The following is a 72,089-nucleotide window of genomic DNA, read 5'->3' as shown; positions in this document are numbered from 1 at the left end:
TACAAGTACCGGGGGTGCTTTTTGAGTGCGTATCCCAGGCGGGGCTGGTTTCAACAGTGACGTATGGAAAGTCGGATGGATTTTCATCTGAGAGGGCAGGGCCAGTCGTACCGCTACTGGGTTGATTACTTTCTCAATGCTAAATGGGCCTAGATAGCGAGGTTGTAACTTTTTTGGTCCCTCTAATCGTAAGTTACGAGTGGACAACCATACCAAATCGTTTTTATGATATACAGGGCTAGCACGTCGATGTTTATCGGCATAAGTTTTGTACACTTTTTTGGCTTTTATGAGATTATCCTGCACCTCATTCCAAACCTGCTCTATTCCGATCCGTTGTCCTGCTATCGTAGGCAGTGCCGTTTCTGCTGTTGGGACGGATGAAGGTAAAATCCGTGGATGTCTTCCATACAAGCAGAAGAACGGGGATCGTTTTGTGGAAGAATGAACAGCATTATTATATGCCATTTCTGCTAGCCAAGTATGTTGAACCCATGTTGTCTCCCGTCCTGCGGCTAAGCAACGCAGGAACTGCTCAAGCCCCTGGTTCACACGTTCGGTTTGGCCGTCCGTCTCGGGATGATATCCCGAGGATAACCGGATTTCCATACCAATGATGTTACAAAATTCGCGCCAGAACCTGGAGGTGAACTGTGGACCCCTATCTGTGATTATACGGCATGGAAGGCCATGAAGCCGAACCACGTTTTGCAGGAATAGTTCGGCGATTTCTTTAGCTGTTGGAACCCCTTTGCAGGGGATAAAATGAGCCATTTTAGAAAAGGCATCCACTACCACCAGTATGGAGGTAAAGCCCTGCACTTGTGGAAATTCAACTATTAGATCCATGGTAACTGTATGCCAAGGAGTAGTTGGTGTTGGCAGGGGACGTAGGAGGCCTGCTGGTTTCTGGTGATCGGCTTTGTTCCGAGCACATATTGCACACTGTCGTACGTATTGCTGGACATCAAGCCGCCACTTTGGCCACCAAAAATGTCTCCCCACCAATTCTAAAGTCTTTGCCTTACCGGGATGACCCGCTAGGGAGGAATCGTGGCACCATGACATCGCCTGTTTTTGTAGCTGGGGTGTAGGCAAGTACAATGATTGCCCATGATATGGGAGTCCATCCAAAATGGTGTGCTGAGGGTCCTGCTTGCACCATTGGTGGAGATCATGCACGGAAAGTTCCTTTTGGATGCTCTCAAAGATGTTGGTAGCTAAACCCAGTATTTGCACTGGAGGGACTATTGGCTGAGACACGATTTTTACTTCCTCAGAGACCTTATCTGGATAGCGGGACAAAACGTCAGCTTTACGATTGTTCGTTCCAGGTCTGTATGTGATTATAAAATCAAATTCTGCGAAATACTGGGCCCAACGCAATTGACGTGGACTCAAGGTCTTGGCAGTCCTAATAAACTGAAGATTGCGATGGTCGGTAATAACCGTCACTGTGTGACGTGCCCCCATCAAGTAGTGCCGCCATTCGCCAAAGGCTGCCTTTATGGCCAATAGTTCCCTGTCTGCAATGATGTAGTTGACTTCTGCTGGGAGCAGCTTTCTTGAATAATAGGCTACTGGGTGTAAGAGCCCCGTCTGAGGATCACGTTGGGACAGAACAGCTCCCAGCGCATGGCTGGAAGCGTCCGTTTCCACCACAAATGGTTGGGACAAGTCCGGATGTTTCAATACCGGTGCATCGGTAAAGGCCTTCTTGAGCCGTTGAAATCCCTGCTCAGCCAAGGCGTCCCAAATAAACGGGCAGCCCTTGCGAAGAAGTCTCGTGATTGGAGTAACCAGCTCAGAGAAATTCTGGACGAACCGTCTGTAGAAGTTTGCAAATCCTAAAAAGGATTGTATGTCTTTGACATTGGCTGGCGGGGGCCAATCTAGAATGGCCTTCACCTTTTTTGCATCCATTTGTACGCCTGTCGGAGTAAGGTAGTACCCCAAGAATTCCACGGTAGTACGGTGGAACTCACATTTCTCGAGTTTGGCATATAAATGGTTTTCCCTTAACTTTTGTAAAACAGCGCGTACATGCTGAACGTGATCTTCTAGGCTATGGGAATAAATGAGGATGTCATCGATGTACACGACGGCACATACGTCCAAATATTCCCGAAGAACCTCATCTAGGAAATGCTGGAAGGCAGCAGGTGCGTTACAGAGACCAAATGGCATAACCTGATATTCGTACAATCCGAATTTTGTTCGGAAGGCGGTTTTCCACTCGTCACCTTCGCGCACCCGCACAAGATGGTAAGCCCCACGAAGATCCAGCTTAGTATAGATAACCGCATCCCTAACCTGATCTAGAAGGACGGGGATGAGCGGAAGCGGGTAACGGTTTTTGATGGTTATCCGATTCACCCCGCGGTAATCTATGCAAGTCCTGAGTTCTCCGGACTTCTTCGGTACGAAGAACAAGGGAGAAGACACTGGGGAATTAGAGTGTCTAATAAAGCCATTTTGCAAGTTGGCTGTAATATACTCCTGAAGGTGTTTGTTTTCAGCCTCGGTCAAGGCGTATATGCGGCTGCACGGTAACGTTGCCCCTGGCTCTAAATCGATCCGGCAATCGAATGGCCGATGTGGGGGCAGAGTTTCAGCGGCTTTCTTATTGAAGACGTCTACAAAGTCCGAATACTCTGTGGGTAGTTCTTCTAAGCGCGCTTCGGGTTGAACATTGGTAATGCCTGCGAGTTGACAGGCCGCAGCCACCGGCTGTTTACAATGCTCCCGACAATAAGGAGAGCTAAACTTTATCAAACCGGAGGTCCAACAAACCAGAGGATCATGTTTTCTCAATCAAGGTAACCCTAAGATAAGGCCGAACTGCGGGGCAGCAATTAAGTCGAAGGTAATGTATTCCCAATGCCCAATACCACAATTCAGGGTCACTAAACGAGTGTTATGTGTGATGGGTCCCGAGCATAGAGGTGTACCATCTACCGCGCGTACGGGCTCAGGTCTTGCCTTTTGCTGGATAGGGAAACCCAACCTGGCCGCAAACTGGATATCTATAAAATTACCCGTTGCCCCCGAGTCAATCAACATGGTGACCTCTTTTGACATACCCTGAAAACCAAGACACCCCCTTACCGAAATGTGTGGGGCAAAATTGGGACTACCTTCTATCGGGGCCCTGCAATCAGTCAGGCTCGACCGGGTGACCCCCACTACCGACGAGCCGAGGCGTTTCCCTGAGTCTTGGGCTTTGTGGGGCATTCACGAACAAAGTGTCCGGACTTCCCACAGTACATGCATACACCATCCTTTCTCCTTCGTTCTTTTTCTTCCTTTGATAGGGGACCACGAACCGACCCAATTTGCATCGGCTCGTCTCCATCGGACTTGTCCATTGGCCCTCGTGCCCCTTTAAATTGGTCAAACCTCGCTGCTGGACGTGACTCTCCTTTCCTCCTATCCCCCCGTCGCTCCGCTTGACGATGATCCAATCGCATAGCCAGATCAATCATATCCGAGCATTCTCGGGGTTGGGGGTCAACTTGGGCAATAAGATCTTTCAAATCATCCCTCAATCCCTGATAAAATAGGGACATGCATTTTTCGCGTGGCCATTCGGCTTCGGCTATCAACCGATTGAACTGAGTGACATATGTCACTAGTTCCTTATTTCCCTGCCTCAATGTCAGCAATTCCCGATCCTTACACAGGGTAGCAGCCCTGCGATTAAATATTTTCTCAAATTCACTGAGAAACTCGTCCCAATCATAAAGGATAGTATTGTCTTTTTGGACTAAGGGATTTGCCCATGCTGCTGCATCTCCTGTGAGATAGGAGATAACGAAAGCAGTCCTAGACTGATTGGATCGGAACGCTGCCGATTTCGTAAGGAAATGGAGGCGGCATTGCGTAATAAAGGTAGAGAATTTCTGCGGGTCTCCTGCATAACGCTCGGGTGGAGCCAGAGGAATCAGAGGCTCTGGGGTGACTTGCACCTGTACTGGTGCGTGACCCGGCAATGGTGCTGTTTGCGCGGCCAGACTTCGTACCTGCACTGACAATGTGGCATAGTCCTGTCTGGACGCCGCTAGTTCGCTTTGCAGGTCCTGCAAAACCTTGGCGATCTCTTCCATAACGATGATGGGGGTTGGCTACACCACTCAGGCGCCTGAATATACGTGGGCTTGTGCTTCTGTCAGAGATGCTCAGGTCCTAGGCGCAGGAGCGACGCAGTACCAACCACCCCCTCAATGGTTTCAGTGCCTGCAAGACAGAGCTTAACACAGGCCTCCTCAACCAGAGCGGCGAAGGAGGGTTAGGGTCTCAATGGTTGGATAGGTAAAGGGATTTTAGGATTACCGGATAGAGGGTTGGGAAGAAGTTATGGATAGGACTGGGGATTTTAGGGTAAACGATGCCTGCACACTTTCCTCAAACTGGCTGATGGAGCTGCCGTAACACCTCTACATGTAAAGGTGCTGCCACCCTCACCAGACCCCTTGAACCAACCTGAAGGTGCTCTTTCGAGCCTTATAACAACATACCAAGGTAGCAACAAACAATTGTTGACATTAGCCCATTACAGTTTCATGAACACAGTCTCATGTACGATCACACTTAGCTTTGCTTTAGTCCTTAACGTCCAGTCCTGCAAGACTGTCAAGTCCTGTGCCACGTCCTTGCAGTCCAAGATTCAGGTTTGCATCGGGTTCAAACTAAAAGAAAACAAAGGACAAGCATTAGCGTTTGTCAAACGTTCTGCTGATCTCACACTTTCATGCAAACTCTCTCAACACGCGTTCAGTTTTTGGAATAAACAATCCAGGAACTTTAGGGTGCGCTGCCGCACGTGGCTTATCTTTTGCCCAAAAACACGGTCTTCCCTCAGACCGGGTGTCAGAACGCGGTCTTTCCTCAGACCGGGTTCCCCAAGCTAGTGCTTCAATCTCACGTGCCCTTCCGGCGCTTTTCCCAAGAGATGAATGCACTCGAAACCATGCACATTAACAAACACGACTTTCCCGTGAATCCGCCCACTTAGCTTTTGCGTGATACGCAGGGGCTCTGGAAGGGGTCGGGATATGCCCCCTGCGCTTCCCCTAGGATCCCTGACTCTCCCTGGGGTGAGCGGCACTTATCTTGTGTGTGCGAGGGGCCGGATCGTGGTTCCTGTGGCTCTTGGCCCCTCGCGTATGGATTCCGGGGAGCTGCTGGGCTCACGTCCTCTCTCCTCGGCGTCTCGAGCACAAGCCCCGTGCCTCGGGGCTTGCGCATGCGCATTCGTCGCGTGCCACACCCAGCGCGGCTTCCCATTGGCTCGCGGGCCCGCGAAGCCTGCTGGGAATTGTAGTTCCGGCGGGCAGAACGCTGGATCTGTCTGCAGAAAGGGCACAACAGCCCTTTAAAGTACGGAAACCCTTTGGATCCGGGTTTCTTCATGGTCCCAGGCCCCACAGTCCCAACAGTACTGGGCCCAAGGCCAGTCTTACCCCTGACACAAAGTGACAGATTCCGGGCCGGAAATGTGAGTAATTCCACAATTACTTCATGGATTCTGTCAATGCAAGGCTTTCCTTTGGAGGTCAGATATGGCAAAAACAAGAAGAGTCCCCTCGCACAAGGTCTGGCTGACTTGCATGATTGTGCCAGAGAAAACTGTCTTGAGGACGAAAGTCTTAAAACCCAGGACAACATGGAGGCTTACCTGAATTCCCTGCACAAAGTAAATGAAGAAGACAAGTGCGAGGGAATGCCTACAGTTTATGTGGACGGGTGCTCCTACCATGTTAACAACAACGGGGAAAAGGAACTGGTGGACGGTGTTGGGAATGCCTGGGTGAATGATGCCCCGGAACCCTCCGCTGGGTACAAAATTGGTCCCTGCAGTAGTCAGGTGGCAGAGTTGATGGCGGTTCATCAAGCCATCTTCACTGCCGTCCAACAGCAACTGGAGCATCTGGTTAATTGGAAAACCAGAGGCATGCTATGTGCTAACAACAAACCGCTTAAACATGGCAAGCTTATCCAAAATATTGATGATCTGGTCACCTCTACTGTGATGACCATCTATTGGAAGAAGATCAAGGGTCATTGCAAAATAGAGGGGCCAGACAAAACTGGAAACAACCTAGCCAATCAGCTGGCCAAAGCCGGAGCCATCCAGGGGGATCTACTTGAGATCGAGTCCCTGTTGGGGGAAATCCAGGTCACTGCTATCACTAGGTCCCAGACAAATGCTCACAATGAACTCTCAACTGCCCAATGGAGTAAGGAGACCTCAGATGCTGATTTAATCATGGCACAAAAAGGGGACCAAATTATTGGTCAATTTTATCAACACATTGAGGACCCTGCGAACTTTCCCCTGACGGAGACTGATTACATTGGGAAAGAGGACCTCAGGGTGTTGATGAAATGTCCAAACATTTTCAGAATCCAAGACGGTTTGTTGGTAAGAAGATCCATATCTGGCTGTGACTAGTGGGTGGTCTCTACCTCATTCCGAAGCCTGATGCTAAGTCACGCCTATGACGGGGCCACAGCCGGTCATCGGGGGTTTCACACTACTTTAGAAATCTTGCGAGAGGTTGCATACTGGCCACACATGGGGCAGGACCTCAACCAATACTTGAAGGGGTGTCTTGTGTGTGCACAATTTCAGCCAACATCACTCACACACCGAGCTCCCCTCCAGAAGAGGGGGATGACACTGCCTTGGTCAGATTTTAAAGTAGATTTCATCGGGCCCGTGATTCGCTCCTCTACGGGGAACAAGTACATGTTAACAGTAACATGCTTGTTTACCAAATGGGTGGAATGTCTCCCGGCCCCAAATTGCAAGACAGAAACCGCAGCTGCCCTGATGATCAACCACATCTTCTTGTGTTTTGGCCTACCCCAAAGGATTGAGTCAGACCGAGGTAGTCACTTCACCAGCAAAGTGATGACAAAGATGTGGGAGATACTTGGGGTAAAAAGGAAACTTCATATTGCATACTGCATGTCCTCTAGTGGTGGAGTTGAGAGGTACAATAAAACGATTGTGAGCATCAAAAAAAAGTTTGTGGCAGATTCTGGGCCTAGTTGGGACATCCGATTACCGCTTGTCCTGATGGCCATCAGATCTACATCTTTTTCTGCAACTAAGATATCTCCATTTGAGCTGATGACTGGACGAAGGATGGTGCTACCTCAGCATCTGCTCTATAGAACACAAGAGCAGACACTGATCAACGCCTCCACAACTCATGAGTATGTTGAGAATCTAAGAAAGCACCTTCAACATGCTTTTGCGTACGCTCAGCGGAATCTAGAAAGATCTGCAGAGGGCATGAAAACTAAGTATGATCTAAAAACGACCAAAAAGGAATACCAAGTAGGAGACAGGGTCTACTTGTACAATTTCCAAAGGAACCAGACCAAAGAGCATACATTTTTACCCAGCTGGCGAGGACCTTTTGAAATTGTAGATAAAATTTCACCTGTCGCCTACAGAATACGCATCCCCAAAGGCGAATTGACAGAAGAGAAATGGGTCCATATTAATCCACTAAAGAGTTGTCACCCTAGGCACACTTTGCAACAAATTGAGGAGCCCAGAGATAATCAAATAGAGGAGACATCTGAAACATGAGAATACGAAAAAGAAGAAGCAGAAGGGAACAGATAGAGTTTTTGGTATAATTATGTAACAGGGAGTATTTTTCTTCATTATCAATTGTCGTCATTGACTGCATGCGTATCCCATTGCTGTCAACCCGATTGGAGGGCAGTTAGTGGGAAATGGTAGTAACCGGTTTGTGTTCTCTTTCATAGATTTGTACTGGTTGCACCTTAATACCAAGGGGGACCTCCTCGGCTACCTGGAAAGTAGAAACCCATGGAAGTCCGGGGTTGTTGCTCAACACCATAAAGGAAGATCGAAGAGAAAGCTGGGGGTGTCGTTCCACGTTGCAACCAGAGACAGCGAGAGGAGCGTGACGCATCGCTCTCTGATGGAAGAAGGACTCATACCTGTCTGATCCTGCTTTGCCCCATTGAGGAATCCCACATGCCCAATTCTCCCTCGACTTGGAATCGCAGAAGAAGTTGGGGGGGGCTATGTGGGATATATTGACCTACTCAATAGTATTTCCCCACATCACCAAGCTGCATGTGCGCAGAAACAGCAAGATGGCTGCGCTGGCTCCTGTGAGCGCTATGGCCACAAAACTGCGTATTTTGCAGTAACAAAAAGATGGCTGCACCTTCTTGCCAAGCACACAGGGGCAGGATGGAACAAGGGGACACACTAAGGGAGCGTGCCAGTGTGTTCTTACCTGTACAAGAGAAAAGGAGTGAAAAGGCAGCACTGCTTTGCTGAAAGGCCAAGATCTCCATTGTAAAGGAAGCATTTCACCTTTAAAATAATGCTGCTGATGCTATTTCCGTCTGTTTTTCCTCAAATCACTGTCATTAATAAGACTCTGCCATGCCCAATATCTCATTGTGCCACAGCAAAACCAGGCATGATTTCTGAATGATAGGCCCTGTCAAACCAACTCTGAGAGAAATCAACAAGGAACTTCACTTTTACTTGCACGGGAAAACACGTTCATTTCTTTACAAATGTATCAAAACTCAGTAGTTCAAAAGAGACTCCAGCTATCTGAGCCATGTCAGTTTCAATGCATCTGTGCTTCAAATAAACTACTGCCTAGAAGAAAAGAACTATGGCTGTGAGGCAATATGGCAAATGGCAAAATCAAATTTGAAAAGAAATGCTAGCAGTTTCAAACACATGTGTAAAAATGGGCTTTTGCAAAACTAAAGGAGCAAAATGCCTGTTTAAAAAGTAAACTGTTGAAGGAAAGCCTGCCATTACCTAGCAATGTGAAGGGGTTTGTGGCTGGTGAAAATACATGCATGGGCTATTTTATTCCACAGGTTTGTTTTAATTCAGGACCAAATATCAGAAAATAAAGGGTTTTAACCCACCTTGGCTTGATTTGCAAGCTGTCAAAAACAGGTTATTCCGGTTGGCAGAGTTAAAGCTTCCCCCTAGGAAGGGAACCACACCATAAACTTCCAGGACACGAAAGTGATAATTGCCAGCTTGAAAAACTTTCAATGGGCCAGTACAAAGAAAGTTCAGACGCTCGTCAGACATTCGTCTGTGCTCCAGACTGGGACAATAGAAGTCCTGGGACACTAACCTGTCAAGTGGAGGGGGCCATAAAAACTTCAATCAAACTGGGAACCCCCACCCCACACAGGGCTAAAGTGACAGTTGGTGGCAGCTGAACAAGAAAAAAATGGTCCAGTGCAGGACAAAGGACTGCCATTTGCTTCCAAAGACTATTTTATAAATAAACTTTAAAGACTTTTTATCTCTGCAGCAAGAATTAGTAAAAATGTAAAAAGTTTGCAGTTTTAAATATAAATTTATGGGCTTTCATTGAAGACTTGGTAGAATTCACTGACACTTTGGGGACAGAAATGGCAAGTATTGGTGATTACAAGAAAAGCATCCATGTTGCAAATACGAATTTTTGCACATACATCCCTTATGATCATCCACACCCATGTATAAAGTTATGGAATTTTAGGCCGAATATTTCACACTGAAAATAACCAAAAAAGTATAAAGGGACAAAACAATGTCTCACAGATTGTAGGATTGGGCAGCTGTGCTCTACATAAAATATGTAACCTGATTATGTCATTTATTAAGGTGCCACAACTGTACAAATGTGTATATTCTGGTATGACAGATTTTTGGCAAAAATGTCTGTGGGAAGTCTTTTTACATCATAAAATACAACCTCCTGAACTGAGTCACATCCCAGGGGAGGCAACCAACATTGATTGTCCAATCCAGTTGTTTAGAGGCCGGCTTAGCTAAGCCGGGCCAGCAATATAGTCTATGATGTCACTATGCAATATAAATAAGAGTCCCTGACAAGACTCTATAAACACACTCTTCCTGGCGTTCCTGCACTGCGTTCCTGTTCCATCCATCCAGATTCCAGATCCCAACTACAAGGCCAAAGCATTGCTGACCCTACTGCAGGGCCCACTGCAAAACACAAGCAGTGCTGATCCTATTCCCAGCAAGACCTCAAATCTGAAAACCCACTAATCTCCCAGTAAAAAGGGGAAAGCTGTGGTATTCTTTTGGGAAGCATCCTGAACCAGCCTGGCTTGCTGCCCCCTAACTGCATGCCCGCTGCAAACCTGCCATCCAGCTGACCTTTAGTATCCAGTGACCAGAATTGCCATTCCAGAAGTGCCATCTGGTTACCAGAACTGCCCAGCTGTTTGCCAGGCGCGCTACTGTGTAGTGACCAGAACCGTTGACGGTCCAAAAATCCCCAAACTAAAAAGTGGACTGTGAATATAAATCGCTACCCCATAGAAACCCACAGCCTATCTTGTCTCACATTTGTCCTCATCCTACTCTCTAAGTCATCCTATCCTTACCCTGCTAACTTGTTTAAACTGTCCGAATCATTCTTGAAACTCTGCCCTTGATTTCTAGTGCTTGCGCCATCTCTTTAGTAATTTTGTTTTGTGTAATCCTAAACCATTAGTCCTGTTTGGAGTGATTGGACTAGTTTCCACCAAGGTTGGGCGCTGGGGTGACGGGTTTGAAGTCGTGAATCAACCCTGGCTCTTACTGTGTCCATCTTTGGTGGCCTAGACTGAATACTCTAGTGTAAAGTAAAACGGTACTTGTCACTACTGATTTCCTTTCCTATTTCACAGCTCCATTTTACTCAAAGCGCACCTTTTTATATCTTGTATAACTCCTCCAATTTACCAGCTAGAGACCTAGTTTCACTTCTAGAATACCTCTGGGATATACCTCCAAATAACCGCACTACAAATCAGTGTATTTCACCTGTATTTATTAAAAACCGTTTGGGTAATTTCAGGGGGAATTGCAAAATTGCAAAGTTTCCAACATGTAATTTTGCTGCAATCTGTTTTAAACCTTCCACTCATTTTCAAACTGTGAGCTTTTGGTAATCCATTCTTTGTGATTGTTAGTGTCTTTGAATTGTTGCTTTAGTGAGGAATTATATTTGCTTCAAGGTTTTTAACACATTCATTATTTATTTGTCCATTTTCGAGTTTCATTTCACAACATTGCAAGGGGTTTAAAATCTGTTTTTCTCTCTTATTTAGGGGAGGGAAGGTCATATTTGGATTCCGTTTCCTGTTTTATTCCTGATTACCTGCTGCTTCTGTTTATCCACTCAGAATTGATTATTTGTGGGTTGAGGGAACATTGCAGGGCGACATTCTAACTTGGGTGCTATCTTTCCTAAACAAAAACGTGTTCCTATTCTGCTGTGCTGTGTCTATGTTCCACTAGCAGGTTAAACCCAGTGCATTGCTCACATTCTCATTGTAATTATCACCCCATTGGTGATTGCTGCCCCATATTAAAAGTGTATGATTTCTTTTGAATTTTAAAATAAATAAATAAATATTGCCTTTTACCAACCAGCCTGTTTCATGGTCGACCCGGGGTATTTGAAAAGGGTGTGTGATATGAGTGATGTACAATCTCAATCTCAATCTCAATATTTAATCTATATATATAAAAAGATAAGCATTTCAGTTGTGCGCTGCATACTAGTCCGAGACCAAGGTGTGTGTCGCCTGATTGATATCCTTAACATCATGTTTATTCACAAAGTGTATCAATTTATTCCACGGGACACCATGTTTCTGATTGTGTTGCTATTATTTCCCCGGGTGTCAATGAGTTGAGGGCATTGCCCACCTAGTCTTTCTCTAGGATACGTATGCAGCAGCATCTTCCTCAGGGTCCATAAACTAATTATCCCTGATTGACATGTCCAGAATGAGTCTCTGAATCTTCAGCAACATCCAAAGCTTGTGTCTGAATCATCAGCGACATTCAGCAATGCTGTCACAATGGCTCCCTGGTTTACTCGACTCCTCACCACTATCCACAGTGACCCTTATGCCCTCCTGCTCACCTGCTGTCTCTTCTTCTGTTTGGAGTCCAAATCTCCTTCTTCTCAGGGCCTCTTCTCGGGAATGCAGATGGGGTCTGCCTCGAGAGGAAGCCACCCTGCCCCTCTGACTCGGGGCCTAGGGGGGCCCCCGAACCGGGGCAGACCAATGAAGGGGAAAAAGCCACAAGGCACAAAAAACCCCTTGCGATTGGATTGGATAACAGGATGCCAGGTCAGAAATGATTTGAAGGATTCCCACACGGAACTTCCTTCCAGAACGAAGGTAGGATGGGGGTGATGGAACCCAACAGACAGAAAAGAAAAGGAGAACTGCTGAAGCCAATATGGTAGCCAAAACAGAAGGACTGCTGAAGAAAAGGGGAGCCTGAGAGGTAAGGGAGAGGACGAAAGGGCAATGCAGAACGTACTCAGGAGAAAGAAACGAGAGAGGAACAGAACACGGAGAAAGGCACTAGAGCGTACCAACCCGGAAGCCTAACGCGAATAGGTTGCAACGCGCGGGCTTCCGGGTTGGCGCTCGTAATGAAGTGCGCCGCTGATCCGACGGCGGAAAGCTAGACCGCGGCTGGAGAACGTGCAGCTGCGTAGCGGCCATAACAATGGCCGCTCCAGCGCCAGCGTCTCCACCACCGCCAGCGGCCGCGGCAGCAGCTAGACCGCGGCTGGAGAACGTGCAGCTGCGTAGCGGCCATATCAATGGCCGCCCCAGCGCCAGCGTCTCCACAACCGCCAGCGGCCGCGGCTGACGTGCGTGACTGTATGCCCCCCTCCAGATCCTACCCCTCCGGGTTTCCCCGGATGTGTTCGGTGAAAACATCTTAACAGTCTAGGAGCATGTACATATGACCTGGGTTCCCAAGAATCCTCCGAACTGGGATAGTTCTTCCATGACACAAGGTATTCCAATCTGCCTCTACGATATCTGGAATCTAATATGGCAGATACCTCATATTCTTCGGGTATAGCCTGGGGATAACTCGCTATCCCGGTAGCCTTTCTAACAGGAGTGCTAGAATCGACTAGCCGGAAGAGGGAGGAGTGAAAGACTGGGTGTATTCGAGACATGGACTTGGGAAGTTGTAATCTATAAGCCACTGGGTTAATCTTCTTGATTATTTTGAAAGGTCCGATAAACCGGGGGGTTAGTTTGGTTGGGTGTACCCATCTCGGCAAATATCTGGTGGACAACCAGACCCGCTCTCCCTCCCTCCAATCAGGACCGGATAAACGTCTTCTATCAGCCACCTCCTTATACCGGCGTCTGGTAGATATCAGACTTTGTTGAGCGGTAGTGTGGGCTGAGGTTATTTGATCTAATGTGGATTCGATGGTGGGTATATTAGAGGGTGAAGAGAAAATTGGTAGTATACCTCGAGGGTGGAAACCATAAGAACAAAAGAAAGGGCTGAGTCCCGTCGCCGAGTGAATAGCGTTGTTATATGCGAATTCGGCGGTGGGCAGAAGACTCACCCAATTGTCCTGATACTTGTTGACATAACATCGGAGGTATTGTTCCAGGGAGGCATTAAGGCGTTCTGTCTGACCATTAGTCTGAGGATGGAAACCGGATGACAAGGCCCTCTCTATACCTAACCGTTGACATAGTGCGCCCCAAAATCGAGAGGTATATTGAGAGCCCCGGTCCGAGATAATCTTATCAGGCAGCCCGTGGAGCCTGAATATGTCCCTAAGGAATGCTTCAGCCATTTCTGTAGCGGATGGAACTCCTTTCAGCGCTGAGAAATGGGCCAGCTTGGTAAATGAATCAATGTTAACCATAAGACATGTCAGCCCCTGGGATCGGGGCAGGTCTACTATAAAGTCTGTGGATATTTGGGACCATGGCTGGCTTGGCAATTCCGGTTGCATCAACAACCCATAGGGCTTGTGAGTGGAGTTCTTATTTTGGGCGCACACCATACACCACTTACAGTGTTGCATTACATCGTGAGAAAGAGAAGGCCAGAAGAAAGAGCGAGAGATCAACTCCACAGTACCCTTGACACCCCTATGTCCGGCGGTAACATGGCTGTGACCCCATTCCAGAACTTTCAGTTGTAGGGGTCTAGAGGGAATGTACAAACGCTGCCCCACCAGTAAAAGGCCTTCAGACCAGCGAAGTTGAGGTTGTAAGCCACCCGGCACAGTGGTTGCTAAATTTGGTTGGGTTGCTGTCTTAACTTCTTGAAGGAATGAAGAGATTATCCCCACTATTCGGTTTCGGGGAAACATCATGTGACTAAATGAAGAAGAGTGATTTTCGGAAGTCTGACATCTTGACAGGGCGTCAGCCAGGCTGTTTTGAGTGCCTGGAATATAGGTTATAGAAAAGGCATATTGGCTGAAGAAATGAGCCCAACGAACCTGCCTGGAGTTGACGCATTCCATATTTCGAAGGATCTTTAGGTTCTTATGATCTGTACGTAAAGTGAATGGATGTGAACCGCCTTGTAGCAGGTGTCTCCACTCTTCACATGCCACCTTGAGCGCTAGAAGTTCCTTTTCAATGACTGAATAATTTTGTTGACTGGTGGATAGAGTCTTAGAAAGGTATGCAATAGGATGTTCCAGTCCATCTTTGAGTTGAAGAAGTACTGCTCCTAATGCGCTTGCGGAAGCATCAGCCTCTACTATAAAGGGCTGATTCTGATCAGGTTGGGATAGTATAGGTGCGGAACAGAATCTCCTCTTTAAACCAATAAAGGCTTGATTGGCCGTTTCCGACCATAGAAACGGCTTAGCCTCCTTCTTAAGTAGTGAAGTAATGGGCAGCACTATCTGCGAAAAATGTTCAATAAACTTTCTATAGAAGTTGGCTAGTCCCAAGAACCGTTGGACATCCTTCAAAGACATGGGTGCGGGCCAGTCCAAGATGGCAGACACCTTCCTGGGATCCATGGTTATGCCTTCATGGGATAAGATATAACCCAAATAAGGAACAGAAGATACGTAAAAAAAGCACTTCTCGGGTTTGACTAATAGGTGTTGGGATTGTAGTCGGTGAAACACTGTCTGAAGATGCGACGCATGTGCTGAGGAGGATTCTGAAAAAACCAAGATGTCATCGAGGTAGACTATGACATTGATGAATAACAGGTCAGAAAACAAGCGATCCATGAAACGTTGGAATATTGCCGGAGCGTTAACCAAGCCGAATGGCATTACTCGATATTCAAAAAGGCCAAAAGGTGTCCGAAAGGCTGTCTTCCATTCATCTCCATCTCTAATCCGGAGAAGGTGGTAGGCACTCCGGAGATCTAATTTTGAGAAGACGGTTGAACCCTGTACAGCTTCCAGTATGTCTGCTATCAAAGGCATTGGATAACGGTCACGTACTGTGACCTTATTTAGACCCCGATAGTCGATACATGGCCTTAATTCCGAGGAATCCTTTTTAGGTATGAAAAATAAAGATGCTCCAGCCGGTGATTTGGAGGGTCGAATAAGGCCATTGGTCAGATGAGAGTCCAAGTAAATCCGAAGCGCCTTCTTCTCCAATAGAGATAACGAAAACATGCGACTAAACGGAACCAGGGCATCTGGTACCATCTCGATGGCGCAGTCTTCCGGACGGTGTGGAGGGAGATCCAAGACCGGATTGTCTTTGAAGACTTCTTTGAACATAACCAATTCTGAGGGAATCTTACAAACTTCATGTACTCCTTCTTGTTGGGGGGTTAGGACTTGTACAAATTCTTCTGAGGTATGGAGTAAACAGTTTTGTTTACAATACGAGGATGTAAAAGCCAGGGTGTTCTGAGCCCAGTCGATTAGCGGGTTATGCCTCCTTAACCAAGGGATTCCAAGGATAACCGGAAAGTGGGCTGCTCGAATTAAGTCGAATTGTATCTGTTCTGAATGTTGGAGAATGCACGCCTTCAAAAAAATAGTGGAATGGGTGATGGGCCCCGATGACAGAGGAGAGCCATCAACTCCTTCTACCTTCTGGACTTCTTCCAGTTTCTGCAGTGGGAGACCATGTTTGTGTGCCCACTCAATGTCCATAAATACTCCTGCGGCGCCACAATCCAAAAGCGCCATAGTGGTGAAGACTTTTGTCGGGGTTTCCAACCGGATGGGAACAGCCATAAGGCGAGAGTCCATGGTGGTTGAATGAGACGCTACGGTCACCGTAACATAGGGACTTGTGGTCGAACCTCGGTTACTCGTCCCCTTCAGTTCCGAGGTCGATCGTTTCCCGAGCGTCTTGGTGGGACTTCAGTACAACTTCGCAATAAGTGGGAACCGGATCCACAATACATACAGAGGCCCGCTTCCCTCCGGCGTCTTCTTTCTTCGGGGGTCAACGGGGACCGTGCGGACCCAACTTGCATGGGTTCCTCCTTGTTACTGGAGTGAGACAGTGAGGGCATAGGGTAGGCACTAGGTAGAGGGGTGACCGACACTCTTTGTTTCTTCTTTTCTGCCTTGCGTTCGCTAAGGCGGTAGTCAATCTGTGTTACTATGGAGAATAAGTCCGACAGGGTAGTAGGACGGGCTATTCGGGCCAGCTCATCCTTTATCTCCTCCTTCAATCCTCGACGGAAAATTGTATACTGGGCCCTTTCTGGCCAACCTGCCTCAAAGGCCAACCGTTTAAAGGTGGAGATGTATGTCAGCAGGTCCTTGGAACCCTGTTGCACATCCAAAAGTTCCTCTGCAGCCACATGTGTTATCTCCGGTTGTTCGAACTGCTGGCGCAATAAGGTCAGAAAACCCCCATAATCTCTGATAATAGGGTTATTGTTGGTCACAAATGGGGTGGCCCAAGCCAAGGCATTTCCCATCATATTAGATATCATGTACCCCACCTTAGCTTGATCGTTAGAGAACATCAGTGGTCTGAATGCAAAGTAAACGGAACATGCTTCCAAAAATTATTTTAAGCGCTTTGGGGTGCCGTCATATTTGCCTGTGGACAAGGTCATAGGCGGTAAGTCGGAATCTCTAGCTTCTCGATTAGAGATCATCTGCCTCAGAACTGCATTGTCTGCCTTTACATTCTGTAGTTCCATATTCATGGCCTGAACCGCGGCTACTAAATCTTGTATTTGCTCGGGGGAGGCCATACTTCTTTCTAGGCGTTGCAAACTGTCACAATGGCTCCCTGGTTTACTCGACTCCTCACCACTATCCACAGTGACCCTTATGCCCTCCTGCTCACTTGCTGTCTCTTCTTCTGTTTGGAGTCCAAATCTCCTTCTTCTCAGGGCCTCTTCTCGGGAATGCAGATGGGGTCTGCCTCGAGAGGAAGCCACCCTGCCCCTCTGACTCGGGGCCTAGGGGGGCCCCCGAACCGGGGCAGACCAATGAAGGGGAAAAAGCCACAAGGCACAAAAAACCCCTTCCGATTGGATTGGATAACAGGATGCCAGGTCAGAAATGATTTGAAGGATTCCCACACGGAACTTCCTTCCAGAACGAAGGTAGGATGGGGGTGATGGAACCCAACAGACAGAAAAGAAAAGGAGAACTGCTGAAGCCAATATGGTAGCCAAAACAGAAGGACTGCTGAAGAAAAGGGGAGCCTGAGAGGTAAGGGAGAGGACGAAAGGGCAATGCAGAACGTACTCAGGAGAAAGAAACGAGAGAGGAACAGAACACGGAGAAAGGCACTAGAGCGTACCAACCCGGAAGCCTAACGCGAATAGGTTGCAACGCGCGGGCTTCCGGGTTGGCGCTCGTAATGAAGTGCGCCGCTGATCCGACGGCGGAAAGCTAGACCGCGGCTGGAGAACGTGCAGCTGCGTAGCGGCCATAACAATGGCCGCTCCAGCGCCAGCGTCTCCACCACCGCCAGCGGCCGCGGCAGCAGCTAGACCGCGGCTGGAGAACGTGCAGCTGCGTAGCGGCCATATCAATGGCCGCCCCAGCGCCAGCGTCTCCACAACCGCCAGCGGCCGCGGCTGACGTGCGTGACTGTATGCCCCCCTCCAGATCCTACCCCTCCGGGTTTCCCCGGATGTGTTCGGTGAAAACATCTTAACAGTCTAGGAGCATGTACATATGACCTGGGTTCCCAAGAATCCTCCGAACTGGGATAGTTCTTCCATGACACAAGGTATTCCAATCTGCCTCTACGATATCTGGAATCTAATATGGCAGATACCTCATATTCTTCGGGTATAGCCTGGGGATAACTCTCTATCCCGGTAGCCTTTCTAACAGGAGTGCTAGAATCGACTAGCCTGAAGAGGGAGGAGTGAAAGACTGGGTGTATTCGAGACATGGACTTGGGAAGTTGTAATCTATAAGCCACTGGGTTAATCTTCTTGATTATTTTGAAAGGTCCGATAAACCGGGGGGTTAGTTTGGTTGGGTGTACCCATCTCGGCAAATATCTGGTGGACAACCAGACCCGCTCTCCCTCCCTCCAATCAGGACCGGATAAACGTCTTCTATCAGCCACCTCCTTATACCGGCGTCTGGTAGATATCAGACTTTGTTGAGCGGTAGTGTGGGCTGAGGTTATTTGATCTAATGTGGATTCGATGGTGGGTATATTAGAGGGTGAAGAGAAAATTGGTAGTATACCTCGAGGGTGGAAACCATAAGAACAAAAGAAAGGGCTGAGTCCCGTCGCCGAGTGAATAGCGTTGTTATATGCGAATTCGGCGGTGGGCAGAAGACTCACCCAATTGTCCTGATACTTGTTGACATAACATCGGAGGTATTGTTCCAGGGAGGCATTAAGGCGTTCTGTCTGACCATTAGTCTGAGGATGGAAACCGGATGACAAGGCCCTCTCTATACCTAACCGTTGACATAGTGCGCCCCAAAATCGAGAGGTATATTGAGAGCCCCGGTCCGAGATAATCTTATCAGGCAGCCCGTGGAGCCTGAATATGTCCCTAAGGAATACTTCAGCCATTTCTGTAGCGGATGGAACTCCTTTCAGCGCTGAGAAATGGGCCAGCTTGGTAAATGAATCAATGTTAACCATAAGACATGTCAGCCCCTGGGATCGGGGCAGGTCTACTATAAAGTCTGTGGATATTTGGGACCATGGCTGGCTTGGCAATTCCGGTTGCATCAACAACCCATAGGCGGAAAGCTAGACCGCGGCTGGAGAACGTGCAGCTGCGTAGCGGCCATAACAATGGCCGCTCCAGCGCCAGCGTCTCCGCCACCGCCAGCGGCCGCGGCAGCAGCTAGACCGCGGCTGGAGAACGTGCAGCTGCGTAGCGGCCATATCAATGGCCGCCCCAGCGCCAGCGTCTCCACAACCGCCAGCGGCCGCGGCTGACGTGCGTGACAAATGCTCCCTGTTCATTCTGTCTCCTTCAGCAATACTGCCTGCTTATTCTGTGTCATCCAGCAATGCTGCTTGCTTATTCTGTGTCATCCAGAAATGCTGCCTGCTTATTCTGTGTCATCCAGCAATGCTGCCTGCTTATTCTGTGTCAACCAGTAATACTGCCTGCTTATTCTGCGTCATCCAGCAATGCTGCCTGCTTATTCTGTGTCATTCAGCAATACGGCCTGCTTATTCTGTGACATCCAGGAATGCTGCCTGCTTATTCGGTGACATCCAGCAATGCTGCCTGCTTATTCTGTGTCATCCAAGAATACTGCCTGCTTATTCTGTGTCATCTAGCAGTACTGCCTGCTTATTTTGTGTCATCCTGCAATACTGCCTGCTTATTCTGCTGCCTGCTTATTCTGTGTCATCCAGCAATGCTGCCTGCTTCTTCTGTGTCATCCAGCAATGCTGCCTGCTTATTCTGTGTCATCCAGCAATATTGCCTGCTTATTCTGTGTCATTCAGCAATATTGCCTGCTTATTCTGTGTCATTCAGAATGTGGCCTGCTTGTTCTGTGTCATCCAGCAATGCTGCCTGCTTATTCTGTGTCATCCAGCAATATTGCCTGCTTATTCTGTGTCATGCAGCAATACTGCCTGCTTATTCTGTATCATTCAGCAATACCGCCTGCTTATTCTGTGTCATCCAGTAGAACTGCCTGCTTATTCTGTGTCATCCAGTAGAACTGCCTGCTTCTTCTGTGTCATCCAGCAATGCTGCCTGCTTATTCTGTCATCCAGCAATATTGCCTGCTTATTCTGTGTCATTCAGCAATACTGCCTGCTTATTCTGTATCATTCAGCAATACTGCCTGCTTATTCTGTGTCATCCAGTAGAACTGCCTGCCTATTCTGTGTCATCCAGCAATACTGCCTGCTTATTCTGTCATCCAGCAATACTTCCTGCTTATTCTGTGTCATGTTTAATGTTTTGCAGAAAAAGATGACTACCAGCATTGGTAAGATGTATTCCATCTCTGCGGAAAATATTGGCAATGTCAAATTTAATATTTTCATTATCGAAAGGCATCATTCAAACATCTCCCAAAAATGCACACACAGCCTTGTTGACATTGTGCCTCTCTTTCTCCACTTGAGGACCAAATGGACTCTAGCGCATCCACATCTGTCTCTTGGCAATGCGAGAAAAAATCAGTTTAGAATTCGGGAACATGTCCTTCAATTTGCCAAATGTCTCCTTCATTGCAAACTGCAGTGAAATTCCAATGACATTCCCCTAAACTGTTTCCTCCACAATGAACAATGATTATGTCCGGATGTTGCAGTGTGACCATATTGACACAAAATGGGAGCAAATCCACCCACTTCATGCCGTGAGCTTCATACCATTGCACATGAACATCATGAAATCCAAGATTTTCAGCCACTCCACAGTGCTCTGCATACACCTTCAGCCAATGGATCAACGAGTCCCTCAAATTCCACACACTCTGCCTCCTGAAAGATATAGCCATACCCATAGCCATATGCACTCCACTCAGCAAACACACCTTCTGCCAAACTCTCTCCTTGCATACCACACCCAGGAAACCTTATTGGCTAATCCCCTGGGCTGCAAAGTCACATTTCCATGCTTGGCATCCTCAAAAAATCAGGATGTGGCACACGCTGTCCACGAACTAACGCGTTGTTCATGGACAGATCGTCCAAATGAAGGTGGTGGGGAAAGAAATGAAACGCAATGTAAGTTATTTACTCTTTAGTGGTGGCTCTGAAAAGAGCCTTTTTTTGAGTTTTTGAATTTTTTGGGGGTTTTTCAGATTTTCTTTCCTACAACTACTCACATGCACTCTACATCATTTTCACAAGAACTTTCTGAGTGCATTTTGAATATTGTCAAAAAAATTGCATTGCCACATTCAGTAACCGTCATTCCATCACTGAACAAATTATATCCACCATTCAGCAGAATGTTCTCATTTGGGAAGGATGTCATCCCAACACCATACAAAAATGAGCATACCCCTTTGTTCACAAAGCACCTTCCTGCATCTTGTTGAGGACAAAACACATTGGTGCACCTCCATAGTGCTCTAGGATGTATGTGTGAAAAGATTATCTTTCCACGTGGAAATAGTTCCATTAGTGCTTTCAGCATATGTTTCAATGCAAACTGCAAAGATATTGCACTGATGTAGCCCAAACTATGTCCTCCACAATGGACCACAATGATATCTGGACATTGGAAATGAGATATGTTTTTACAATGTGCAAATACATTCTCCCAGTTTTGGCCAGGCACACCATACCATGAAACCTCCACTCCCTCCAATCCAATGTTAGCAGAAATGCCACACATTTCTAAGTACCTTTTCAGATTCACCATCCAAGAATCTCCCACCATCCACACAGTAAGCCTTCTCATCTCAACAACCACAGCCATCTTCTCTACATACAGCAATGAAAATAACTGCTACACTCTCTTCCTATAAACCCCAACCAGAAGACCTCATTGGCTAATCCCGACAGTGCCCTTTCCATGCCAGGCATCCTTAAAAGACCCAGATGGCGCCCTGTCCGTGGACTACCGCGCTGTTCACTGACCCCTTAACACAGAGCAGCCCTTCTTCCCTCTCCACTTTAATCTTTGTAGCACTACCTCATTGGCTACTTTCAAGCAGTCACACACCAATCCACCAATCACATCCAAAAACTCTACATCTACCACTGTCCTCTGGGCTCAGCACTTCAGATGTACCATTGAACTCTCAGAGTACATGTTTCCTATTACTCACAAGCACCTGCATCAAAAACTACTATAAAAATCTCCAAGATTTCTATTTACAGATTCAACCACATCTGCATCTATCAACACAAAATACAGGTATACTTATATTTTAAAAATTATATTTCCAACTCTTTTACAAATGCGTATAAACAGGGTCATCCCACTTACCCTGCATTAACCTACTCAATAATCATACTCTCGTTTGTCCCACCTCCTGACATCAACTAGCAAGTACTTGCAATGCTGTATGGTTGCAAAGGTTTCTTTAATGAGCACTTTCATAACAGTTTAAAAATACATATTTGCAATTTCAGCAGCATGGTCTGTGTCTTTTTTGTGAAAGAAAAGAAAACCCAATTTAAAACATTTCTACAACATGTTTAAGTGACAGATAATAATAACAATAATATTTAATAATAATAAAAGATCCTGTGTTAAAGTTCAATATTTTACTAGTACATGCATACTTGCCAATATGACCCATTATAATATATAAAGTGTTATTTTTTTCTTTCATTCTGTCACTTTTAATATCACTTCTCCTACTAACAAAGTTGCATTAAAACTCCCACAATGCAAAGTCAAAACAAAAACTGCATATATGTTACTAAAGCAGACTCCCGACTGTGGCAGGGATATGGTCTCCACCAGACTGGCTGCCGTGGCTGGGACAGGTCCAGAGGGGCCCTGGTGGTATCTGGGCCGGAAGACAGCAGGGAGGACGACTGGCGCACAGTGGAGGAGGAGGGGGTCGCATCAGTGGACAGCACACATAGTAAACACGTGACAATGAGCTAAGCTAGCCAGTTCATGAGGCGACAGACCTCTTTGTGATGATGTGCAAGCCCCCGATTGGAAGCCTGCACATCATCCCAAATGGTGCCTGTACACCTCGCGAGAGCATGGGCACCACCCTGTCACGAATTGCCTCATCCGCAGGTAGTGGAAGATCTGTTTCCGTGGATGCAACCGCTACCCGCTGACGGGGCTGGCCTGAGGCATGCCTACTGATGCAGGCGCAGTGTCGGGGACAGGATTAGGCACAGGCCCCTCCACGGTGACCTGAACTGTCTCCTGCCCCTGACCATGGACTGCACCAGTTGCACCTACCTCATCACCCCGCCAGGCCCCATGTGCTGGTCTCATGTGGCCTCCTGCTCCTCCTGGTCCACCACAAACCTGGATGACTCCCCACTGTCCTCTGCATCAGATTGCCCCTGTGTGGTCTCACCTGACCCTCCCGCTGCCGAGGAGCCCACAACCAACTTCACCCTCCCCTCAGCAGCTGCGGCCGTTGTTGCGGTCACGGCACCAGTCCCCTCGCTCCCAGAAGATGTTGGTACCTGGGATGATGACTGGGCCCTGCGTCTCTTCCTGGTGGAGGCATCCCTGCTGCGGTGCTCCACAGCGCCGTTTCCACCCTCTTCCTCCATTGCCGCTGTGGATAGGGAAAGATAGAACACAAACATCAGGCTACTGAACACATGTGTGTCTGCCACAATGCACATGTACATCAGTGGCACTGTCAAAGGTCACAACCATCATCACCCTCCAATACACACATGGAAGTGACATTCACAAACATCCCCAAACATGTCTGTCATTCACAACAGACATCCACATCCATGGACAAGGCACTGACACAAGATCACAGTTGTGTAATCAGCTCACACACATCATGTGACATACACATCACCTGACAGTCATGAGGCAGGCCATGGAGATATCACGTCACAGTGTACTCGAGTGCAAATTGGCAGCTTGAGGCAATCACAAATCAAGAACTCGAGTAACATACGTACAGTTACAGTAACATAGGCACTCACTACTCAGACACACGCACATGTACAACATGCATGTCCATGATGTTGCCATAAGCACCCATGTCTCACACTCTTGCATGCCCCAGTCCAGACACAGGTATGCAAACATGTGCGTGTCCTTACATGTCGGTGCACACCACGCATTGTGACACAGACACCATTGATGTGGAACACACTTGATTGGACTCACATGCATCACTGTCATGGACATGCACACAGACATCTGTAAATGAGGCATGCCAGACATAAGGTCAAGGTGCACACTCCAGCCACACGTCAACATGCACAACGCAGGACAAGAAGGACACTTACCAGTCGGCTCCAGACGGAGCTTCAACTCCGTGATATGGGCATGCAGCGCTGGGCGGAAGCGCTCCAGGACCCTCATCTCGTTGGGTGTCAACCGGCAGCGGCGCCCCACTCTGTCAGCACCAGGCTTGAGGAGGAGCCGGGCCTTGTTGAGGGTCCTGGACTTGGAGTCCTCCCAGCCCTTGTGGACATGTTTGTATTCGCGGGGTGCCACCCCCTCCGGCTATTCTTGCTCCAACCCATGCTCACAGTTAGCCTGTGATGATGTTCCACTCAAGAATCACCTTCTATCATCACATGACTGACGTCTCTGTGAGGTCAACCTGCAAGCTGATCCTACTCATTCTTCCTTGCCTCTCCATCCCCCAGCAGCTCACTGTCTCCAGGGGACTGGTGATTCTGATGGCGGACTACTGCAACGGGCTATACCCAGATTTCTGTGAATACACACTCTTCCCTCTGCAACTCTGCCAGACCTGGACTGTGTGGAACGTCCTTTGGCCTTGGTGCAGGGTATATCACTCTGACTGTGCTGATGGCACAGGCTCACAGTGCCTATGGGTGTTCATTCCTAGACCCTGTGCATTTCAAGCAAGTCCCTATGGGTCCTGGGCAAGCAATTCATTCTACTCCATCTCCAGTATTTGCTTCCTTCTCATGGTATTTGATCATCCCTTTCATGCTCACTCAGGGTCACTCTGATCAACCATTTTGAGCCATGCACGCTTCCAAGCCATCCCCCGCCCTTGGGGATGGGGTTTACTGTATCCCTACAACCCACTACCAACACTTTACACAGAATGACTGCACTTGCCATTACACTGCCATCAGTCCACAACGTTCACATTACTGCATCTGTGTTCTCAATGATAGTTTAGGCTAGACACATGTACTGCACTGCACCCACACACTTCCGAACCCTGTATCACCCTTCTACATGCCTATTTAATTGTGTGATGTCAAAGTGACCTAGCATTGATGAATCTATGTGCCTTCCTTCACTGTATTTCAACACACTAGCGTCGTTGCAGCCTGTGACACATGTGTGTTTTTCCATAGTGATTTCCATGTACTATCTAATGACATGCATTTTACATGGCCATGGACAGTAGTATTGAACTTCCATCTGGGGCTGGTTGACAGTTCTGCCATGGCTATGCTACATGCAATCTGTGTGTTGGCCTCTGTCATGTTTGTGGAAGGACTATGCCAGTCACAAGCTTGTGTGTGATGCAGGTGCTATGCACCATGCAGTACATGTGTTTGATGCCATTTGACATGCATCCATGTCTGCTTTCAGGGTCCCCTTCCATTTCATTGGCACTGCATGCATGCCTGAGTTTGTGCCATGTGTGACATGGGGGGTTTATATGTTGGCTGTCAACATTGTAATACCTATGTGTGTGGCCTATGCTGTTAAAATGTGTGCTCATGTCTTCTTTTTATTTTGTGCAGGTGATGAGACACTGGAAGCAGTGGAGGAGGAAGAGATGGCGGAGGGGGTGGAGTATTCAGAGCACCAACCAGGCACCAGTGGAGGCTGTGATGTGGTAGCCCATGAAAATCTATTGGTGCTACAGACCATCCTGGCCAGGGGTGTCTCTGAGTACACCTCTGAGGAACCCTATGCCTCTGGTGCAGAATCGCAAATTGAACCCTCATTGCTGTCTAAGCTGAGTGATTCTGCTGTAGATGCTGTTCTGTCCAACACACCTGCATTGGGGGTAGACCCCTCAAGGGCCGGGTCAGTGTTGGTATGTCCGTCTGTGGTGGTTACCGATGCAGGGTCACACTCCACACTATTTGTTCCTGTTCCTGGGGCAGAAGATCAAAGGAGGAATGCAGTCCTGCAGCCACAGGCAGCGCCAGCGCAGCAAGGACCAGATATCCTTGGGCCCGACAGGTGTGATGTCCGGCAATGCGGTGGCCCTGTGCCACCCAGTAATACTGTGTGGGAGAATTCCATGTATGCCATTGCACAGCAACAGGGGGCATCATGTGAGATGATGGCTCAGGGCGTGGAAAGGGTGGCCAATTCTATTCTCCCCCCAGAAAGGCAGGTGGAGCTCCAGCAGCAGGCATCGCGGTCCACATGCTACTCGCACAGGCTGGACATGTTGGCCGGCAACAGGGACCGACGGGCTGAACTGGGGCCTCTGCGCACAGCCATATCTGCAGAGGCAGGGGCCCACAGGGATGCCCTGAGGGAAGAGAACACCTCCCTCAGATCTACTCTGGCTGCACTTGAGATGGGCCGCAGTAGACGGGCGGAACAGCAGATGGAGCAGCTGACAAACAACATCTCTGCTGAACTCCATGCAACCGGTGAGGAGATCTGTGTGTCACATGAGGCCTTGCAGGCAGAACTCTGTGCAACACGTGAGGCCTTGCAGGTGGAACTCTGTGCAACACGTGAGGTGCTGCATGGGGACCTCCGGACCATCATCATGCAGAACCAGACCGTGGCACACTTGCTTGTTGCCATAGAGGAGCATGCCAGGGCTATACGTGGTCAGCCTCCCTTACCACGCACACCTTCCATTGTTCTACCAGAGGGTTCCGACAGCGACGACAGTACTCCCACTATAGGCTAGCCGTGCAGGCCATGAACCCATGGAGGTTTTTTATTGTATTCTCAACATCCGCGCATGTGGGTGTTGAGGTGCACCCTGCACCTCCTCCCTCCTGGATGGTACACCACCCCCCACCCCACTGGTCAACCATGGCCATTTTATTTATTTATTTATTATTTTTTTGTCTATTGTGCATTCATGTGACAGTGTGTTGCTTTTTGTGGCATCCAAAGGCATCCACTGTGTGTTCCGGCTGGGCCCATACAGGCTTGTCTCGTGTTTGTGTTTGTGGCTTGGGGTCCAGACACATATGCCACTCCTGCTTCCCCTTTCCATGGGCTTCCAAGGAGGGCAGTGTGTGACAGTAACTTACACAGAGGCATTAGGCTTCCATAAATTCTGTGGCCAATCTGAATTCCAACCTGTTTATACACCCTTAGTGGGGATTCTTGATTATTTGTGCAGTGCATGGTTGGCATGCATTTTGGTTTGTATAGTGTTAAATGTGCATATTTTCATGTTACTTCTTCATGTATTACCTTGCCTGTCACCATTGTTGATGCACTTCATGCTGCATGCGGTACCCTGCCCCCTTTAGCTGGCAGGGCCACACTCAAGATTGAAGGGGTCCATGTGGTGGCTTTGTCACATTGAGACACTTGTGCTATTGTGATTGGTCACTGTCTCACATTGTCACTGTTGGGTCCTGTGTTTATGATATGTTATGCTGGTAAATGGATGTTCCTGTGTACGGTTTGATTTTGATGTGCGAGTCTTTGGTTATCCTAGTTAATGGTGTACCAACAAAAGACAAAGAAATTTGGCAACAACTAGTAGACTTAAACAAAGTTAGAAAAGCCTACAATATCTAAAAGAAAACAATGAGTACTACAAAGATATAAACATTGAACAGAATTTAAGAGCAACCACACAAATAATTCAAGATTCATCACCAACTGGCCAATTGGAACTTGTAGATCCTGTTACTGTATCCAATATTTTGGACCAGTATACAATTCAACCACTACACTCCAAAGACACCATAGACAGTGCATTAGAAACATATCAAATGCGTCAAGCCAAATGATCTCCAATCAGCATACGGGAGAAAAGTGTAGAAGTACAAGCCTTTCCTATACTCTTTCCTACAGAAAAGGGGGATGATACGATGAAAGAGCCACACAAATAACAGCATCAGAATATCGCTCTTTACAAATGTATTCTGAGGACTCCAGATTCAGACAAAATGTAAAAGACATATTCCACCTCCTGTTCGAAAGTGAATTAGCAACTCTATGTTACGAAGTTGCACATACATAAGAAATAGGCTCCATTTTTTTAAACATGTCAGCTACCCAACTACTTCAAAAGATAAAAGACAAAGATGAAGTTTTGCAGTCAAGTATCACAAATCTCTTGTCAAACACACGTGGTACAAAAGAATACTGGTTCTGACGTCACGCTGATGTACAGTGTATGCTAAGGAACCTCGGCCCACCCACATTTTTGGTTACTTTAAGTTGTGCAGAATATGCATGGGATGACTTGCATGACTTCTTACGCATAGCAAACCAAAACAAAAAAGGAATAGACATAAAAACACCAGGAAAACTCTGTTCTCTTGACCCTGTAAATGTATCAAGATACTTTCACCACCGCTTTATTGCCATGCTGCACTTCATCTGTAATTAAAATATCCCTCCCCTCTGAGAAGTGGAACACTTCTTTCGGAGAAAAGAATATCAATCCAGAGGAGCACCACACATTCACATGCTTTTGTGGATAAAAGATACTCCTAAATTTGGTCATGACCGTGATGCTACTGTTTTGCAGTTTATTCAGAAATACATATCCTGCGACATCCCTTCAGAAACCACACATACTGAGATCCGTACACATATTTTACGCTTCCAAAAACTTAAGTGTGGCAAATACTGCCGACGCAGATATAAAAACAAAGGTAAATACTACACCAAATGCTGCTTGGGTTTCCCTAGACCAGTTTCAGCAAAAGAACAAGTAAACAGATTCAAGTCCTCTGTTAGACACAGTATGAAAGGCAAATTGCCTAAAAACACACACAACATTAAAAGAGATGAAGCTTCAAAGTACATCAATGATTACAATGCAATCATTGCCCTCTTGAGGAGTGCAAACATAGATATACAATATATTGCAGACAATTCCACTGCTGTTGCAAAATATGTCACAGCCTACATAACCAAAGTAGAGAAAACAGCTAAAAGACCTCTGGGATGACATATCATCTAACAAAACACTGTCACAAAAACTGTACAGCTTTGGCATAAAACTGCTGTCCCATAGAGAATGTGGATGCTATGAGGCTGCCGACCATTTAACAGGCACAACCTTATATGGCAAAGCTAAACACATAGTCTGGCTAAGCCTTGGTCCAGCTACATCCAGAAAAAGAGTCCTGAAATCCTACCAAGACATAGAAACAATAGCCAGAAATGATCCCAACAGCCAGGACATTTTAAAAAAACAATTTATTAGGCATATACTACCCAAACAGAAGTACTGCTTTGGAAAACATGTGCTTGTACCACATAGCCCAAAATGTCTCCTTCAAGAATAATGTGAAACCAGATGTAAAAAGTGGAAAATACGTAGTCTCAGAGGCTCCTCAAACTTACCAAACCCAGTCTAATTAACCTCTTAAGTGCCTAATCAAATTATCTTTTTAAACCACGGAGAAAGAAGAGGATTTATCAGGCAACCATGACTCATTTGAAGCTGCATTCAATGCAAATGAAAGCAGTATAACAAATGTCAATTTCAAGCAATATAAAAACATGTTGGACAATGAACACCAACAAGCGGAAGAAGTTCAAGCACAACTAAATGAAAACACTCCTGAGGGCAGTCAACCTTCTTATACAGGAAGCCACTCATTGTAAATGAACCAGAAATAGCCATGACTGAAGTAGAGAACACCATGGCCCTCATTACGACCCTGGCGGAAATCGAAAAACGATGGCGGAAATGCAATATCGCCATCGAATAGCGCTCGGTGCGATCATGACCCGTCACCGCAAAGTACGATGCCATTAGCGACACCGTAGTGAACGCCAACGCTAACTGCACCAAGTACGCGCGCGTGCGCCATGCCAAACCGTAATTACCACCATGGCGCAACGGTACGCGAATTCCGACCCTAGCGGACATGCACCTAACGCCATCAAGCACGGCGGAAAGTACCATTCCGCCATGGTGAGAAGTACGGCATCGCGAACCAACCGTAAACGGCCCTACTGAGTGCTTGTACACCGCTCGCTGGCCACATTGTACAACCGCCCGTAGGTGCAATGAAGTCACACAATGCAACCAGTGAAATGTACTAGTCATCCATGCCTGCCAACGAACACATGAATCTCAAGAGGGCCCAATGGGAGCTGCAGGGCACAGATGGCACGAATACAGAAGCCATACAAATGGACATGACCTCAGTCTCCCACCAAGAAACGCACGCAAACACAGGCACCTGTGACCAGCAATATTCCGACAATCACATCATTCCACCTATCCAACTGGCTGACCGGCATCTGTTACACAAAAGCTAATCCCCCGCCCCTGAGCATGACATCATCAAAACAGTCATAATGGCAGCCCTCATCCCTGACCTCACTGGGCTTCGTAGGCAAACGCGCCCAGCACAGTACCACGCAACTATACCCCGAAGCTGGAACCCAATGCAGATCTCCTCACAATACATCGCTCCCCAAATAGTAATATGCCACATCACTTGCAAAGAAGAACGCTACACGGTTCATATCAGAATAGAAATTTAATGCACAACAAATTCTCCAAGCCCATACAGCCATTAGGCCATGAACTCCAAAATATATTTCATTATTGTGGGCTGCATCCGCAATAAATGACCAGCTACTTCTTGTGTGACGCCCTGTTCCTTCATGGTACACAGGGGCTACATTCCCGTACGAAAAGGCAACATGGAAGCGCCTAGAACCGCAGGGCCGTCCCAATAGGGAGGCACTAGTCCAGCTGAAAGGCCGAAATGTTGCTCCTAGCCACTAGTACTGCGTAAGGGCATGTGGCCCATTGGCGATCGTCCCATAAGATCGTAATGCTGCTCCACTGATTAACACGAAGCAGCAGGTGTCGGGAGTAAAATCCATCTGCAGGAGTGGCATACAGATGGCAGTGGCAAAAGGGGAGGAGATACCTGTCAACCAAATGAAATGAAAAAGAATAGTATGGCCATCAGAACTACATTTGAATTACTCACTTCAATGATCACACCAAATCCACAGCCATATGCATGCTAGCCCACTCCAAAGGATCATCACCACCCAAAAACCACTTGCGAATCATAACTATCTATATCGAGGTGAAAACACTATCACAAACGAGTGTACCTGTGCATGCGTCTGTTAAAACAGAATCCATCTGATGGGATTGGTAACGTGCATAGACACAAGTGTCTGAAGGCGCGTCGAGACAGGGAGGGCTCAACAAGGCCAGATAGACGATGGTCCCACTATGGCAGCCCTGCATCACATAGCGCAGGGGAGGCGGATAGATTCCAAGAAGCCCTGTACATGGCAAACTCTGTATCAAATCATCTGTCCATGCATCCATACATCATTCCCTCATCCCGTAATGAAAACGCCTGTCTCCATACTCACATAACATGTGAAATTTCCATTGAGTCTGTGCGTTATGTAGCCTGCAAAATCCACTGTGCCCCAGCCCGTAATTCCAGTGTTGTGAAGTAACATGTATTTGGGAACGTCCGGCCTCATCGCCCACGTCGCTATTGCGCATCCCAAACTATTCACATCAATCATTGCATCCTCGCCATGGCCCCTGTCCCAAGGACATTGAACAATAGAACGTTATATTTGCAGTCAGACCTGTGGGCATCTCCTCGCCGCTAGCTGAAAACCGAAAGCGCCGCCCTTCGAATTCCTCATTTGCAACATCACGTCGAAAAGGCAACTGTGGCCGCTTGAAATCACAAATTAATCCATCTAGTGCGGCTGTGTGTGAAAATGGCAACTGCCTTCACTCACAAATGGGACGCCCCGCCCGTCGGTGAAGCTCGGTACAGTGTTGCATGAGGGTCCACCGTTACTCGAGTACTACGTTCCACTGACCCTTCACAAGTCTGTTCGCGACTGCAAAGATAGTATGTGAAACAATGGGACCATAGCCAAATGAACATATCAACCAATGTTACACTGCCATCGGGTACAAATACATGATTGCAATAGCAAGATGCCATTCGTCGAATTGCAGCGTTGTGTGCGGGACGTGCTCACCCAAAGGGGAGTGCAGCTTGCACAGATGGAATGAATCACCACAGGTGGAGGCCATACAGCCTGAAAACACATAAATTGCACACCCAGCCTCCTCCCACAACCACACCCACTCCGAAATGCTACCGGCAGGACTAGCTATGTTGGCCCTGGGGGACCTGATAGCACTGCAAGTACTCCAACTTCAAGAAGAAGACGAACACCAACTACAACCGGCCGCACGGTGGAGACGCAGGAGGAGGAGGAGGGCAAGGCAGGGCCAGCAAGGGCCGCCAGCACAGCCACTACCACCACGCAGGCAGCCCGCAATCCCACGCCTCCGAGCACATCCGTTCAACCTCACTGATGAGCAGATCCACACCCTCTACCGTTTGGACCGGGACACCATAACCGCCATTGTGGACATGACACAGGCTGACCTTGTCAGCATGATAGATAGCCCAACCGCCATCCCACCCCTACTGAAGGTGGTGTCTGTACTCCACTTCCTGGCCACAGGCACCTACCAGCACACAGTCGGACAGTTGCATGGCATATCACAGCCACTGTTCTCACGGACACTATTGCAAGTGCTCGATGCCCTCCTGAAGCACGCAGACGACTACATCTCTCTACCACGCTCGGAGCAGGAAATTACCAACACAAAAGTGGGATTCCATGCACTTGCCGGCATACCGGGTTGCATTGGTGCCATCGACTGCACCCATGTGGAATTGGTCGTCCCACATGCCATGGAGGCCCAGTACCGCAACCGAAAACAATTTCATTCTCTGAATGTACAAATGGTGTGTGACTCCAACAGGATCATCACACATTGTTGTGCCCGATTTCCTGGATCAACCCATGATTCTATGGTCTTGAGGAACTCTACTATACCACGCTACATGGAGCGACACGCAGGGAACAGGTCCTGGCTACTCGGTGAGTCTCATTTCATGCATGATGATGTGGGGTATGTGATGCGGCAATGACCTGGCAGGAAGGGGGGGGGTGCGTACGTAGCAATGGCATTCCTCAAAATTCCTTACTTGTCCACATACAGGTGATGCCGGGTATCCACTGAAGAGATGGCTCCTCACACCAGTCCGGAACCCACGGGACCAGCATGAGGAGGACTACAACCATGCCCACTCACGTACCCGTGTAGTCATAGAACAGGCATTCGGCCTACTGAAGACTCGTTTCCGCTGCCTCAGCAGGTCTGGCGGGGCACTCCGGTACCGCCATGTGAAGATTGCAAAGATGGTCATGGCATGTGTCATGCTCCACAACATGTGCGTACGTAGAAATGTGCCCATGCCCCCTGACGCAGAACTGCAAGCACCTGATGATGGTCATGATGAGGGTGGGGATGTGGCAGCACCTCAAGGAGTCTGCGAGGCACAGGAGGGCCGTGACATTCGTCAGCATCTCATAGATGCATGCTTCTAGCACTCACGCCTGGTGGCTGATACATGGACACGGGACTCGTGGCACTGTGTGTGTCTGGAACATGCACAATATGGACTGTACGCCTATAATGGCCTCGTACACAAAGATCAATGTCCACACATCTCATTGCATGATCGTGCATTGTTTATGGCATATGTGATATCATGTTAAACACCCTATCGACCCGCCACCCAAGTGAGCCCAACACACCCCCTCCACCCTCCTACCTCCCCCCCGAACACCAGTGTCCAAAGATGCTCATTGTCAGTGGGCAGTCGCTATTGCAAGCCCCCTCTGCGGGTATCAGGGGCACCCCTGCCTGTGGAGCGCAGGTTCCTCCCAGATCTACGTTGGGGGCTGCCCTGGACGGAACTTGCAACGGATGATGTCTCTGCCTGCTCACGTCCATGCATGTCCCTAAGGGTTTGTGAGAGCTCAGTGAGCACACGGCGCACTGCGGCAAGTTCGGCACATACGTCTTTGGACGTCGCATGCAGTTCCCCCCTCAGGCTCTCGGTGCTTCTCTCCATTTGTACTCTCAGGCTCTCGGTGCTTCTCTCCATTTGTACTCTCAGGCTCTCGGTGCTTCTCTCCATTTGTACTCTCAGGCTCTCGGTGCTACTCTCCATTTGTGCCCTTAGTGTCTCTGTACTTCTCTCCATTTCTGCCCTAAGTGTCTCAGTTGATGTTTCTATGTCTGCCTTAGTGCCCCCACATTCATCGGCATGGTCCTTGAGGAGCGTGGCCAGTTGCTGCTGTTGCACGATTACCTGGTCAAGGGACTGTTGCCTCTGCTGGGCCATGGCCATTTGCGGTGGTGTCACAGAGGGGCTGATCACCTCATGTTGCCTTGCCACAGGGCTTGTGGGGGATGGCCAGTCGTCGTCTTGTGGGTGCCCCTGCGTGGTATCCTCATGGTGTACGGGATGGAACAGACAGGGGGATTGAGACAGGTCATGGATGGATCTAACTTCGACATCCCCGTTTTCTGTGTCGGAGCATGCTGCCATTAATGCAGTATCACCTATGGTGCTGCTGCCACCAGAAGCAGTGCCTACTGTGGCATCCATTGGGGGGACCTGTGGTGGTGGTGTTGTGGGCATGCTGGCTGCTGGGGTGCCTGTTGGAGTTCCCTCCTGTGTGCTGTCACTTGATTTGTGCTGCTGCCGTGTCTTGATGCGTGCAGCTGAGGTGGAGGGTCTTTGGCCGTTGGTCTTGGCCCTCTTTGCAGGTGTGCTGGTAGGGGTGTCCTGGAGCTCGTCGTTTGGATCGGACCCTGTGGTGGAGTAAAGGAGGGCGAGCGTTATTAATGGGTCTGTGGGAATTGGAATGGCAATGTATCACATGCATTGGGGTGGTACCTGAGGGTGATATGGGTCGGGGCCTTGGAGGTGGTTTCATTTGTGTGTGGAGTGTGGGTGCAGTTGTTTGGCAGCCTGCAGTTAGGGTGTGCCTGCTGCACGTGTAGAGGGTGTTTTTAGGATTTTAAATTATTTATGTATTTGATGTGAGTTTTAAAGTGTGCTATCAGGCCTATGTATGTGGACGTTCTCCTGGACATGTGTTCCTGTTGCACTATGTGGGCACGTGGTACTTCACATGATTGGACGTTGTGGTTTTGGCATTGTTTTATTTGGGACACCTACCTGAATCTTCGGATGTCTGCACTCCTTTCTCCATCCCTCCGACTCCCTCTATGCTCTCCATTCCAATGGTGGAGGCACAGATTTCTTCCCAGGGGGTCAACTTGATGGGTGATTCCGATCCTCCCCCGGTAGCTGTGGCAATGTTGCGGTTGGCAGAAAGTATGCTACGGACGCGTATCCGCAGGTCGTCCCATCGCTTTCTGCATTGCTGTGGGTTGCGGGGTGCGGTCCCCACCGCACTTACCCGCTGTGCCACCAGGGCCCATATGGCCTTCTTGTTCGCAAGTGCCGTCCTGGTCATTTGCGTGGAGAAGACGGCGGCAGCATTCTCCTGGAGGGTCTCCGTGAGCACGGTGAGTTCCTCACGGGAGAAGTGGACCTGCCGCTTGCGGTCGCACGCTTTCTTCGCTACTTTTCCCATTTTTCTTGGTTTCACTAGGGTGGATGACGGGTTGGGATGTGTCTCAGGGTAGTATTTTTTATGGTTGTGTGGAATTTGTGGTTTTATAGGTGTACGGCGGGATGTTTCCCGTTCCGGGACCATGCTTTTACTTCCGTTTCCGTATATATACGGTCACCGTACTTTCCGGTTGGCGCTCACTGCGGTGTCCGCTGAGATGGGTGGCGGTATTGCACCTAGGGCGCCGTACGGCGGCGGTGTGGGCCGTTTTGGGGTCATTTCCGCCATCGCGGACTTTGCACTTCCGCCATGGCGTGGTGCTCGTGCCCGATGGGTCGAAATGGGCCGCACTTTGCTCCATCGTGCAATGGCGGAAACGCTATTTACGCTATGGCGGTCCGGTCGGTTGATTTCCGCAAGGGTCGTAATGAGGGCCCATGTATCAATGTGAACAATCAGTAGAAAACTTGTTAGTGCTGAAATCACAGCTAAATGATGAGCAATTTAGCATTTACCTAGAAGTCACTAAAGAAATTGAACATAGTTTGAAGCACGAAAATAGAACTTGTAGCTGTCAAAATTATAAACCTCTACTCCTCTATGTAAGTGTTGAAGCTGGTTCTGGAAAAACATTCTTAATTAAAATCATCAGCAGATTCCTGCAAAACTTAACAAACAACAACCTTTCAGCTGTTATAACAGCCCCCACAGGTTTAGTTGCCTACAACATATGAGGTGTTACTTTACACCAACTACTGCTCCTTCCAGTAGAACACCACAACAAATTAGAGTACTGCAAACTATCAACGGAACTGTTAATGAAGTACGCAGAATTCTGAAACAAATGAAAATGCTCCTAATAGATGAGGTAAGCATGGTTTCCAACCTCATGCTGGCTTTAATTCACCTCAGATTGCAAGAAGTCCTGAAAACGGACTACGAAGAACTCTTCGGAGGAAAACACGTTATTGTTTTTAGAGATCTCCTACAATTAACACCAGTGAAAGGTGAAGTAAATGAAAATCTCTGGCACATAAACTCACATAGCCAATATCTGATACTAATGCTTTTAAGGTACAACATAGATGGTTCCACAAACAACAGCAAGCTTACTAGCTTCACACATGGGCAAGTATATCTTGGCAAGAAAACCTTCACAACAGTAGGCATAAACTACCAGTCTGGGACCACAACCACTGCAGGTCACTATACTGCATACATTAAAAAAAGAAGTGGTTGGTTTGAATGCAACAACACTTCCATTACTCTAAAACAGAGATTACCAGCAAATCTAACCAATGCCTTCTTAATATTCCTTAAACCTAAATGTAGTCACTGACCTGTGAAACTATCAACAGTTAGTGCACTTTAAACATCCCTTTAAATACTGCACACTTCAAACGAACATACTCTGAAAGTTAAACTCACATAAATGTAGTACATTTTTTTAATGCTGTATAGATTTTGTCCCCAATGACCCAATAATTATGCAAACAGAAACAACAACTGTGCAGAACACACAGTAATGTTGTTTCTAACATAGTACTTAGAATGTACTGATTATGAGGGTCTACAAAGTTTAGTCACTGACCTGTAGAGCTATCAACGGGTAGAATACGCCAACTGGTATCTAGCTGCAGCCATAGTACTGCAATGCTACTTTTGAATAGAAAAATAGTTATAATACACCAACAGGTATCAAACTGCTTCAAAAAATACCCTTCAGAACTATAAAACTATCAACAGTTAGAATACTGTTGGGGATATGATACGATATGATATGATATGGCATTTGTAACGCACCTATACACAAGTGTTTCAAGGCGCGACGAGGCAGGGAGGGGGGAACAAGGGGAAGACAGACAACGATCCTACTAGGCCAGGTGTCATTCAGACCGCGCAAGTGCAGGGGTAGGGAGAAGGGAAAAAGTGCAAGGGGAAGGGGGAGGGGGGGGAGTGCAGTACAAATAAGTAGAATAGAAATAAAATAATAAATAAATAGGGCCAGCTGGTGGCAAGTGCAAGGTAAGTGCAGACAAGTGCTGGGGGGGGGGGCTGTAGGGATACAGAGACAGTCCCGCAGTGCAGGGGTTGCCAGGGAGGCAGTGCAAGTGAAGAGTGACTGGGCCCAGGACCGAGGTCGGTGAGAGTGGCCCAGTTGCAGAATCAGTGCAGTTTAGGTGAAGAATTTAGCAGGGGAGAGGGAGAGAGAAAGCAAAAGTGAAGAGGAAGGTTTTGAGGTGCTTCCGGAACCGGAGATGGTTCTCCTCAAGTTTCAGGGAGGCAGGAAGGCTGTTCCAGAGGGAGGCCCCTGCCGCGGAGAGAGATCTACCCCCAGCTCGTTGCTTCGAGAAGCGGCTGACCCTGAGGGAGTTGGAGACGGATGAGCGTAGGGCTCGGGAAGGAAGATATTTAGGAAGAGAGAGCTGAAGGTATATAGGCCCCAGGCCCCAGAAGGCCTTGTGGACAATGCAGAGGGTTTTGAACTTAATCCTTGCAGCCACTGGGAGCCAGTGTAGAGATTTCAGTCCTGGAGAGATACGGTCCCTGGGCTTGAGGCCAAGGACAAGTCTTGCAGTTCTGTTCTGGATGAGTTGCAGAGGGCGGAGAGTGGAGGCAGGCAGATTAAGATAGAGGCTGTTACAGTAGTCCAGTTTCGAGAGAACCAGGGCTCGGGAGACAGTGAGCTTCTGGGGGAAGGAGAGGAAGGGAAGACTACCTCTGAGGAGGTGCAGCTGGTAATGTGACTTCTTAGAGACGTCAGATATATGAGGAGAGAAGGAGAGTGTGGAGTCGAAGATGACCCCGAGGGTTTTTGCCTTGCAGGTAGGAGCAGGAAGAGGGCCAAGAGAGGCCGGCCAGAGAGCTGCAGGGAAGGAGGGAGTGGGTGTGCCGATGAGTAGGATCTCAGTCTTACTAGCATTAAGGCAGAGGTCATTGGCAGCACACCATTCCTGGATAGCAGACAGACAGTCAGAGATGAGGGAGGGAGAGGAGGAGGCCGAGGGTAGCCTGAAAATGAGCTGGGTATCGTCTGCATAGCACTGAAAGTTGGGGCAGAGGGCGGCGATGCGGTGGGCAAGGAGTGCCAGATACTGGTTGAACAGCCAGGGAGAGAGATTAGATCCCTGGGGAACGCCACAGGTGGAGAAAAAGATGTCAGAGAGGAAGGACCCAAGTTGGACCTGGGAGGGTCGATTGGAAAGGAAAGAGGTCAGCCACGCCAGAGCCTGACCAGTGATACCCAGGTTATCACGGAGACGGTTGAGCAGGATGGCATGGTTGACAGTGTCAAAGGCAGAAGAGAGATCGAGCAGAATGAGAACACACGGAGTGTTGGAGTCGAGGTTCAAGAGCAGGTCCTCACGGATGTTCAGGAGAGCAGTTTCCGTGCTTCTGGCCGCTCTGAAGCCAGATTGATGGTCATGGAGACTATCAACAGCTTCAGCATGGAGGTTAAGCTGGGAGATGGCCAGTTTCTCCAGGAGCTTGCCCAGGAAGGGAGTGATGGAGATTGGGCGATAGTTAGCCGGACAGGGGGGTCGGCAGAGGGTTTCTTAAGGAGAGGGTGCACAAGGGAGTGCTTGAGGGGGGATGGGAAGACTCCAGAGGCGAAGGAGTGGTTGCAAAAGTCAGCCAGGGCAGGAGCCAGGGAGTCGATGTGGTCCTTGATAGTTTTGGAGGAACAGGGGTGAATCTGTTTAGACGAGACTTTCATAGATCGGACTTGTCTGGAAACCTCGACAGCAGAAAAAAGGGGAAAGGCAGAGAAGGAGGGAGGAGGGGTGGCTGCAGAAGGGCCAGAGGAAGAGCAGGGAAGAGAGGGGGGGAGGTGATAGGAGGAGAGTGAGGACAGGATGTCCTGAGTTTTAGAAATGAAGTGGGAGGCCAGTGCGGTGCAGAGGGCCTGGGAGGGGACAGGAGAGGTAGAGACTGCAGCAGGGTTGGCAAGCTCCTTGCAGATTTTAAAGAGTTCAGCCGAGTTGTTAGATGCCGCAGAGATGCGGGCTTGGATAAGGGCTCTCTTCTTGGTGAGAACAGAGAGACGGTATTGCCTTTGGAGCAGGCGGCAGGCCAGTTTGTCAGAGGATGAACATGAAGCACGCCATTTCCTCTCTGCCTCTCTGAACTCCCAGGTAGGTTCAAGGGCTACTAGGAGTTTGTGGACTCTCAGAAGGCCCAACACCTTCCCCCAAAAGGAACACAGACCCAGATGGACAGCAAGTTCAAACTGCAGTTTATTACAGCCAAAACCAACAGGGATCAGTACAAGGATAGACACAAAAATCAAGGAACATCTTGGTGATTTCTGGCTCGCAGGCCAGTTTTGTGGGCACATTACATCATGAGGATGTCACAACCTGGGCCCCTCTCCAGAAAACCTATCGCCATCTGGGATTGGGTGTTGAGTGGTAGTCCTCCTATAGCAGACCCTATACATGTTAGTTTACTGGTCCTCCCATGTCAGGTGCCAGGCCTGTCCCATCCCAATATTGCTATCACTAAACAACGTTGCAGTGTGAGGGTCTTACCATTGGTTCTTGCCCGTTGCTACCCACCCCTAGGATAATGAACTGTCGTTGGATAGAGCTGGCGTCCCCAGGCCTGGGATCCAAAACGATTCTCAGCTCGAAGTATACCTTTTCAAGGTAATACTTATAACTATGTGTCTGCATTGTAATGTGTGTGTACCACCATAGTCTATGTGAGTGCCCGTTCACATTGTGTAACACTTGTCTCATACTGTAATGACTTTGTTGCAAGCTTCTGTCTGTCTGGCGGCATGAGATCGCTCCTCTTTCCCAGCGCCAGTTTCCATTCATCATCTAAGCCTGCTGAGTCACAGGTTTGGAGACTGTATTTTGGGTTTCTGGAGCTCTGAATTACTCTGATTTATTCTGAATTATTTGCATTTACTGCAGCTGGTGTTACTGCAGTTCAGGGAATGGAATTTTGCTTGTATCTAGTGGCCTTGGCAGCCGGCCCTGTCCCACACGGTTGCTCTCCTGTTCAGCCTGAATTCAGCTTAGCTCAGCTCTTACTGAGACGCTTGTGGCCTACTGTGATTTTTCTAAGCCATGGCATGGCTTCTACATGTTTGTGTTATTCTATAATCTCTATAGGCTAGTTTTGCATAGTTCTGTCAGGTCCCATAGGTGCTCCTGCAGGTCCATTAGGTTAATTGCATGTAAGCATCTGCAAGCTTTACTCAGGATCTCTTGCTTCTTGCGGTTTCTGCATTGCTGCGGTAAAGGTAATGACAATATAATAAAGCAAAGACAGTATGTGTATGTATCTGTCCTCTAATTTATAGAACTGTTCCGATTGTGTTCTTCATGTATTCAGGTGCGTGTGTTGTGTCCCGATGTGCAGGTGGCACGTGTTTTTCCTGTCTAACGTTGCTATATCGTGGTGTCTCTAACGACTTCAAGCGTGAAATTGTAGGTCGATGGTCTAATACTCCTGGGGGTGGGGGGTAGATGTTGTCGGCTCTTTGGTAATGGTGAGGTAGAGACGGATCAACGTCTCCTGACACATTGTGAAGCACTGGGTGAGTTGCATAGCAGGGCCCTTAGGGCGTCAGGACTGGATTTCTGAATTACCTCAATGGCTCGATGGGGCCTCGTCATGTCTGGCTATGTGCTGTCTATGTCTATGTGCCAAACGTTATTTGTTTACCTGTATGATACTTAAATAAAAAAATTAAACACGATTTTATTTTACTGTTTTGTGTAGACCCTTATCTTAAGTATGCCCAATCATGCAACATTATTCCTGCAGGTGGTATTTAAAGATTTCCTAAAAAAAAAATGAACATTTAAAATAATAATATTAATAGTAAATAGTTAATGTTCCGATCTGTATTTATTCAGGTCCACATAAAGGACTAGATTTTGAGAAATCATAAAGTATCAGCAGAGGTGCTTACCCTATTTAGTGCTTCCAGTTCACGTTCAGAGGAGCTCCCCCGCTTCACTGAGCGTAGCATCCTCGTGGCGGCTTCTCCCGCTTCACTGCGCGTAGCGCCCTCCTGGCGCCTTCTCCCGCTTCACTGAGCGTGGCGTCCTCGTGGCGGCTGCCATTATCTTACAGAGTACTTTTGGGAGGGCTAGGCTTGAAAGACACTGCGGGCAAAAGAACTGTCTTTGAATTCTGGCACCATATGGAAGTAGAATGGTCATTATAGAGTTATTACCCTGCGTCTCAATGGTTGTGAGACGAACGTAGGTGCCATGTTGGAATATGGCTGGGTCCATTCTTTTAACGGTTATTCCCAAATTTCAGATAGATTACGGGGGACAATATGAATGTCTTTGGGATAGTGCTAAATACATTTTTTATTATTATTATGGTATTTATTGAGCACAGACCTAGCTTCGAGAAGCAACGGAACGTTTTAGAGAGGTATTCAACAATACAGATACATAACGGAGCGCTTTTCAGAGGTAACAACAGAACAGATATACAGCGGAGGTAGGATACAGAGGGGCACAGAAGAGGGGTACAGCTGTATAGGGTAGCAGGGAGGAGGGGGCAGACGGCCTCCAGTGAGTCAGGTGGCGCAGGGGGCGACGTGATGGCCTAGGTGTTGAGGAGGAGAGACTCATTGAAGAAGTGGGTCTTGAGCTATTTTATGAATTGCAGGAGGGTTGGGACGAGTCTGATGCTGACAGGGAGGAGGTTCCATAGTGTTGGGGTGTAAGCAGAGAATGCTTGTTTTTGAATATTAAAATCCACATATGCAAGCATTTTATGGGGGACAATATAAACGCCTTTTCCTCAATGTACACAAGTTGGTTTGTGTGGAACAATAAACCATATTCAAGGTTGTTTACCATAATATGCATGCAAAAACAAGGGCAATTGGTGGATCTCTTTGTTCCTTAGTCTTACTGCAAGAAGTGATAGAACGTTTTAATTCACTCTGTAAATAGACAACTTTCCCCTTCATGCCTATTGCTCTGTTTTAGTTAATTCTGGAACATTTATTACTTTAAACAAGGCAAAGAAATGTTTTCCACAAAGGATGTATACTGGTAATGACCAACATTATTTAAGTAGTGCAGGCCATTCCAAACATTAATTCAACCCTGTGAGATTGCTCTTGAGTGCCAAGGTCCACATTCATTCTTTCTTTGTTAGGATGTTGGGCCATCCCCTGGTTCCTTATGACTTCTAGAGTGACCCACTCTGTGTCCTTTTCAGTGTTATTCTCTGATAGTGTGTCACTAGAGTGACCCACTCTGTGTCCTTTTCAGTGTGACCCACTATGTTTCCTTTTCTGTGTCATTGTCTGATAGTGTGTCACTAAAGGTGCTTGAGCATTTTCTGAGCATATCCTTGATCTCTGCCCACAAAACCCTTTTCTTCATGGAATGAGTTGTTCATCCAATGTACAGTGCTGTACTGCACCCCTCAGCAGACGGCTCAACAAGTCTTTAAGAAACGAGACATATTGGAAAAAGAGTGCCAGTTACTCCTGAGACACTGCTCTCCAAGGATGGAGGTGGGGCTGAGGGAGGACTAAGGGACCAGGGAGTGCGTGGAGGAGATTAGAGTTTGAGAGGGAAAGGAACCAGTGACCAAGCTAAGGCATGGCACCTGGGGACAGGATACATTGGCATTACCCCTAGGTCCCTCTTTCTCGTCACATTACTTACTTTTGAGGCCCAACCTCCATGAAGAAAAGCTCTTCAACAATTAAAACTGTTCCGCTGCTCCCCGGGAGTCATAATACCTCCCTTATCCATTTCCTCTTTATTCTCTAGCTGCTGGGCTTGGAGGGGCACCTGTGGTGTGCAGCCCTCCTAAATGTATATATTTGTTTATTTATTGTGCATTTGTAGGGCACTTATTCATCAAGTACATTGTGCTTCAAAGCGCCTACAGGGCAACAGGGAGGGAACATGGGAATGAAAGGCAAATATAACAATGAAAGAGAGAGGCAGTCCTACTAGGCCTTGTAAGCATTCAGAACGTGCAAGTGCAGAGAGTGAGAGAGAGGGGATGAGGGAGTGGGGTTGGGGTAAGTGTTAGGGAGAATTCTCAAAATGTGCCAATTCCCTTCACCTTAGAGTCCCTTAGCAACTTTGTTGGATTTTTGGGGTTTAATATTTTACCTGGAGAGAGTGTGACCCTTTTTTTCCCACTCATGTATTTTGATGTGTGTTTTTCACTTGTGTTCTTTCATTGTGGACTTTTAAACAACTCCATAGGCATAATCGTTTCTTGTGTGTCACACAGCACCCTCAGTGCAGTGACACAGGAAAGCCGTACAGGCTGTCCCAAGGTTTAAATAGCTTCTCTGGGATAAACTACTGTTTCCCAGAGAATGTAAAGTTAAATTGGCTTTACTAGTCTTTTTAAATTCCTAGACCCAGCACAACCTGTCTTACCACAGGGTGCTGGAGGGGATACCTAGTGTCCCCTGAGTCTAGAAACTCATCTGGCAGTCAAATGCTACCCTTTCCTCTCAGAATGGCTGGTGGCAGTGGTATTATCATGATTTTTCCCGACACAGGAGCCATGTTTTTCAAGATGGCGTCTAAACCCGCTTTGTTTAAACAGGTCCTGGTCTTCTTTTTTCGCCATTTCATTTTGGAAAGGTCCTTCTAGTGTTTGTCTTTGCGTGCCAAACCAGGTTTGGTCCCTTTGTTCCATCGCCTTTGGCGGGCTTCAGGACTGAAGATCACCTCTGGCGCCTGAGTGTCTGGGGTGGGCAGGAAGAGAGGGAGGTGCCTGAAACACCCTGTGCTTAGTCTCCTAGGAGACCCGAATGCACTCTGGCGTGATTGGCTGGCTGACTGTCCTGCAAGGAGAGCCACCCTGCTGAGTGAGTGGGTGAGTGGCAGCTAGGCTGGAATGAATGGGGGGAAACTGGATAAAAGGCAAGTCTCAAGGCTTGGGAGGCAGAGTCGACCATTGGAACGAAAGAACAGAAGACGAGCTGAAGGAAGACAGCTGCTTCAACTCCTGGACCGTTGGTTTGCCCGGTGAAGCCCTGCTGCAGGTCCGAATCGCTGAAACTCCTTTCGACAGAGAAGCCCATTGAAGGACGACTTCTTCCTTTGAGTTGGTGGGACCATTCAACTCGGAACAGCGAGATCTGCAGGAACTGCCAGGAACAACCGTCTTGTGCTGCAGCTTTTCTTCATTCAAAAGGTACTGTGAAAACCCGATTGAGAATAGTTTGCGCAACTTTTGCAACTTTCAGGCCTGATCAGCTTGTGGCCCCTCATATGATTCTTTTGTCCGCAAACTACTTCAGAGAACTTTTATAGAGACATTATCGTTTGAAAACTAGAACAGTTTTATCCTATCCAAGATTTTTAGCCCATTGACTTGGCCTATCCCATTGAATTTTATTGACTCTTCTGGTGAACTCAAAGAATCTGCACTGTCTAAGAATACATGTGATCCTTTCTGTATATATTCTAAATAACCTTTGCTTTTTACTCCTCTATCTAAAGTAACCTGAATGCCATTTTGCTCCTACTTCAAAGTAGTGTAAATGCCTCAGAACCTTATTTGAGTACAGTACTGTATTATATTTAAGTGTGATATTAATTGCCTCCAGCTAGTGAATGTTTTGAAACAGACTGTAAAATAAATTAAGAAGTGTTTTACCAAGAAACCTTGAGTAAGAGTCTATCTGAGTACTTGTAATTAAAGACATCTGTGTAACATCATTTACTGCTCACATTCCCTCTTAAAATAAGCCTGGCTGCTCAGCTTGCTACCAAAAGTGTGTGATACAGACTTATACTAAGGGTTGGTTTTTGCTTACACCTGTAGACAGAATTGTGTGTAGTGGTCCCAGAGGGAACTGCATACAAATATTGCCTAACAGTAAGTGCTAAGTGTACCAAGAGGAAAGTGCTAGGGAGTGAGAGGTTTAAGCAGCTGTAAGTGCCTGGGTTAGTGGTAATCTGCCAATAATAAGTGCATGCCACTGGTGGCATAGGCCAGTGGGTGCCAAGGCAAGTGCTGGGAGCAGGCTGAGGCTGAAGGCCCTAGGAGGACACATAAAGGCCTGGCCACCAATCTCAGCAACTGTGTGGTTTAGCAGAGATGGGAGGAAGGGAAGGTGAAAAGGAAGGTCTTGAGGAACTTCCGGAATTTGAGGAGATCTGGCTGTAGAGGAAGGGGGAGGCTGTTCCATAGGAGGGAGTCAGCCGAGGAATGAGATCATCCACCAGCTCGTTCTTCAGCGGAGCGCTTGACACACAGAGAGTTGGTGCCAGAGGAGCGTAAAGATCTAGAGGGAGGGTATTTAGTGAGAGCCAGTTGTAGATAGCGTGGTCCCCGGACCCAGACAGCCTTAATGATGATGCAGAGGGATTTGAATTTGATCCTTGCAGCAACCGGGAGCCATTGGAGAGATTTTAGGGCTGGAGAGATTTGGTTCCTGGGCTTGAGGCCAAGGATAAGTCGCTCAGCCCTATTCTGGATTAACTAGAGGGGTCGTAGAGAAAAAGCGGGTAGATTGGGGAAAAGGCTATTGCAGTAGTCTAGCCTAGAGAGAAACGGAGCTCTATAAACATTGAGCTTCTGGGGGAAAGTGAGGAAAGGAAGAATTCCTTTGAGGAGGTGGAGTGGAAAGTGGTCCTTCTTGGCAAGGTCCAGATGTGAGGGAGGAAGGATAGAGAGGAGTTGAAGATGACTCCAAGGTTTCGCTTCAAATTAAGGAGAAGGTGGAGAGTACATAGAAGATGGCCAGAGTGGCATGGTATGGTAATGTTTATTTGTAAAGCGTCTATAATAAGGCAACTGTTTCAAGGTGCTCAAGGAGGGTGGGAACAGGGAGAAAAATGCAGTCATTCAGAGTCCTTGTGTTTCTGAACGATAACCAGTCTTCCCAGGCAGAGCAAGTGCATATAATACAATTAACAGTGTAGATAACAGCAAATAGGTCTGAAGACGATTCTGTAGTTTTTCCAAGAGCATAGAGGCGCCAGCATGTAGGAGGGGAGACAGAGAGGAAAAGATAGACGATCTTCAAGGCATGGTTCGATGATATTGTGAAAGTGAAACAGACGGTACAGGAGAGGGGAGGGGGAGGAGGACAAGTTCAGGGGGGGTACAGATGCACCCAGTTGGTCAGAAACTGGGTAAGTGCTGAGAGATGTCATTCTCAATGGGTAAATGGCCGAGTGCAGCAGCAATGAGGCAAGTGCAGGCCCTGAGGCAAGTGCTTGAGGACTGGCAAGGGTGCCAGGTACCTGCGAGACTTTGTAGTGCTCCCGGCGGTCATTAGGCATGCTGTGTGGAAAAGTGGGGAGAGAGAGATAGAGAGGGGAGAAAGGTTAGCATGGTAGAGAGAGAGAGAAGGAAGAGGAGAAGAGGAATGTCTTAAGGAGTTTCCGGAACTTAAGGAGATCAGGTTCAAGACGGAGGGCAGCAGGGAGGCTATTCCAGAGGGAGGCACCTGCTGAGGATAAAGATCTCCCCCCAAATCTCTGCTTAGAGAACAGGCTCAATCGCAGAAGGTTGGAGGTAGATGAGCAGAGGGCTCGGGAGGGACAGTATTAAGGAAGGCCCTGTGGACAATGCAGGGGGCTTTGATCCTTGCAGCCACTGGGAGCCAGTGGAGGGATTTCAGCGCCAGAGAGATGCGGTCCCTGGGCTTGAGGCCAAGGATAAGTCTTGTGGTTCTGTTCTGCATGAGTTGCAGAGGGCCCAGAGCGAGGTTGAGAAAGAGGTTGTAGCAGTAGTCAAGCCTTTAGAGAACTAGGGCTCTGGAGACAGTGAGCTTCTGGGGGAAGGAGAGGAAGGGAAGAGTACCACTGAGGAGGTGTATCTGGTAGTTGGACTTTTTAGAGATGTCTGAGATGTGGGTGGAGAAGGAGAGAGTGGAGTCGAAGGCCAAGGTTTTTTTGCCTTGCATGTTGGTGCGGGCGCAGGGCCAATGGAGGCCGGCCAGAGTGAGAGTGGGAAGGCGGGAGCAGGAGTCCCAATGAGAACAATCTAAGTCGTACTGGTGTTGAGGCAGAGATCGTTTGCAGTACACCCAGACTGAATTACGGATAGTCAGATATGAGCAAGGTAGAGGAGGTGGCTGAGGGTAGCCTAAATGAGAGTTGGGTGTCATCTGCATAACACTGGAAATCAGAGGTGAAACTGGCAAGCCATGGAGACATTGAAGAACCAGGGGGAAAGGTTAAAGTGCTGGGGGACGCCAAAGGTTGAAAGAGTGATAGTGGAGAGGGCGGTCAGGCAGGAAGGAGGTTACGCCAGAGCCTGACCAGTGATTCCAAGGGTGTCATGGAGAAGTGCGGTCAGGATGTTATGGTTTACCATGTCAAAGGCAGAGGAGAGGTCAAAAAGAATGAGGACAGAGGGAGTGTTAGTGTCAAGATTTGAGAGCAGGTGTTCAGAAGACCAGTTTCAGTGCTTCTTCATGCTCTAAAGCCAGACTATTGGTTGTGGAGGTAACCAGCAGATTCAGTGTGGAGAGTGAGCTGAGCACTAGCCAGCTTCTCCAGTAGTTTGCCCAGGAAAGAGGTGATAGAGATGGGGCGGTAGTTTGCCGGAATGGAGGGGTCGGCAGAGGGTTTTGTAATAAGAGGGTGCACAACGGAGTGCTTAAGAGAAGTTGGGAAAACTTCTGCGGCAAAAGAGAGATTGCAGAGATCAGCCAAGGCAGGAACAAGAGAGTTAATGTTGTCCTTAATGTTGTCCTTAATGGTTTTGGAGGGGCATGGGTCCACCTGTTTGGACGAAGCCTTCATAGACCGGACTTGTCTGGCAACCTCATCTGGTGTGATGGGAGGGAGAGAGGAGAGGAGAAGTAGTGGAGGGGCCGAGGGAGGCTCCCTGGGTGTTGGTGTATGATGTGGTGTGGAAGTGAGAGAAGAGAGGATGTTGTGGGCTTTTGTAATGAAGTGAGAAGCCAGGGCTGAGCATAGGTCCTGGGTGGGTGTGACAGAAGAGGGGCTGCTGCGGGATTGGACAGATCCTTACAGACTGAAAAGTTTGGCCATGTTGTTTGATGCCGCGGAGATGCAGGCTTGAATAAAGACTCTTTTTTTGCTGCAGATGCAGAGTCGATATTGCCTTTGAAGGACGTAGCAGGCCAGTTTGTCAGAGGGTCCGCCTGATGCATTCCATTTCCATTCAGCTGCCCTACACTTGCGTTTAAGGGCAACCAGATCAGTCATACCAAGAGTTGCAGTTTTTGGGAGGCTTCAATCTGACCCTCATGACAGGGGCAAGAATGTCAAGGGTGTTGGAGATAGAGAGATTGTGGTTAATGAGGGCTGTGTCAGGGTGGGAGTCAGCCACAGGAGTAGGAGGCAGAGAGTAGGTGGAGGCAAAGGCAGCTGCTGTCACTCTTTTCATGCGTCTAGTGACTTTGAATCCGAGTGGCAGTGTCAGGTGTGCCGATGCAAGTGGAGCTGATAGTTTTAAGTGTGAAGAGAGAAGAGAGTGGTCCGTCCAGGAGAGAGAGGTAGTGAGAGGGATAGAGAGATGGATGTTGGTAGAGATGAGCACATCCAACATGTGGCCACTATGTGCGTGGAGCCAGAAGGTAGGATAGAGACGTGGAGGGAATAAAATAGGTTGTGGAAAGGTCATGAGGAGTCACGGGAGTCCAGATGGATGTTGAGTTCACCCAGCAGGAGGAGTTGAGATGAGGAGGAGAGTAGAGAGGCGGCCAGGTCAGCCCATTCCGAGAGGAAGAGAGTGAGCTGTCCTGGTGGCCGATAGAAGGTGGCCATGAGGAGAGAAGATTTAGGAGAGAGTAAGAGCCTGCAGACTAGGCACTCGAAGGAGGAGTAGGCCTGAGTGGGGATGATAGACACAGGTATCCATTCTGGGAAGATCACCTCACTGCCCCTCCTGAACCCTTGGGCCTGGTCACAGAGAGGATTTTGTATCCTTCAGGGAGGAGTGTGTCAAAGCTTGTGAATGAGCTGATCTCTGTGATCGTGAGCACATTAAGATCCATGCGTTCGAGGAGGTTGCCGATGTCAGACGAGTGTTTGACAGAAGATCAAGAGTCAAGCGTGGCAATATGAAGCAGCTTGCCATCTTTGAAGGTCTTCTGTGTGGGGGCGCTGGGGACAGTGGTCCCCCCGAGGGTGGCAAGGGAGCCAGCGGGATAGTGGAAGATGGCGGAGGGGCCAGGGCTGACCAGGGAGACGGGACAGTGAGGCAAGACAGGGGTGCCTGTGAAGAGGAGGAGGAAGGCACAGCAGGCAAGGGAGCCTGTGCAGCAGGCGAGGAAGGCACAGCAGGCAAGCGAGCCTGTTCAGAGGAGAAAGGCACAACTAGCAAGGGAGCCTGTGCAGGGGATGAGGTAAGGTTTAAGAGGTGAGGTAGGAGCCTGTCAAAGAGGAGAAGGTTGGGTTGAGGACCCTAAACCATGACGGCTCCATTCAGGTAAACATTAATGATGATGTCACTGGGGTCAGTGATATCTTCGTCCGACAGTGTAGATTCCGAGATCTCCCCCTCCCACCGACTCCTCACCTTCTTCTTCCTTCCAAGAACCCTTCTTTTCCTTTCTTCGTGATCGCACCTTTTTTTTTATGTAGATAGGGACGACCCCGGGAGGAAGCCACAGTGCCCCCCAAGAAGGGAGACCGATTGGCCCCTCCACCGGGAACGACCAGGAGGGGAAAAAGCCCTTAGGCACAAAAAACCCCTGTGCTATCGCCGTGTGCTTTAGAGGAGTGGAACCAGGAATCCTTGAAGGGTGCGTGCTGGTAGAAAGTGTCTGGAGGCAACACGTGGAAGTGAACCCCCAGGTACACAAGCAGTCCAGTAAGCGCTCCAAGGAACTGGTACACGGGAGGCAAGAAGTGGAGGTAACCAAACAGTAAGCAAAGGCAGTCCGGGGGAACAGGCAGGAGACTGGTACACGGGAAGGTCACAGCAAACATATCCGAGCGGTAGGCGAGAGCAATTCCAATGGACAAAGCAAGGAACTGGTACACAGGAGAGACGGAGCAGAGCGAGTGGAAGAAGGATACAGAAGGAAGGAGCAAGCGGAACAGTCAAGAGGAAGAAGAGCGGTAAGTGAAGATGGGAAGGAGGGAGGGTAAGCAAGTTGGAAGGAGGGCAGAGAAGGCGGGCAAGGGAAGCAAGGCAAAGGAAGCGAGAGAAGGGCAGGCAGAACAGCGGAGGAACGAAGGATGAGCAGAAAGGGAGCCGGACTGGGCGTGAAGACCCAACCGGTGGAAAACGAGTAACCAAGGTAGAGAGCAACAGCGAGCAAGCAACTCAGGGCTAACGGGACAAAACCGGAAGCGTTGCCACGCGTCCGTGACCCGGAAGTGGCTGGTTACAACACCGGGCCGCGGAGCGCTCAACCAATGAGAACAGAAGGAAAGTGAAACCAGGAAATAGGGGGCGTGGCAGAAAGCTGCTGGAGGATGGGACTAGGTTCCGCGTCGCCAGCGGCTCCATAGATGCCAGGAACTCTGCAGCATGACAGTATACCCCCTCCTATAGGATCCTCCCCCTGGTTTCCCTGGATGAAAGAAGTGGTACTTGCGAAGTAAGACATGAGCATTTATGTGTGTGATGGGTTGCCAAGAGTTTTCCGACGAAGGGTAGCCTTTCCGTTTAACCAAATATTCCAGACTGCCTCTATGATACCTGGAGTCACATAGTTGGGCGACCTCATATTCCGCCCGAGTAGAACCCTGAGGAATCGGGGCCTGTCTAACCTGACGTGCCCAAGTGTCAGCATGAAAGGACTTGAGTTGAGAGGCATGAAAAACAGGGTGGACCCTTTTGAGGTTGTTGGGTAATTTCAAGCAAAAAGCCACAGGGTTGATCTTCTGTATGATCTCATATGGCCCTAGGTACTTGGGAGATAGCTTGGAGGGATGGACCCAATGAGGTAAATACATAGTGGAGAGCATGACCCTGGTACCCACATCCCATCCCGGTACAGGTCTTCGGTGTTTGTTGGCTTGAATGCAATACTGAGCTTGGGCTGACTTAAGGCCTTCCTCTGCCTTCTTGTGTGTCTCTCTAAGAAGGGAGAGGGAAGAATCTACCGATGGTAAACTAGTAGAGAGGCCCGAGACAGGAAGAATGGAGCGAGGGTGAAAACCATAAGTACCGAAAAAAGGACTAAACCCCAGAGCGGAATGGGTGGAGTTATTGTAGGAGAATTCTGCTAGAGGGAGTAGCGTGCACCAGTTGTCCTGTTGGGAGTTGATGAAGCACCTTAGGTACTGTTCCAGGGTTCCGTTCAGGCGTTCAGTTTGCCCATTGGATTGCGGATGGAATCCAGAAGGGAGAGCTCTTTCGATACCTCGTCTGACACACAGTGTCTTCCAGAACCGGGAGGTGTACTGACGACCCCGGTCTGAAATTATTTTGTTAGGCATACCGTGTAACCGGAATATGTCTTGGAGAAACACATCAGCCATCTTGGCTGCAGTGGGAACACCAGGCAATGGGGCGAAGTGAGCCAATTTGGTAAATGAATCCACTACTACCATAACACAGGTGCATCCTTGAGACGGGGGCAAATCCACTATAAAATCCGTAGAAATCGTGCTCCAAGGACCCTTGGGTACAGCACTTGGTTCCAGTAGACCGATTGGTCGTTGATGGGATGACTTACTCTGCAGACAGACGATACATGACTGAACATACCGATCTACATCCCTTCTCATCGTAGGCCAGTAGAAATGTCTTTGAAGGTATTCGAGAGTGCCGGCCACACCCCTGTGTCCAGCAAGTTTGGAGTCATGACACCAGGTAAGTGCCGTCTTGCGGAAAGCCGGTGTGGGTAGATAGAGTTTTCCCCCGACAAGGTAAAGGCCATTCCTGATTTCATAGGCCAGATCTTTAGAATGTCTTTCCACCTCAAAGCGACCTCCAGAGTCCTCCTGTACCTGCTTAAGGAACTTAGAAACAACTCCGATAGTCCCGGACTGGGGAAACATCCGTTCAAGAGGCGTATCTGTCTCTGGCATGTAATCACACCGGCGGGAGAGAGAATCGGCTACAACATTCATCTTGCCGGGGATGTAGGTTATGTGGAATTCGAATTGAGCGAAGAAGTGAGCCCATCGGGCCTGTCGAGTGTTGTAGCACTCAAACTGTTTGAGAACCTGCAAGTTTTTGTGATCGGTCCGAATGGTGAACGGGAACCTTCCTCCTTGAAGCAGATGACGCCATTCTACACAAGCCGCCTTCATGGCTAACAGCTCTCGCTCTATGACCGAGTAGTTCCTTTGACTGGTGTTTAGGGTCTTCGAGAAGTAAGCCACCGGATGTTCTGTACCCTGGATTTCTTGAAGAAGCACAGCCCCTATTGCAGCTGATGAAGCGTCCGTCTCTAGAATGAAGGGCAGATGTTGGTTTGGTTGTTGTAGAATGGGTGCAGAACAGAAGGCTTCCTTAAGAGTCCCAAAACTGTCTTCTGCCTCTGTCGACCATTTGAATGGAGTAGCAGACTTTTTTAAAAGAGAGGTGATGGGTAGTATCTTTTGAGAGAAATTAGGGATAAATCTCCGGTAGAAGTTTGCTAACCCCAGGAATTTCTGTATCTCTTTGACTGAGGTAGGTGAAGGCCATTCAATGATGGAGGACACCTTGTGTGGATCCATGGAGATACCGTGGTCGGACAATGTGTATCCTAGATAAGGAATGGAGGAGGCTGAAAATACACATTTGGCGAGTTTAACAGACAAATGATTTCTCTGGGGCCTTCGGAATACTTCCCTGATGTGTTCCACGTGGTCTTCAGGAATGCGGGAATAGATCAGAATGTCATCTAAGTATACCAATGTGGTTTGGCACAGGAGATCGGAGAATAGTCTGTCCATAAACCGTTGGAATACCGATCGGACGTTTACCAACCCAAACGGCATTACCTGGTACTCGAAAAGTCTGAAAGGAGTCCGGAATGCTGCCTTCCATTCGTCTCCTTTCTGCACCCGGAGTAGGTGATAAGCATTCCTCAGGTCGAGTTTGGTGAAGATTGTGGCACCATGTACAGCTTGTAGGATATCGGTGATCAATGGCATAGGATACCGGTCTTTTATGGTGACTTTGTTTAGACCGCGATAGTCTATACACGGCCTCAACTCCTTTGAATCTTTTTTAGAGATGAAGAACAAGGATGCCCCTGCAGGGGACTTTGAAGGCCTTATGAGCCCGTTTTCCATGTTGCTGTCCAAATACTTTCGGAGGTATTGTTTCTCTTCCAAAGACAGTGAAAACATCCTACCGAAGGGTACCAGTGCTCCTGGGATAAGATCTATGCAACAGTCTTCAGGCCGGTGCGGAGGGAGCTTGACGGGTGTCTTTTCAGTTGCTACCTCGTTGAACTCCTTCAGGTAGTGTGGGAGACAGTGTACTGTTCTGACCTCGCAGCTATTTGTGGTCTTGACGGTCTCGAATCTTGGTTCTGGCAAGCATTCCGATTTGCATAATGAGGACTGAAAACTAAGTAAGTTTCTAGACCAGTCAATACTGGGGTTGTGTCTTCGTAGCCAACAGATACCCAGTATTATGGGGAAGTGAGCAGCCCTGATGATATCGAATGTGATGCTTTCGACATGTTGTTGGATGGACAAAGTGAGTGCTTCTGTGGTGTGGGTGATCAAACCCGAGCTCAAAGGTTCGCCATCAACCCCTTCCACCTTTTGATCTTCTCGTTTAGCTATCCTTTTCACTCCCTGTCGTTCTGCCCAATGGGTATCCATGAAGTTCCCTGCTGCTCCACAGTTGAGTAGAGCTAAAGTGGTTACTTCCTTGGTGCCTACTCTGAGAGAAACTGTGAGCACCATCAACCGGGAGTCTTCAGACGTTTCTGTGGAGGATACAGAAAGAGGAGCGTAGGGACTAAGAGCAGCCCCTCGGTAATGCGTCCATTTGTTTAACAAGGGCGAGCGTATCCCGACCTTCTGGGCGGTACTTCCGGACAATCTCTTAGCAGGTGTGAGGAAGACCCGCAGTACATACACAGGGAACTCTCCCTGCGCCGTTTCCTTTCTTCAGGTGTGAGTGGTGCTCTGGTGGTTTCCGATCTGCATAGGTTCTTCCTTAGCGGTCCGTTGGAAGGGCACTGACGCGGGTGAGTGAGTCTCCAAGAGAGGGGGTACACTTAACCTGGTCTTCTTCTTCTCTTGACGTCTTTCTGTCATCCTGAAGTCGATTCGGAGGGCAGCTGTCAGGAGTTCGGCAAAAGACACCGGTCTTTCTATCCAGGCTAGTTCGTCCTTCAGTTCCTCCCTTAAACCTCGCCGAAATATGGCATACTGGGCCTGTTCCTGCCAACCTGCCTCAGCTGCCACCTGTTTGAAAGCGGTGATGTATGTCAGGAGATCAGAATTACCCTGACGGATGTCAAGGAGGTCCTCCGAGGCCAGGAAGGTACTCTCTGTTCGCAGAAAGGTTTGTTAAATCAGAGCCTTAAAGGCATTGTAGTCCTGTAAAACCGGGTCTGGCTGGTTTACCAGAGGGGTAGCCCAAGCCAGGGCATTCCCGGTCATGTGGGTGATCATGAACCCCACCTTGGCGTGGTCTGAGGCAAAGGTCTGAGGGCGAAAGGAAAAATGAAGATTGCAGGCGTCCAGGAACTCCTTAACCCTTTTAGGGGAACCATCGAACTTCCCTGATACTAGGGGAAGAGGAGGTAAATCGGTTGAAGGTCTTTCCCTGTCAGTCAGACGCTGTTGTAGAGTGGCGTTAGCTGTCTTAAGGTTCTGCATCTCCATATTTAGACTTTGTACAGCGGTCACGAGTTATTGTACCTGCTGTGGGGTGGCCATCTCCTTTTGGCATCGCAAACTGTCACCGGGGTCGGTGATATCTTCGTCCGACAGTGTAGATTCCGAGATCTCCCCCTCTCCCGACTCCTCACCTTCTTCCTTCCAAGAACCCTTCTTTTCCTTTCTTCGTGATCGCACCTTTTTTTTATGTAGATAGGGAAGACCCCGGGAGGAAGCCACCGTGTCCCCCAAGAAGGGAGTTCAAGGGGCCCCTCCCCCGGGAACGAGCAGGAGGGGAAAAAGCCCTTAGGCACAAAAAACCCCTGTGCTATCGCCGTGTGCTTTAGAGGAGTGGAACCAGGAATCCTTGAAGGGTGCGTGCTGGTAGAAAGTGTCTGGAGGCAACACGTGGAAGTGAACCCCCAGGTACACAGGCAGTCCAGTAAGCGGTCCGAGGAACTGGTACACGGGAGGCAAGAAGTGGAGGTAACCAAACAGTAAGCAATGGCAGTCCGGGGGAACAGGCAGGAGACTGGTACACGGGAAGGTCACAGCAAACTTATCTGAGCGGTAGGCGAGAGCAATTCCAATGGACAAAGGAAGGAACTGGTACACGTGAGAGACAGAGCAGAGCGAGTGGAAGAAGGATACAGAAGGAAGGAGCAAGCGGAACAGTCAAGAGGAAGAAGAGCGGTAAGTGAAGATGGGAAGGAGGGAGGGTAAGCAAGTTGGAAGGAGGGCAGAAAAGGCGGGCAAGGGAAGCAAGGCAAAGGAAGCGAGAGAAGGGCAGGCAGAACAGCGGAGGAACGAAGGATGAGCAGAAAGGGAGCCGGACTGGGCGCGAGGACCCAACCGGCGGAAAACGAGTAACCAAGGTAGAGAGCAACAGCGAGCAAGCAACTCAGGGCTAACGGGACGAAACCGGAAGCGTTGCGACGCGTCCGTGACCCTGAAGTGGCTGGTTAAAACACCGGGCCGTGGAGCGCTCAACCAATGAGAACAGAAGGAAAGTGAAACCAGGAAATAGGGGGCGTGGCAGAAAGCTGCTGGCGGATGGGACTAGGTTCCGCGTCGCCAGCTGCTCCATAGATGCCAGGAACTCGGCGGCATGACAGTTGACCCTGGAAATGGCGAAGAGGTCAGGGAGGACCTACCAGCGGGTGTCGCCATTAATGGGGGAAGAGGCGATAGGAGAGAGAAAGGCGACCATGTATCGGGGTTGGAGCCCAGTATGACCTTCTTAAGTCTCTTCCAGCCAGATTTAGTGATAGGAGAGGGATAGGAAATAGAGAAGCAGTTAGAGAAGATAGGAGAGATAAATAGTGACATAGCTAGCTGCAATGGCGAGGAGGACACTTACCAGATTCAGGCACTGAGACACAAGGAGGGTAGGGGAAACGCGGAGTGCAGGGGACAGAGGGTGCCAAGTGGGCGGGGGGGGTGGGTTTCAGGCAAATAAGCACATTGCTCTGCAGTAACCAGGCTGAGCTAAATAACGATTTTCAGGCAAACTGGACTTTCTAGCAGCAAGGGGGCCCAGCTAAATACGATTTTCAGGCAAACAGGCACTTTCTAGCAGCAAGGGGGCACAGCTAAATACGATTTTCAGGAAAACAGTATGATATTAGGCAGTCAACAAACTTTGAAGGGAACAGGGAGAGCAGTGTAGCACTACAATAGAATGCTGAGAGAGTCATAAGAGTGTAGGCAGAGGGACATGGTGCATTTTCACAGTTGCAAACTTGGAAGGCAGAGAAGAGAGGATTCTGGGGGGTTTGGCAGCCACAGAACTCATTTTATGGCGCAGATCGGGAGAAACAGTCAGGCATAGTGTTGGGTGTAAGGTAGGTTTTAAATAGCATATTGAAGTAGTAATGTCGGGAAAAATTGGCCCCGGGGCACGCCCAGGCAATGGACAGGAACAGACAGGGCCTTACTGTGTGGGCCCTAACGGTGGGGGCCGGCTAACATTTGCCGGTGCCTTCCAAATGGGGAAGAAGGCTACGATCAGCCCAATCAGGGTTGGCAGCAGGCTACAAGGTAGAGCACGTTGCAGCGGTGGCCCTCTTTGAAGGCCTTTTTTTGTTATTTGTTGCACTTTGATTTAAATAGGTTTCTGAATAAAAAGCCTCTGGCACCAACCATACAGATTAGTAATCCAGCGGTATCAGCAAGGATCTGTTGAGGATGGTCCTATAAATGCACATTTGCGACAGGAAAACACGGCGAAAAACACAATGGAAAAAATAAATCTTCCCAAGCCCATCAGGGCTTACCTTCGTTTTTTATTTTTCAGATGAACCGAGGCTGCTCCAGCAGCTTCATCAGAGAGTGCAAGGGTAGGTGCAGCACCCAAATCGGCATCCAGCCAACAGAGCTGCTGGTGAGATGAAGAAAGACGGAGCAGGAGTCCCAATAGGAACGATCTCAGTCTTGCTGGCATTGAGGCAGAGAACATTGGAAGTACACCAGGACTGGATGGCAGACAGATAGTCAGGCATTGATAGAGGAAGTAAGGAGAGGATCAGAAAGAAGTTTGAAAATAGAGTTGTGTGTCATCTACATGCAACTGGAAGTTGGGAGAAAAGGTGGCAATGAGGTGTGCAAGCGGAGCAAGATAGGTGATAAAGTGCCAGAGGGGAAAGGTTGGCGTCCTGGGGGATGCTGCAGGTGGAGATAGAGGTTGGGGAGGAGAAAGAGCCCAGAATAACCTTGGACGTATGGTCATTGAGGAAGGGGATCAGCCAGTCTAGTGCCCCCTCCGAGATACCTACTGTATCGTGGAGACGTTTTATGAGGATGGAGTGGTTGACCATATCAAATGCAGAGGAGAGATCAAGTAGTATGAGAACAGTTGGAGAGTTGGAGTCAAGAGATGCAATCAGTTCCTCACAGGTGTTCAGCAGAGCTGTTTCAGTGCCTCTCCATGCTTGGAATCCAGATTGATGGTCGTGTAGACAACCAACAAGTTCAGTGTGCTGGGTCAGTTGGAGGAAGACCAACTTCTCCAAGAGTTTCCCAAGGAAGGGGTGATAGATATGTGGCGGTAGTTGGCTGGACAAGACAGGTCTGCAGAATGTTTTTTCAGGAGGGGGCACACAAGGGAGTGCTTGACGGAGTAGGGGAAAGATCCAGTAGCAAAACAGTGGTTGCAGAAATCAGCAAGTGCAGGGGCAAGAGAGCCAATATTGGGCCTCATTACACAGAAGGCAGTAAGGGTTTACAGGTACCGGTAAGGGTACCTGTACCGGTAAACCCTTACCGCCTTACTACGAGGTCCCTTTGCGGGTCCTCCCCTAACGCCTGGTTTTTACAGGCATTAAGTACGGGACCCGCAAAGGGACCTTGGTGCTAATTACGGTACCGCAATTTGCGGTACCGTAATTAGCACCTTCACCATTAACATGGAGCCCTATGGGGCTAACTGGCAATGGTGAAGGGGCAATGGTGGATGGCGGAATTAGCGCCCCACACACCTTGGAATATGGCGCTAATTCCGCCATCCACCAAGGCGGACCCGGTAAGGTACCGGCGGCAACCATGGCGCTAATAGCGCCATGGTTTACCGCCTTCCGTGTAATGTGGCCCATTGTCCTTAATGGTTCTGGAGGAAAAGGGGTAGACCTGTTTGGAGGAGACCTTCATGGAGCGGATAACTCTGGTGACCTTGTCAGGTGTGATTGGAGAGACGGAAGAGAGAAAGGCAGAGGCCATAGGAGGCAGGGGGTGCGGGAGGGGGAGAGGGACCAAGGGTGCTCAGCGTGTCCTGAGTTTCTGCAGTGAAGTGTGTGGCCAGTGCATTGCAGAGGGCCTGGGAGGGAAGCGGTGAGGAGGAGACTGCATAGGGTTGGCTAATTCCTTGCAGATTTGAAAGAGTTCAGCCGTGTTGTTGGATGCACCAGAGACGCAAGCCTGGATGTGGGCCCTTTTCTTGGAGTGAATTGAGAGTTGGTATTGCCTTTGGAGCTGGCGACAGGGAAGTTTGTCAGAGGGTGAGCCTGAGGTCTGCCATTTACATTCCGCAGCTCTGCACTTGTGTTTCAGGACTGCAGGCTCGCAGTCATATCAGGTGTTACGCTTGGAGGCATTTTTCAGGCAGATCCTCATGACTGGGGCAAGAATGTCAAGGGTATTAGTGACGGCAAGATGGAGGTTGCTGAGCAGAGTCAGAGGTAGAGTCTGTAGTGGGGACAGAGGGAGATTAAGGTAGATGCGAAGGCAGCAGCTGAGACTCATTTCATCGGATGGATGTTCATGAACGACGTTGGGGGGGCTGGGGGAGGTGCGGTCAGAGGGACGAGGGGACCCAGGTGAGAGGATAAGAGAGAATGGTCTGACGAGCAGAGTGGGGGCGATCAAGAGGGGGAAGAATGAAAGATCAGTGTGGATTAAGGCATCTAGAGTGTGTACAGCTGAGTGGGTAGGACGCAAAGGGAGAATGGAGAGGGATGGTGTGGTGCAGAGGTCGCGGGAGAGAGTGGATGCTGTGATTGAGGAGTCAAGGTGGATGTTGAAGTCACCCAGGAGAAGAAGTTTAGAGGTGGTTATGAGGAGAGAGGAGGAGAAATCAGCCCATTCAGAGAGGAACGGGTGGTAGAGCCAAGTAGCCTGTAGATAGTGGCAATGTTCAGAGAGGGGGAGAGATGACCAGCTTACAAACCAAGCTCTCGAAGGAAGAGTACGGCTGGGTGGGTATGAGGGAAGAAGGGACCCACTCAGGGAAGATCAGAGCAACCCCACCACCAGAACGGTTAGGGCGAGGATTTCAGATGATCTTATAGACGTCAGGGAGAAGGGAGTTAAAATCAGTGACTGAGCTGACATTGAACCACTCTTGGTAAGAGCAAGGATATCGAGGTCAAGGTCTTCAAGGAGGAGGAAGATGTTGACAGAGTGTTTGATGGCAGAACTAGCATTAGATGCTAGAGGTGACGATCTTTGGTGGTTTTCCGAGGAGGAGTACAGGGGCGTGGTACACTAGTCAGAGGGGGGGCACAGAGAGTGGAAGAAGGAGTAGCACATGTGGGAAGGAAATTGATGAGGGATGGGAGGCACTGTTCAAAGAGGAGGCGTTTGGGTTGCGGACCCTGAACCAAGATAATGCCAGTATGGTAGACATTAATGCTGCACCTGGATAATGCAAAGCCCACCAAGAGCACTTCCCATCTAGTGCCACCATTAGTGGGTGAAGATGTGAGAGGAGGGAGAGTAGAGATGAGGAGTTCATAGATCTGGAGAGGGGACAGAAAAGAGGATATCAGTGAAGACCTGTCTGGGAGTTGCACTGACATAGCCCATTTAAGAGGTGTCATGACTGTGTCATGACACCAAGCTAATAAAGGGAGCTTCTGCCAGCACGTGTGGGAAAACGGCTGCAGATTCCAACAATGGAAGTCCTGTGTCCATCTCTCTCTGATCACAGTCCTCCAGCTTCTGCTGATCTGGGCCCCCCAGATCAGCATGGTGCCTTGGTCTGCTCAGACCACCCTACATCCCGGATGCTCCCAGCATCCACGATGCACCCAGAAACCCAGGTCCATGCCCCCATGTGCTATCAGGGTCTTGCCCTGCAACACCAGTAAGTCTGGGTGATCCGGCAATCCACCAAGGTGCTGGGTACACTAGCACTGGTGAGGCTGCTGTGTGTGACCACTGCCGGCCCCACAGCAATGGCTACGAAGAGGAAAGACTCCTGCAGTGTGATCAGTTGCCAGCGGAGGGAGTAGAGGTAAAGTGGCATCCACCACTCAAAAAGGGTAGACAGGACGCTCCAGCACCCTGCCAGCTACTTCACCCCAGCCGCGGCCCTCAGTCAAGAGGGTGCTTGTGTGGCTGCAATGAAAGTGAACCCAGAGCCCCTGTGGCATCTACCACCAAATCGTTCATTTTGCTCCTGTCTGGGAGAGAAAGGACTCAGCTCCACAATCGGAGCTCCAAAAGAAAATAAAGACAGAAGGTGAGTGCCTGGCCCGGTAGCCCCCACAAGCGGCAATGACTGACGTCTGAGTTGATGGAATTATCCTGCATGGGGGAGGGAATGGGTGGTGCAGCGACTAATGCTGCATGGTGGATGAGATGCTCTCGCCCGGAGAGGAAAGGAATGGCCTGCTATGCCATGGCCATAACATTGACAATGGCCACCAGCAAATCCCAGGCCCAACCAGTGGTAAAACACCATAAAGTGCTCTGGAGTCGACGTACTTGAGAACAGTGGTCCTCTGCACCTGTAAGAACCAGGGCCACAAGGCAGTGAAGATTGTAAAGCTCCAAAGTCGGAGCTGAAGTATCCCCTGCTGTGGTAAGCGGCTCAGTTGTCTGACGGCCCCGCATTCACACTGCGCTAAGCAGCCCCTGTGTTCCCCAGGTGTGTGTAGCGAAGGAGAAGGAGTCGCTGCTGCCACTCCAACAGCAGCCCTCCGGGACGGAAAATAAAGTGCTGCATGTCGAAGCAGAAGGAAAGAAGGAGCAGAAGGAAAGAAGTATGCTCGCTCTGCCAGCACCGACAATGGATGCACCCTGTTTGTTCCCGGGCCCTGCAGGCAGTGAGTTTGATCCACTCTGGGCTGGAGCTGGAAAACAAAATGAGGAAGGTGACTGTCCCCACAAGCATGAGCAGAGTGATCCCTGATATGTACACCTTACGTCCCGCGAGCGCAGTGATGAAAGGCGCCTGTAAATAAACGGCCCGCCACGAGCGAGGCAGTTCCGGGCATGACCGTTACTACTATGTGTGTGTGTGCATTTTGCTCTCCCCGCTGGGCCTTCCATGTGGGGCCTCATGCTTTCTCTCCTCTGCCGGCGTACCGGCAGGAGAGAATCCAACAGTGGCGATGAGGGACGATCTGAACAAGCATCACAATCGTAAGCTAGAACTCAGTTTACAAGCACTCGACACAGGCACATTTTTGGAAACACGATGGGGGGCCCACCCTCCACCTGAAAAATATAAACAAATTTAAAAAAATTTCTCCTTCTCCTGCTACCCTCCACATCATCTCCACACACGATACCCCGCCATCCATAGACTGCAAAATATGGCGCGTGCTGGACAGATGTGAACCTGGGGCCTGCACACAGACCTATCATCAGAGCAAGCGACGCAGGAGGCAACACTACACCACATACAACAACAGAGGTGAGCCACTGGGTACCTCAACGCCCCATCGATGAAAGAATCACGAAGGTGAGGAACATTCGCTGCATACACACGTCAACTGTGGCAACCCCAACATCAGAACAATATGGCAATTGGCCTGTCCACACCCAGACCCGGCACGCTGTCGAGAATTGCAGCGTCACTATCACCCGCAATATCATCCCCTCGACCGCAGGGTGGAACAACAATGGCGTTGGGACCATTCAACCCCTACACCGACCCATTGTCAGTGGGCCCCCGCTGGCTATTGTGGATCCAGAAGTTCGAAATGGCGATGGACTGCAAAGACATCACAACGCCCAGGAAGATGAGGTCACACCTTCTACTCAACGTGGGTGAAAACGTCCTGCGCATTTTCAACTCACTAGTAATCAGAGATGGCTCAGACATCTACCAACTGTTGAAAGACGCTCTTACAGCTCACTTTATGCCGCAACTGAACCCGGACTATGAGACTTTTATCTTCTGCACCACCATTCAGACAGAGGAAGAGACACTTGACGCTTATCACACGAGAATCAGAAAACTTGCACTCTCGTGTGAATTCGACAACGTCGAAAAGGAGATAAGACGCCAAATCATCAATGGCATGCACTCTAAGAAACTATGCAGAATGGTGTTGAGCGAAAAGGGCATTTCCCTAGCCAGAATCCTTGAATATGGGCGTCAAAGAGAACTGTAGCACGCGAGGGCGGCACACATGAGCACCACACTGCAGAAGCTCCACCTGATGCCGACGATGGCGACGATAGCTCAAATCGCCAACCGACAACAGCTGAGAGAAGACCTCAATGAAACAAACAGTTCACCTCGGTGGCAATCAAGGATTCCAGGGCCTACAGAATGTGGATGGTGCGGAGGCGTGCGTCATGGAAGAGGAAATTGCCCAGCACAAGGAACCACGTGTGGAGTATGTGGCCGGAAGGACCACTATGCGAGAGTCAGTAGATCATCAGGGCAATCAGAACGCCCCCAACCACAACAAGACAAAGGAACCCCCAAGAAAAAGAACCAAGCCAACGCCCGCTGCGTTGAAGCTGCCAACTCGTCTACCGACGAAGCAGGTGATGATGACGGTGACATAACGAGAGATCCGTAAAGCGGACAAATAAGAAGGGGAGAAAAGTCTACCTAGTCTCGGCACTTGAACACAGAGGCGGGGAGTCGGCGAAGAGGCAAAGAAGACGAAAATGCCTACTGGCCATACAGGGCCAAGAGACGCAAATGACAATCGACACTGGAAGTGAACGTAATGCCCGCAACAATGTTCCAAATACTACATCCCCGTCCTGGCCTAAAGCCGACGGACACACTATTATTTGCCTACGGATGCAAGACCCCACTACCAGTGGAGGGACGGTTCATAATAACACTCAGTAGAGGCGACCAAGTCATACAGTCAAAAATATAGATTGTCAACACAGGTATCGAATTCCTACTAAGTGGGGATGCAGCGGAAGACCTGGGACTGATCAGTTTCATCTGTGATGTAACAGATTCAACAGACATCACCAGCCTCCTCAAGAAGTACCCGGGCCTCCTCAAAGGCATCGGATGCGTGAAAGGAAAACATATAAAGCTCCACATCAATAAATTAGTACAGCCCTGAGCAGTGCGTCACAGGAGAACCCCATTCCACATGAAGGACCAACTCGAAAAGGAGCTGCAAGAACTTGAAAAGGCAGGAATCATAGAGGAGGTAACTGGGCCGACACTGTGGGTATCACCCATGGTGGTAACAAAGAAGCCGAAACAACCGGGAAAGGTGAGGATCTGCATCGACATGCGCCTTCCAAATGCAGCAATTAAGCGGGAACGACACATCACCCCCCCACACTCGATGAAATTATCACGGACCTCACGGGGTCGAAGGTATTCCCAAAAATGTATCTCAACGCTGGATACCATCAGTTAAAACTGCATTGTGACTCCAAATATATCACTACTTTTTCCATGCACCTGGGCCTGCGCCGGTACAAAAGGTTACATTTTGGTATCTCCTCAGCGGCAGAGGTTTTCCAGCAAGCCATCCAAGAGGTGATGCAGGGCATCCCCGGAGCGCTAAATGTCAGCAATGACATCCTCATCCACGCCAGTGACAGACACGAGCACATGCGTTGCCTCGAGATGGTACTCAGCAGGCTGGAGGCCGCAGGTCTGACCATCCACCGGGAAAAGTGCAAATTCAGATACATGTTTAACAGCGCGGGTCTACCAGCTGACCCACAAAAGGTTGCGGACATCAAGGAGGCCTCTCCCCCAACAACACCCACAGAGGTACGCAGCTTCTTGGGGATGGCGACATACTGCGGGAGGTTCATCCCCAACCTGGCAACAATGTCCAAGACGCTCAGAGAACTCACCAAAGCCAATAAGAAATGGGCCTGCAGCCCCGACTGCCGGGAGGCATTCGAGTGGATCAAAACATTCCTTTCCGCCGAGACGACAATGGCGTAATATGACCCCACACTGTCAACAGACCTTTATGTCGATGCCAGCCCTGTCGGTCTCGGAGCCATCCTCGTTCAAATTGCTCAGACAGGAGAGACAAAGCCAATTGCCTACGCGTCCAGCGCCTTGACTCCAACTGAGCAACGATACTCACACATAGAGAAAGAAGCCATTGCCGTATGGTGGGGATGCCGCCATTTCCACATATATCTCTATGGACGGACGTTCAGGGCCTACACGGACCACAAGCCCCTCATCCCCATATTCACGGGATCCTTCTCACACCCCCCCAGCCAGAATAGGGAAGTGGCTACTACACCTGCAGCAATACGAGTTTGAGTTGACCTACCAACCAGGAACCAGCAACCCTGCAGACTTTCTATCCAGGCACCTGAGGGCAGCCACCCCAGGGGAAGTGAATGTAGCAGATGAAACCGAGGAGCACATATGCCAGGTCGGCACACTATGAAACCCAAAGCGGTCAACATCGAGGACATCATAGAAGCCACCCAAACTGATCCCTGTTGTGACCTAATCAAAGACTCCATCATATCAGGCGAGTGGAAATCATTCCTCCGCAATGTGCATAACCGCACACCGGAAGCCAGAGACTTCCTCACGGTCATGTTCCCGATACGACAAGACCTGTCAGTCACCAGTGAAGGACTAATCCTGAGAAGGGCCTGAATCGTAATCCCTAACAGTCTGCAGGACAGCACCATAGCGCTGGCCCACGAAGGCACCAATGTATGGTCAGGACTGAAGATAGAATCTGACACTGAGTGTGGTTCCCACACATCGACACCAAGGTGGAACAACTCATAGCAGCCTGCCTCCCTTGCCAGATCACAAGTGCACCGCCGAACCCCGAAACCATACAGTCGGCAGAGCGTGGGTCCTCAAGATTGGACGCAATCAGCATCGACTTTTGCACAGTTCAGGAAGGAACATATCTGTTAGTAGCCATCAATGAAGATTCGAGATACCCGGAAATTGTGTCATCCACAGCAGCAGAAATGGTGATACCGGCCCTCAAAAAGATGTTTGCCACCCATGACCTGCCACGACGCATCAAAAGTGATAACGGACCGCCATTCCAGTGTACGGAAATCAAGAAATACCTGGATGATCTGCACATCCAATACCACCACATCACGCCGAGATGGCCACAAGCTAACTGCGATGTGGAGAGGTTCATGTGAACCATTAACAAGGTGCTATGCCTATCCAGGGCACACTCCAGCCCCTGGAGAGTGGATCTGTACCGATTCCTACAGAAGTATCGGGTGACGCCCCACTGCTCCATGTGGCTACCACCGGCAGACATCATGTATGGGACAGTAATAAACTCATCCATTCCACACCACCCAAGCAGGGGCATAGATACCTATGACAGTGATCACACTCAAAGCAGGAGAAGAACTGCAAATGAAAGCATGAGCGACAGGAGGCATGCAAGTACCTCTGAACACCAAGTCGGTGACCAGGTGTTAGTGGTGCCCCACCCAACGAAGACCAAGCTCGAAACACAGTATGACCTGGTCCCCTGGACTTTAACCCAAAAACAAGGAACAATGGTGACGGCAGCACGAGGGCACCGCCTAATCACCAGGAATGCCTCGTGGTTCAAGAGGGTGCCACGACATATGTGGAATGATGGAGACCACCAGCTCGTGGAGGAAGCGGAGCCGCTGCGGGAAAATGAAAACCATCAACCTGAGGGAGAGGCGATAGCGATGCACGAGGCAGATGAATCACCGGATGGACAGGACAAGACATCTCCAAATGAGGAAGGTGAGCCACAACGAGACACAGGCCCGGGGACGGCCCCTAGGCAAGGGCATTATGCTTTAAGAACAGCACTGAGAGCCCCAGAAAAGTTAAAAGACTATCAGCCTCATTACGACCCTGGCATTAAGGGATTACCGGTACCGGTAAGGGTACCGGTACCGGTAATCCCTTACTGCCCAATTCCCATTACGGCTGTAAAAACCAGCCGTAATGGTAGGGACCCGCAAAGGGACCCTGGCGTTAATTACGGTACCGCAAATTGCGGTACCGTAATTACCGCCTTCCCCCAATCCCATTGAGCCCTATGGGGCAGAAATGGGAATGGAGAAGGGCCATGGCGGCATGGGGAATTACCACCCCGCCAACCTCGGAATGGGGTGGTAATTCCCCATTCCGCCATGGCGGACTCCGGCATGGACCATGGTGCTAATAGCACCATGGTTTAGCACCCAGGTCGTAATGAGGCCCTATGAGTGCTAGAATGACACTGGAGGGAGGGCAAAAACTATGCTGGACTAGCGTGCACAGTAGAGTTAAACTGTTTGGTTAACACAGTTATGCAGAGTATGTATTATTGCAATTTGTTGGAAAAGAAGAGGAATTTTATGTACACCTTACGTCCTGTAAGCGCGGTGACGTAAAGTGCCTGTAAATAAAGGGCCCACCCCACCACGAGCGAGGCAGTTCCGGGCACGACCATTACTACGTGTGTGTGTGCATTTTGCTCTCCCCCGCCGGGGCCTCATGCGTTCTCTCTTCCGCCGGCGCACTGGCAAGAGAGAATCCAACAATCCCGGGCCAGCGCACAGTGGTGTATACTGGCTCTGAGGTTGGGGGTCTTGAAAGCTACAAAAAGGAAAAGGCCTACAAGAGGGGCGAGAGGAAGCGGTCCACCCCGGCCGCCATGATCAAATGAATCACTTCCTCCTTGAGACCAGGCCGCGAGAGTGTGGTGATTACATCAGTGCTCTGTGTCGGTGTCCAGGAGAGGAGAGGAGAGGTCCAGTGCCTGTCTGCATTTAGGGAGGGGAGATACAGTGCCTGATATGCGCTCCGTGGCTGGTGAGAGAGCGTGTGCCTGGGCTGCAAGTGCCAAAGTGATGCTTGAGTCAGCCCACCTGCAAGATTTGAAATATGTGTGGGTGCACTGCCTGTACACTGGCACCAGCTAATGCCAGCTATACTAGATGGAGAGCATACAATCCATAGAAAGTGTTGCCTGCCATCCTGCCTCCACAAGTGTGAACATTACTCTGCCAACATTCAGAGGCAGGGTAACGTTGCTCCTGCCACCCAGGCACCTCAGATCCTGGGGCACAGACAAGAGCAGGAGCCCTTGCAAAGGAGAAATACTCCTGCTGTGCCACTGCACAGAGGCATCCAAACATCATGCTCTGGACAAGAACACACCAAAGAGGAGTACTCTGTGCCTGCAAGCCAGGCAACAACCCCTAGGTGTCAACTGACAACTACTTCATGCTTTGCAACTGCCCTGCTGACAAGTGGGCGACCCCAGCCCCTCCATCCCTCAGACACTCACCTGGCTGCGGCTCACCACTGGGCCAATCACACAAGAGTGCGACTTGAGTTGCCGAGGCAACTCAGTCCAGGGTGCCTAAACCCCCTCCCCCTGTGGTATCCAGACAGATTGGCACCGCTTTGGAGGGCTTCTGTGCAGAAGCCCGCCAAAAGTGGAACAAAGGGCTCAACTTTGGGTTAGGGTTACAGAGGCGAGCAGAAACGCCATTTTAAAACCGAGTTCTGGCAAAAAGACCCAACCGTAAATTTAATATTAAATAAATAAAGCGGCGGTATCTTTAACATTGCACCAAAAAGTGGTGCATTTAAAATCAATGGGAAAATCCATTAGTAAATATTCAGAAAGAATATATTGCGTGGTAACCACTGCCACCAGCCAAAAACTCGACAAGGGGGGACTGCACAGTGCCCCCTCGAAGAACAGACCCAGGGGCAATCTAATTACCCCTGTCCAGTACTTCCACAATATGATGGTTTGTACTGGTTCTGTTAATAATTTGGGACTAGTAAAGCCAATGGTGACTTTACATGCCCTGGGAGACAGCAGTCAGTCCCAGGGTATGGAGTCTATGTTTGGGAGTCACTATGACATCCCTGTGTAACTGCACTGAGGGTGCTGTGTAACACACATAGTAAAAACACATGAAACCCTATGGAGTGAAAGACCCCCATAGCCCTTTAAACACATACAAAGTCAAAGGACATCCTCAAATCATGCCTAAGAGTGGGATAAAAAGAGTCTCACTCTTAGCAGGAGAAAAAAATAAACCCCAAAAATCCAGCAAAGCTGCTGGGGGACTCACTAGGTTTGGGAAATTAGCCTCTACAGAGAATTCTACCAAACACCATGCCATCAGTGTCTCGCCACCCCACATCCCCACTGCCTGGGGGAGCTGAACAAGTAATGTGGCCCAGACACCATGCCACCAGTGTCTCGCCGCCCCACATCCCCCCTGCCTGGGGGAGCTGAACAAGTAATGTGGCCCAGACACCATGCCACCAGTGTCTTGCCACCCCACATCCCCACTGCCTGGGGGAGCTAAACAAGTAATGTGGCCCAGACACCATGCCACCAGTGTCTCGCCATCCCACATCCCCACTGTCTGGGGGAGCTGAACAAGTAATGTGGCCCAGACACCATGCCACCAGTGTCTCGCCGCCCCACACCCCCCCTGCCTGGGGCAGTTGAACAAGTAATGTGGCCCAGACACCATGCCACCAGTGTCTCGCCACCGCACATCCCCACTGCCTGGGGGAGCTGAACAAGTAATGTGGCCCAGACACCATGCCACCAGTGTCTCGCCGCCCCCACATCCCCCACCCTAAACCCTCACCCAGAAATCTCAGACCGGGCACAATCGCCCCACTAATACACCTAATTCCACCCAACCACCACCTCTCCTCAACCAAACCAACCCCCCACTACCTCACATCACCCCATCTACAACACCCGACCAACTATATCACCTGCTCACCCAACCTCGTCACATTAGCTCGCCTCATCCAACATAATATCACCCCACCACCTCACTGACCCCATGACCCCTCCCACCTAGGCTAACAATAGCACATACACTTGAGGACCCTTGCTTACCCTAGCACAATACCCACCTACCCTAGCTCATCCTGGCACAACAACCAATTTTTCATAACTAGCCCCAGAACACCATAGCTCACCCCAACACCCCACTCACACATGCTAGGTCACCTCAAAGTAACACACCACCCACCCAACCCAGCGTTCCACAGCAACCCACCCAGAGCTCACCCCAGGAGTCCACCCACCCAAACATCTCAATAGCTCACCCACACTTGCTACCCCAGGATCACATCTAATCCTCTACCCACTCTTCCTCACCTAGAATCCCCCCTGCTCGTTGCAGCATCACACCAACACACACACCCTAAGAACCCACCCAAGCTCACTCCCATACCCTAGCCCACCCTATACCCTATGGCACCCTGATCACTCCCAACCCGGCTACATCACTGCAACACATGCGGTTCACCCCAGCACCCCAACCACCCTTGCGCACCTTAACAAACCCTAGCTCACCCCAGCAAACCTACCTCACCCCAGCACAACCTACCACACCCAGGAACCCTAGCTCAGCAAAGCATTCACCCCCAATTCAAATGCAATAAAAACAAGCACAACTCATTCAACATAGCTCATCCCAGCAGCCCACCTATCCAACCACTGCCAAAGCACCTCAGAAAACATGAGTTCACCCCAGCGCCCCATTCACCCCAGTCACACAACCTCCCTCACACCTCACCCAACCTCACACACCCCACCAAACTTCAACAAACCATTTTGCCGCATCCTACACAAGCTTACCCAACAACATCACCCCGCCCTAGCTACCCAGCATAACACCGACCAACCATAGCACGCAACCCATCTACCCTAACTAATCCCCGCACAATACATATCCACCCTAGCTCCCTCCAATACATAAACCTCCCGGCCTAGCTTGCCCTGGCACAATACTTATTGTAGCTCACCCAGGGCACCATAAGCTGCCTCAGCAAACCAATCCACACACCAACCCCAGCTTGCATCAGTACACTCCCGACCTTTCCTCTCTCCAGCTCACCACACACCCACCCTAGCTCACAACATAGCTCACAACAAAAAAACATTCCACTCACCCTAACTCTTACTAGCATACAATCTACCCGCCCTAGCTCACCTGTGCAGTACAACCACCCTCCTCTACCTCATAGCAACACCCCCTGCACCCTAGATCACTCCAGCACAAGATCACTATAGCACCCCATCTGTCAACTCAAGCTCACCAAAGCATCCCATCATCCAATCATCCTATCCACCATAGGCTCCCCCCAACACTGTGCATATTTTAACTCATCTCAGCCCCTAGCCACTCACTCTAGCTCACCACAACACAGCACCCACCCACCCACCTAGCTCATCAGGTACAACATCCACCGACCGTAGCTCACACACCCCACCAAACTTCAACAAGGTGTGCAAAACGCCCCAGCCTAGCATGACGCAGACTAGCACGCCGATCCTAATTCACCCCAGCAAACCATCCATCCTAGTTCACCCTAGCCCCACACCCACCAGAGCTATTCCCACCAACCCCACCCGCCTACCCTAATTCACCTCATCATCCCACTGGACCTAAGCTCATACCAGCACCCAGCCCACTTAATCTAGCCACCCAGCATCTGAACAAGCTTACATACCTTATCACAGCACATCACCCACCCACCCTAGGACTCTAGAGCAAATAACAACGTCACCGTGGCTCATCCAAGCACCCCACCGTAACTCACCCCAGCATAGCACCCACCCAGCCTAGCTCACGCCAGCAGCCTACCCACCCACATAAGCTCACCCGAACTGTATAGCCAAGCACCCAATTACATCCCAGTACAGGCTCTTCTCAAGACATCAACACCACCCTAGATTGCATCTTCTTGATGCCCGCCCACTGCATCAACCGAGCAAACCCTAGCTCACACAAGCATCCCATAGCTCACACAAGCATCATATAGCTTACACAAGCATCCCCGAGCCCACACACGCATCCCATAGCTCACACAAGCATCCCATAGCTCGACCGAGCACAATAAACACCCAACTGAGCTAAAAGCAGCACACTTTAAGGGCCTAATTACAAGTTCAGTGGCACGGCAAAAAGTGGTAATTCCATTACTGCCACCTTTTTGGGCAGTAGCAGAATTACCGCCATTTTTCACAAACCACTGAACACAAACACAAAAGTATGCCAGTCAGGTAACAATGGTGTCCCCTCTAAAAACATATTCTTTTTGGCAGATACCCTGATTACTGGACAATTATCAACACACTTGTTCTGTGACCAAATCATACAGTTTCTCCTCATGGTGTATGAAATGTTAGGACGATCCTACAATTTTAGCCCACCGCGTGTTGCACCCTGGAACTTGGAGTTCCATATTAAATTTG

The sequence above is a fragment of the Ambystoma mexicanum genome, chromosome 10, assembly GCF_040938575.1.
Source record: "Ambystoma mexicanum isolate Mex_15411 chromosome 10, UKY_AmexF1_1, whole genome shotgun sequence".
NCBI classification, from domain to species: Eukaryota; Metazoa; Chordata; class Amphibia; order Caudata; family Ambystomatidae; genus Ambystoma; species Ambystoma mexicanum.
Note: the sequence above shows the minus strand (reverse complement) of the source record.